The sequence below is a fragment of the Delphinus delphis genome, chromosome 12 (genome assembly GCF_949987515.2).
Source record: "Delphinus delphis chromosome 12, mDelDel1.2, whole genome shotgun sequence".
NCBI classification, from domain to species: Eukaryota; Metazoa; Chordata; class Mammalia; order Artiodactyla; family Delphinidae; genus Delphinus; species Delphinus delphis.
In genome coordinates, this window is record NC_082694.2 from 75856951 (window position 1) to 75929039 (window position 72089).

At 46.0% G+C, this 72089-nt stretch overlaps 1 protein-coding gene across 1 annotated transcript; it reads left to right on the forward strand.

Moving 5' to 3' along the window:
- Window positions 1–41994: 41994 nt before the first annotated feature.
- Window positions 41995–49181, forward strand: OSR1 (odd-skipped related transcription factor 1). Its single transcript, XM_060027626.1, is given in 4 exon segments — window positions 41995–42178; window positions 46687–47386; window positions 48133–48244; window positions 48246–49181. Coding segments are annotated over 3 exon segments (981 nt in total). The 5' UTR covers window positions 41995–42178; window positions 46687–46718; the 3' UTR covers window positions 48447–49181.
- Window positions 49182–72089: the final 22908 nt, after the last annotated feature.

Genomic DNA, 72089 nt, shown 5'->3' on the forward strand with positions numbered 1-72089 from the left:
TTTCTATTTTTTCCTGGTTCAGTCTCGGCAGGTTGTGCATTTCTAAGAATTTGTCCATTTCTTCCAGGTTGTCCATTTTATTGGCATAGAGTTGCTTGTAGTAATCTCTCATGATCCTTTGTATTTCTGCAGTGTCAGTTGTTACTTCTCCTTTTTCATTTCTAATTCTATTGATTTGAGTCTTCTCCCTTTGTTTCTCAATGAGTCTGACTAATGGTTTATCAATTTTGTTTATCTTCTCAAAGAACCAGCTTTTAGTTTTATTGATCTTTGCTATCGTTTCCTTCATTTCTTTTTCATTTATTTCTGATCTGAGCTTTATGATTTCTTTCCTTCTGCTAACTTTGGGGTTTTTTTGTTGTTCTTTCTCTAAATGCTTTAGGTGCAAGGTTAGGTTGTTTATTTGAGATATTTCCTGTTTCTTAAGGTAGGATTGTATTGCTAAAAACTTCCCTCTTAGAACTGCTTTTGCTGCATCCCATAGGTTTTGGGTCGTCGTGTCTCCATTGTCATTTGTTTCTACGTGTTCCTCTTTGAGTTCTTCAGTGATCACTTCGTTATTAAGTAGTGTATTGTTTCGCCTCCATGTGTTGTTTTCTTTCTTTTTTTTTTTTTTGTGGTACGCGGGCCTCTCACTGTTGTGGCCTCTACTGTTGCGGAGCACAGGCTCTGGACGTGCAGGCTCAGCGGCCATGGCTCATGGGCCCAGCCGCTCCGCGGCATGTGGGATCTTCCCAGTCCAGGGCACGAATCCATGCCCCCTGTATCGGCAGGCGGACTCTCAACCACTGCACCACCAGGGAAGCCCAATAGTTTTTATTTTAAAGTCTATTTTGTCTGATATGAGAATTGCTACTCCAACTTTCTGCTGATTTCCATTTGCATGGAATATCTTTTTCCATCCGCTCTCTTTCAGTCTGTATGTGTCCCTAGGTCTGAAGTGGGTCTCTTGTAGAGAACATATATACGGGTCTTGTTTTTGTATCCATTTAGCCAGTCTGTGTCTTTTGGTGGGAGCATTTATTCCATTTACATTGAAGGTAATTATCGATGTGTATGTTCCTATACCCATTTTCTTAATTGTTTTGGGTTTGTTATTGTAGGTCTTTTCCTTCTCTTGTGTTTCTTGCCTAGGGAAGTTCCTTCAGCATTTGTTGTAAAGCTGGTTTGGTGGTGCTGAATTGTCTCAGCTTTTGCTTGTTTGTAAAGGTTTTAATTTCTCCATCAAATCTGAGTGAGATCCTTGCCGGGTAGAGTAATCTTGGTTGTAGGTTTTTCTCCTTCATCACTTTAAATATGTCCTGCCACTCCCTTCTGGCTTGCAGAGTTTCTGCTGAAAGATCAGCTGTTAACCTTATGGGGATTCCCTTGTGTGTTATTTGTAGTTTTTCCCTTGCTGCTTTTAATATGTTTTCTTTGTATTTAATTTTTGATAGTTGGTTAATATGTTTCTTGGCGTGTTTCTCCTTGGATTTATCCTGTATGGGACTCTGTGCTTTCTGGACTTGATTGACTATTTCCTTTCCCATATTAGGGAAATTTTCAACTATAATCTCTTCAAATATTTTCTCAGTCCCTTTCTTTTTATCTTCTTCTTCTGGGACCCCTATAATTCGAATGTTGGTGCGTTTATGTTGTCCCAGAGGTCGCTGAGACTGTCCTCAGTTCTTTTCATACTTTTTTCTTTATTCTGCTCTGCAGTAGTTATTTCCACTATTTTATCTTCCAGGTCACTTATCTGTTCTTCTGCCTCAGTTATTCTGCTATTGATCCCTTCTAGAGTATTTTTAATTTCATTTATTGTGTTGTTCATCATTGCTTGTTTCCTCTTTAGTTCTTCTAGGTCCTTGTTAAATGTTTCTTGCATTTTCTCTATTCTATTTCCAAGATTTTGGATCATCGTTACTATCATTATTCTGAATTCTTTTTCACGTAGACTGCCTATTTCCTCTTCATTTGTTAGGTCTGGTGAATTTTTATCTTGCTCCTTCATCTGCTGTGTGTTTTTCTGTCTTCTTATTTTGCTTATCTTACTGTTTTTGGGGTCTCCTTTTCACAGGCTGCAGGTTCGTAGTTCCCGTTGTTTTTGGTGTCTGTCCTCAGTGGCTAAGGTTGGTTCAGTGGGTTGTGTAGGCTTCCTGGTGGAGGGGACTAGTTCCTGTGTTCTGGTGGATGAGGCTGGATCTTGTCTTTCTGGTGGGCAGGTCCACGTCTGGTGGTGTGTTTTGGGGTGTCTGTGGCCTTATTATGATTTTAGGCAGCCTCTCTGCTAATGCATGGGGCTGTGTTCCTGTCTTGCTAATTGTTTGGCATAGGGTGTCCAGCACTGTAGCTTGCTGGTTGTTGAGTGAAGTTTGGTCTTGGTGTTGAGATGGAGATCTCTGGTAGATGTTCGCCGTTTGATATTACATGGAGCTGGGAGGTCTCTTGTGGACCAGTGTCCTGAAGTTTGCTCTCCCACCTCAGAGGCACAGCCCTGATGCCTGGCTGGAGCACCAAGAGCCTTTCATCCACATGGTTCAGAATAAAAGGGAGAAAAAATAGAAAGAAAGGAAGAGGATAAAATAAAATAAAGTAAGATAAAATAAAATAATTAAAATAAAAAATAATTATTAAGAAAAATATTTTTTAAAGTTAAAAAAAAAATGGACAGACAGAACCGTAGGACAAATGGTGAAAGCAAAGCTATACAGACAAAATCTCACATAGAAGCATACATATACACACTCACAAAAAGAGGAAAAGGGGAAAAAATAATATATCTTGCTCCCAAAGTCCACCTCCTTAATTTGGGATGATTCGTTGTCTATTCAGGTATTCCACAGGTGCAGGGTACATCCAGTTGATTGTGGAGATTTAATCTGCTGCTCCTGAGGCTGCTGGGAGAAATTTCTCTTTCTCTTCTTTGTTCGCACAGCTCCTAGGGTTCAGCTTTGGATTTGGCCCCGCCTCTGCGTGTAGGTCGCTGGAGGGCCCCTGTTCTTCACTCAGACAGGACGGGGTTAAAGGAGCAGCTGATTCGTTGCCTCTGGCTCACTCAGGCCGGGGAGAGGGAGGGGCACGGAGTGCAGGGCGAGCCTGCGGCGGCAGAGGCCACCGAGACGTTGCAACAGCCTGAGGAGCGCCGTGCATTCTCCCGGGGAAGTTGTCCCTGGATCACAGGACCCTGGCAGTGGCGGGCTGCACAGAGTCACGGGAGGGGAGGTGTGGATAGTGACCTGTGCTCGCACAGAGGCTTCTTGGTGGCCGCAGCAGCAGCCTTAGGGTCTCATGCCCGTCTCTGGGGTCCGCGCCCGTTTCTGGAGCTCCTTTGAGCAGCGTTCTTAATCCCCTCTCCTCGCGCACCAGGAAATAAAGAGGGAAGAAAAAGTCTCTTGCCTCTTCGGCAGCTGCAGACCTTTTCCCCGGACTCCCTCCTGGCTAGCCGTCGCGCACCAACCCCCTGCAGGCTGTGTTCACGCCGCCAACCCCAGTCCTCTCCCGGCGCTCCGACCGAAGCCCGAGCCTCAGCTCCCAGCCCCGCCCGCCCCGGTGGGTGAGCAGACAAGCCTCTCGGGCTGGTGAGTGTCGATCGACACCGATCCTCTGTGCGGGAATCTCTCCGCTTTTCCCTCTGCACCCCTGTTGCTGTGCTCTCCTCCGCGGCTCCAAAGCTTCCCGCCTCCGCCACACGCAGTCTCTGCCCGTGAAGGGGCTTCTAGTGTGTATAAACCTTTCCTCCTTCACGGCTCCCTCCCACTGGTGCAGGTCCCGTCCCTATTCTTTTGTCTCTGTTTTTACTTTTTTCTTTTGCCCTACCCAGGTATGTGGGGAGTTTCTTGCCTTTTGTGAGGTCTGAGGTCTTCTGCCAGCGTTCAATGGGTGTTCTATAGGAGCAGTTCCACGTGTAGATGTATTTCTGATGTATCTGTGGGGAGGAAGGTGATCTCTGTGTCTTACTCTTCCGCCGTCTTCTCCTCGATTCCCCTCATTTATTTTTGAAGGATTTTTTCCTGCTAATTGTTGGATTCTAGGTTGGCAATCTTTTAGCTCTTTACATTATTTCACTGTCTGCTAATTTATTATTAATCCTCTAATTTATAGGCTTGTTTATAGCAGTTATTTTCAAATCCATGTCTGCTACTTCCAACAAGTGAATCATCTGTAGGTCTACTTCTTTTAGTTTTTTTCCTTGATTATCAGTCACATTTTTATTTGTCACATTTTGATCCTTCATATCTCTCAATTTTTAAGCATATTTTGGACAGGTGTGTGAAAGAACTATGAAACCTGAGTTAGTGTTATTTTTGTCTCAGAGGGGGCTTACCCATTCTTTGTTATGCAGATAAAGTGGGGGACTGATTATTCAATAAATAATTGATCTGGGTCAGGGCTGGTTTGGAGTTTTAATTACTATCGATTTTTTTTTTTTTCATTTCAAATTTCATGAGTGTTAGACGTGTCACAGTTTACTTTGGGCATCTTCCATGATTTGGGCTTCTAAGCTTCAAGAGACTATAGAAAATTTTATTTTGCCTTTTCAGTTCAGTCCTTCAACCTTCCTCACTAGCCTAGCCCTAAGAAAGATTTTCATGGGTGAAAGTGGCTCTATGTTTGAAACTCCTGCAGATTCCAGCTCATATGTCCAGCCCATGCAGACATAAGAAGCTCTGCTGGTCTCTTTTTATCCAGCAGAATTCTTCTATCAAGCGTGATCTTCACCCTGTGCTCCGACTCAGTAAATTTCCTCAAGGTGGAAAACATCCCCCAATCTCTGCTCACCTAAGAAACCCTCACTGGAATTTAATTTTTGTAAACGTCTTTGCTTTCACAACTCTTTTTTTTTTTTTTTTGGCCATGCCATGCAGCTTGTGGGATCTCAGTTTTCTGACCAGGAATTGAACCCAGGCCACTAGGCCACCAGGGAAATCCCTCTTTTATGTCTTTTAAGGATGTCACTTTTGTAATTTATGTGATTGTCCTTGCTTTTATGAGGTGAGCAATGATCTGTCACTGCTTTCTACATACTAACCTAAAGTGCAAGCCCCCTGTCTTGCATTTTAAGTGGCTTCGAGAGTGGAAATCGTATGATGAGCTTGGAAAAATAGAAAGTGTGGGAGGCAAAAGAGTGTCACCCCTCCCCATAAGCAAAACCGTTATCCCTATCCCTGCAACCTGTGTACATATTAAGTTACATGGCAAGAGATTTTGCAGATGTGATTAAGTACCTTGAGATGGGAGATTATTCTAGATTACTTGAGTGGGTCCAATGTAATCACAAGTATCCTTAGTCGTGGAAGAGGGAGGCAGAAGAGGAGGTCGGGGTGATAAGATCTGAGACATACTCAACCCACCATTGTTGGCTTTGAAGATGAGGAAGACGGCCATGAGCTAAGAAATGCAGGTGGCGGGCTTCCCTGGTGGCGCAGTGGTGGGAGTCCACCTGCCGATGCAGGGGACGCAGGTTCGTGCCCTGGTCCGGGAGGGTCCCACGTGCCGCGGAGCAGCTGGGCCCGTGAGCCATGGCCGCTGAGCCTGCGCGTCCGGAGCCTGTGCTCCGCGGTGGGGTGGCCTCAGCAGTGAGAGGCCCGCATACCGCAAAAAAAAAAAAAAAAAAAAAAGAAATGCAGGTGGCCTCTGGAAGAAACAGATTCTTCCCTAAATCCTTCAGAAAGGAACACAGCCCTGCTGACACCTCGATTTTATCCCAGTGAGCCCTTGCTGGACTTCCAAGATACAGCAAGCACTGTAGAATAGGAACTGTACTCTTCTATGCCACTAAGTTTTTGATAATTTGTTAGGGCAGCAATAAGAGTCCATTACAGTAAGATAGGAGCCCAGGACCCTGAGGACAGTCTTCCCTAGACCACCTAACCCTGGACTTCTTTTACAGGAGAGAGAAATCATCTTCTAACTGTTTTGAGCCACTGGCATTTAGGATACTCTGTGTCAAACAACTAAAGCTAATCCTAACTGAACAGTGGCCTCCTTCTCCAATCCAACCCACTGTATCACCGACTCTACAGTCATGCTCTGAGACTTAGCATCATCTTCCATTCAAACTCTCAAAAATTGCACTCTCCGTGCACACTCATGTTATTCCAGTTTTGTCTATTCAACTTATGACACTACACCTGTTATTCAACTGCAGTGTGACTTCCAGTCCACTGAATAATTAACTTTTCCCCCATCCACAGGCCTGTTCTTTCTTTACTTCCCTTTCTATACAGCTTTACTTCAACATACAGACTTCTTAACCGCCTCACAATATCTTAACTTTTTGCCATTATTTTCTTTGTTATTCCTTGGTAAAACCCCAACCATTGCTGAGTCCAAACTTCCCTGTTTGATCTGGGGCTCCAGAACGTAGCTAGAGAAAAAAATCATACCTTAACAGATCGGGGTGTGGGGGGTGTGTGTGTGTGTGTGTGTGTGTGTGTGTGTGTTTGTGTGTGTGCCCATTTCTGTGGTCCAGAGCTGCGTATCTATCTACCACTGTAACATCTCCACTTCGATGTCTCCAGGTAACTCATACTCAAAATGCCCAAATTGAATTTGAATATGTATCCCACAGACCTGCTTCTCTGCTATTGTTTCCTATATTAGTAACCGGTACCACAGTCCACCCAATTGTTTATCTAGACACCTGGGAGTTAGTTACCTTGACACCTCCCTTTTCCTTCATAACTAATCAGTTCACCAAATGCTGTTGATTCTACTCTCTAATTATCTTTTGCACGTATCCATATATCCCCCTCCTTATTGCAAAACCTTTAGTCAAAGATTTCCACATCCTTTGCCCATGTTTCTGCTGTAGCCACTATTTCGTATCTCAGTATCTCCTCTTGCCACCCAACTGCAACCACTATTTACCCAGAACCTAGGTGGTTTTCCTTAACTTCTTATTACCAAAAAATTAAATATGGAGAAAACCAAACAGAATAAGAAAATACAATTAAAACCATATATACAACACACAGGTGTATATGTATGTCATACTTTGAAATTTCCAGAAGAAAAATTACAGACATCAGCTGTTGGGTCTCTAATTACATCTCCACACAACATCTCCAAAGAAGTAAGGATATGCTCTTACATAACCACAATGCTATTTTCATACCTAAGAAGATGAAAAATAATACCCTAATATAATTTAGTCACAAGTCTATAGTAAAATTTCCCATATGGTCTCTAAAATTTCTGTTACAGCTGCTCCTTATGAAGCCAAGGAACAAAGCAAGGCTCATACTTTGCATTTGATTATTATGTCTCTTAACATTCTAAAACAATCTAGAATGCTTTCCCCCATTTCCCCCCCCACACCCCACATACACCTCTTCTGTGATGTTGAATTTCTAAAGAAAATAGACCAGTTGTGTAGTGTAATGTTCCACATTCTAGATTTTCCTGTTTCCTCATGGGGATGATTTTTTAATGCAAATTCCATCTGCAGCACTCTCGCTCCAGTGGTTCCCAATTTCTCTCAAGAGGAAGTCCTCAAAACTTGGTGAAGTCTGCAGAACCCACAGTGACCCGGCTCAGGCCTTCTTCCTCCGCCATCCCAACCCCCACCCTGGCCTTGTTCCCCTCTCTTCCTGTTTATTCTTTTCCAGGCCCTCTGGCTTCCTCTCTCTTTTTTGGCAAATGCGCATGTCCTTCCATCCTCACTAAACCAAACCTCATTTCTCTGCCTAGAAAACTCTTACCACCTTTTACCTGCTTGGATTCTATTCATACTTTGGGTCCCAAATTAAATAGTACTTCTTCAGACAAATCCGTTTTGACCCACCAAATGAGGATACACCTTCCTTTTTACGTGTTCTTAGAAATCTCAGAAGTTTCCCTCAGTGGCACTTAGCACAGTTTCATTTAATTTTATGTTACTAATGATTTCACGACTGTCTCCCTCACCAGACTGTATATGCGACCAGGGCTATTCCTAGCTCATTACGTTTGTAACCTCAACATTCATCACTGAGCTTAGCTCGTAGTAGCTAATCAAAAATACGAGCAAGTTTTTACTCTCTCTATGCCTAAGTTACTTTGCCTGTAAAACGTGAATAATAATAATAATAATATTTGCATTACAGGCTTTTAAGCAACAAGTAAGATAAATCCTGTAAAGCCTTTAACTCAGTACCTGGCAAATCAAAAGAGGCAAGGAACAGAAATTCATGATAATGAATTTAGTAATTATGAAAAAATGCCATTTTTCATAATTACTAGAGGTTGAATATGTAGATATCATATCCTTGTGTACATGAACAATTTGTAATTTAATAGAATGTTTACAATCTCTTACTCAAAGTTACCCTTCAACTAAAACGTGTATTTCAGTGTCTCTTGTTTGATAGGCTCAGCTGTCACACACTCTTTCTTTGGTCAGTGTTTCAGAAGAAATACCTGTAATTTGTGTTAGGAGAATAAGATAGAGACAGGAGAGTAGGAGATGGTTTTCCATGGCACAATTTAATTAATTTGTGTATTTATTTGATTGCCAGGAGCATTGTTTTCATGGCCATTCATCACTGATTGTATTAATTGATTATTTTGACACGTAGTTGACTTACCTTTTGGAGAAAAAGAATACATTTCAAACTTAATTTCCCACTGTGTCAAAACCTCTTTCAAACCTGGGTGCACAGGGACAAATTATCTACTTCTGAAGAGAGACAAGCTCTACGGTACACAATTGCTTCCCTTGCTTTGTCCCCTCCTCAGATCACAGTTTTGTAAGTAGCCTGATGCTATCGCTTGGCACCAGGGTACAGAATCCCAAACACATGGAACAGTTAAAAACTAACTCCCATTAATGATTTCATTGCCTCAACTCCATTTGTAATGTAAATCCTTCAGAGGTGCTTTCTATTCTTAGAAGAAAAGTCTCAAGCTGGAGGGTGCGTCACCTTCGCAATCAGCACCCTTTTAGCTTCTAATGTGGACCATCTGGTGGTTGAAGAGGTTACAGTGTTATAGAAATGTCATTACAGAATTCCTGTATGTTCACATGTATCATCTGTCACGTAATTGTTTGTTTTACAGCCCATACCTATAATGGGCTAAGTGGGGACTATTTATATCAGTTAACAATGAGTGCCTTTAATTAGTATTTCATGCAACTGGAACATGTTAAGAAAGCTGACACAAATCTGGCTGGGTTGGGAGATTCCATGTGAATTTCATTATGGAATTGCTAGGATATTACAGTTGCACAGGTACCAAGGTTTCTTCAGCTGTCAGAAATGCTAAGTTCAACACGTGTGAAAATGGCAAACCATCACATTTGGTCTCAGCTGATGGACAGGCAGAATTTGTCCACTTTGTACCCATACCCCAAATTCCTCATGATAGCTCACCCAGGGACCTGTGCAGACATGCAGATGATATATCAGAGAGCCTGTGCAAATCTCGGGGAAGAATGCCGGAAAAAGAAACAATGGGCAAAGGCTTCGTGGTCCAAATGCTTAATGCTAAGTGAGAGGTTGGCAGTTGGATCAAGTATTTTTGTTAACTGGTGCAAATGGTTTCATTTTCCCCATTCTCACCTTTAGACACTTTTATTGATTCAAAGACATCTCTTCAATATCCTAGCTGCACTAAAGCAAAACTGGCTTTAGTAGACAATGAAGACATAGTTACATGTCTAGACCCATAAGAACGCATCTCCAGTTAAAATGTTGAAGATAGTCATGTCAGCAGACCATCCTTTACTTCCTTTGAAAACTGATCCCCACCTATGACTACAATAGAGGCTGGCAGTCCATTCTGAACAACCTCTGAGCAACTGCACGTGATGTGCCCTCTCTCTCGTCTAGGTTTTTGTAAGGTATGCACAGTATATTCAGTCTGTCATCTTGGTTTACAGAATCAGACAACATTTTCACATGTTGACCTCAACTTCAGAAAGAACACTAATTGCTTTGCAAACCAAAATGAAGTTTTTAGACAGTGAAGTTTTATAATTTTGTTGTGTGATTTATTACCTGGTAGAAAAACAATCTTGTATTTTTGACAATGTAGTCAGTGTTACAGAAGTTAGTAATAGCGTTTACAATGTTTTCTGTGAAATCTTTAACATACTGTTTAGTAACGATTTAGGGAAGTTCTGGTGGCTGTATCTGCCATCAGAGGCTGTTTGTGTATCTTTGCTTGATACCCCGGATCACCAAACATCTCTTTCCATCACAGAAAATCCTGGAATCTGAACCACTGGGAAATTACTAGCAGGTCTCTGCTTCTTGTTACCTATGTTAACCCAAAGTGCATAGATTAGTACCGTAGTTACTGGTGAACAGGCATCACTCTTGCCTGACAACAAACTTCAGGAAGGCTTACTTGTCACATTCCTCCTCAGTTTCATTTCCTTGTGGCAGTAAGAGGACAAACACTTAGTGCGCATGTTCTTAGCATGTCTTTGGCCATGATTGTCTCTCTGCAAGTATTTTGCTATGGATTTTATTCATTCCCAGAGAAAACCATCAGCTTCTCTGTCTATGTGAATAGCTGGATCTTTATGTGTAACTGTATCTACTTCCACATCTACCAGATCGACATCGTCTACATGCACGTAGTTATAACTGAGCTCTGGCCACACATTCACTTGAATTCTTTGTAGGTCCCAGAACTTTAACTGTATCTCACATAAGCAATAGATAGTTGCTTGTGCGTTTTAAATACAACCAGCAACTTCCTTTTTCTTACAGAAGTCGTGTCCCAATTATATTTGCTATTGAATTTGAATGATGGTTTTCATCTTTCAATGTTCTGTATTTGTGTATGGCATGATTATTATATGTCTCTTTTTACCTAAATAGTATCCTTAGTAACTTTTACACTTTCCAGTTCAATTGAAATCAGGTATGAATATGACCTTCCTTTATTTTTGTATTTTTAAAATATCTTTAGCATTAACACTTTAACACAGATGCTTTAAGTATTTCCTCTATTGAGTCATACTGAAAGGTTAAGTCAGTTTTGAAGTGCTATTAAGGGGATGTATAGCACCTTGCTTGCCTCCAAGTCAGGATACAGAATGTAGGAAAAAACAAGATGAAAATAAAAGAATATATTCAAGGTCTGTACTGAGCCTTTGGAGGCTCTGGGGTCACTTTAAGTCCCTACTGCTCATAAGAGTCTCTGCAGGGTTCATCTGTCCTCACTGGAAATAAGACCAGGTTTGCAGTCTGCACAGGATGTTACCTGAGTTTTATTGGGTTTCTGGGGACATCAAAATAAATGCCGCTGTCAAACTTGCTGACTAGATGCATGGAAAACAATCCAAATGAGGAAGAGGGAGCAAATAGTAACATCTCTGAGCTGGGAGTTCCTGTTCCAGTGGAGGAAAGCCCTTACTGGACAAGTGGACATTGGATTCGAATGGGAGCAGGAGGCAGAAATGGAGGCTCATCCAGAAAGCAGGTCCAAACCACTAAACTGAGTGGCTTACGGAAGATGAAAAGGGAGATGAGATACACAGTGGGGGCTATGGCTTAGGAAGACGAGTGAGGCAGGCTAGGAATTAGCTCTGCTGCTACACTGAAATGGTCTTCTGACCAACTGAGTCCATTGTACCAAGCTAGCATCTTCACCGTATGCCAACCCAACTCAATGAGAAAAATTATCAGGATGGTTTGTTGGGAATCCTTAGGCAAACTAGAGGATCATGGTACCATGAAATGGCCTTCAATAACTATTTGCTTAATTGAGTTTTACTCCATTACTAAGTTCTAACCAAATAAAATATCCTGGGAGAATGCTGATCAGGACAAAAATATATGTCTAAAAAGAATTTATAATAATTATGATGGTACACAGAATTAACAGATCTTCTATCTGATATGTCATCTGTATTAATAGAGTTCATCTGTATTAATAGATAATAGATATCCACATTCTAATTTAATTCTGGAATCACTAAGAGTCGGATAATGGACAAGTCTGTCTTATGTGTAAGTCAAGAAGGGATTAGGTTATGGCTAATCCCTTCAAAGTCTCTTACTGGATAAAAAAAATTGAACCAGGAAGAGTTTAAATGCTATGAAGATAAAACCACTCTAACTTGTCTCTTTTGCTTGGGTTTGCAAATGTGCATACACATCAACTAAATCAAATTGGAAGGAAGACATTGTAGTAGATACCAATAAAATCCTCTGCCCCAAATAGTCACTAGAAATACAGAAGCTTGTAAACTAAATATGCTTAAAGTAGCGGAAAGCTATGACAACCAATGTATTATATGAGGTTGTGTGATTAAATCTAACTGTGTGGATTCAATTATAATTGCAGATGTAGGAGCCGGTACCTTGGCAGACAGACTTGCTAAGCTCAACTTGCAAAACAGAGTAACAAAAGCTGGGACCACACCATGAAAAGTCTCTCTATTTGATAGCGTGCTGCCCCAGGAGAATAGTTATTGGGAGGTGGACAGGGTCTAGAACAGATTAGAATATGGTTAGATGTAACAATTAAATGATTCCTTGTATAGTTAAAGGAGTGCATAACAAATACTTGAAATGCTGAGTACAGCAATTTCAATAAGTCAGTGCCATGCAGCTTAGTTATTCATGTGCTGCCTTAGGACAGCAGAGCTCACCAACCCGCTGGAATAATTTATGACACTCCTGAGGGCAGGGAGGTAGGGGGGTGCGTGTGTGCCGGTGTCGATAAACCGATTCTTGGATGGTATGCCCTTTTTTGACTGGTAAAGCCAGGGACCAGTTTGGGTTATCGAAAAATTGGTTTACTTATTTGAAATCCAAAAAAGGCCAAATAAGTTAAATAGGCTATCAATGCAGCACCATTAAAAGTCATTTTGTTTCTTGAAGTGTCAGTAGGCCACAGCTAACAGATTTTCAGTGCTTACTATGTGCCAGGCATTGAGTTAAATATTTTACATTTTCAATTCATTTATTTCTTTCATCAACCTTAAGAAGTAGACACAGTTATTATGTATTTAATTTTGTAGATGAAGAAAATGAGGCTTAAAAAAATTAACTTCCACAGGGTCACACAGCTAGTCAGGCAGAGTCAGGGCTCAAATCTAGGCCTATCAGACTCAAGTCTGGGTTCTTTCCTACACTCCTTTGCTTCCCAGTAGGGATCTAAACACTTTACCTAGATAGTCCAACAACCATGAAATTATAGAAAAAATTCATACAAAAAATATGGTGGACAGAATGATGGCCCCCAAAGATATCCACATTCTAATTCCCAGAACCTGTGAATATGTTTCCTTACGTGGCAAAAGGAACTTTGCAGGTGTAACTGAATTAAGGATCTTGATATGAGGAGATTATGCTGTACTATCTGGGTGGACCCAGTGTAATTACCAGGGTCTTTATAACAGGGAAGCAAAAGCTTCAAAGTCAGAAATAGGAAATGTAAACACAAAACCAACGGCTGGAGTGATGGCTTTGAAGACAGAGGAAGGGGCCATGAGCTAAGGAATATAGGTGGCCTCTAGGATCTGAAAAAGGGAAAGAAGTGGGTTCTCTCCTGAAACCTCCAGAAGGAATGCAGCCCTATGGACACCTTGATCTTAGGCCAGTGAGACCCATGTTGAACTTTCTAATCTACATATAGAATACAGGAATGAATGTGTGTGGCTGTAAACCTCTAAATTGATGGTAGTTACACCAGCAATAGGAAGCCAATACAGGAAACTTCACTGATGTTAAAATGTCAAAGAGTTCCATAGAACAAAGTCCAGGCTAAGTTTATGCTAATGACATTTTAGTACTGATGCATTGAGAAGAATACTCTTGGACTTCATATCCTCTGAGAAGCAGGTCAGATAGTATACAATCAAAGATCATAGCTTACCATCGCCACATGTGCCTTCCTCTGGGTGGTAGAGATTGATATGACCAGGACTGCTGAGCCAGTCCTGTGCCCTAACCTGGAACTCTAGCTCCATCAACTCTTTCCCCACGTGGACTCAGTGATGATAATTACCAACTCATGAAGTAATGGGGATGGTGTAGGTGTAGGATAGAACTCAGCACACTGTGTTCTGAGATGCTTTGTTATCTAAAGAATTCAGTAAGTTTCACACGTATAAATAATAACCAGCTACAAGATATAATGAAGGAGAAAACCCATCTATAATAACAGCAAAAATTATGAAATACTTAGAAATAGATTTGGGAAGAAGTGTTCAAATCATGTATTTAAAAAGCTGTAATAGCGCCTGAAAGATACAAAAGTAGTCTTGAGTAAATGGAAAGATATTGCTTGTTTTTGCTCAGAACATCTCGATGGCATCAAGATTTTAGTTCTTTCTAAATTAATCTACAAAATGGATGTAATCCCAATCAGCCTTGTCTAGAACTAGGCAAGTTGATACCAAAATTTGTGTGAAAAAACACACATGCAAAATAACTAGGAAAGCAGTGAAAAGGAAGAGTTATGAGAGGGGACTAGCCCTCCAGATATCTAAACATATTACAAAACCTTGATGATTAAAGCAGTATGGTAATTGTGCATGAATAGACATAAAAATCAATGGCAAGAATAGAAAGTCCAGAAATAAATGGAACCACGTATGCTACGTATTGTAATCTAGAATATGATAATGGTGGTTCCTGGGATCACTGGGGCAAAGGTGAACTTTTTATATCATGTTGTTGGGAAAATTGAAGAGTCATTTATAAAAACATAAAACCAGATCCATTTTCACCACATACACGAGTAGTTTCAAATGAATCAGAAACCTAAATGTAAAAAAATGAAACTATACAAGTGTAGACAAAAACATGGGAGAATTCCTTTATAACTTGGGTGTAGTGTTTCCATACTGTGCTTTTGTTTATCCTTTTAGTATTTCTGTAATCTGTTTTAGAGGCTTCTTTTGTATGCAATATATGTTTGGGTTTAGTTTTTGTGACCCAATCTATAAAACTTTAATAGATTGTTTTATTTACATGTATTAGTATAATATAAATATAATATACATACACACACATATATTTGTTTCTTTGAATTCTGTTATCTTATGTTTCTAGTTTTTGATGCTTCCATGAAATCCATTACCTCAGTTGGCGATGGCATAGATTCAGTTGTTCTGTATTTGTTTTTCTTCACAGATAATGTGACTTCCAGTCCATAGACTCAATATTTCCTCAATCCTTTGAATTTTTTATGTATTAGGACTTCAGTATATTGTTTTATTTATGGGATTCTTCACTTCAGAGACTCCAGTCATCTTTAGGTCAGACCATACCACCCCATTACTAATTGCTTTAGTATCTTAATCCTTTTTCCCCCTCCATTTTCATTAAGATTATTTCAATCCTTTCCTATGTGCCAGCAATTCAGTTTTAGGTAGTCAACTCTGTTACAATCTGTTTCTAATTAATTATATTTTCTGTGATATAGAATATATAATTAATTAGTGTTAAGTGATGTTTTGGTCCTTGGTTTGTTTTAGCTCTAAAAACTCCCTTTTCATCTCATTCTGTTGTTTGAACATCTCATCTCTGAGATCATCTTGACTGTATCTTTTGTCTTTCTTTTGCGTGTGGTGTCCCTTTTTTCTCTCATCTGTTATCATCAACTTATCCTCATCTATTTCTACAGTGTATTTGCAAGCTTCTTCCAACCTTTCTCAGGCTTAACGTGGGCATCTCTTTCTAGCCCTTCTTTTCCTTTTTATTGACGCAATGTGAGTAAACTCCCTTCAAGTCCCTTTCCATCTTGGCTGAGAATTGTCTTTGCCCTTGAAGGTACAGTCCAGATGGGGTTTTCTGTATCCAAAGACCAGAGGAGGGAGAAAGGGGGTCAGCCATTTGAGAAAAGCCTCATCCAGGACTATCTGTAGCCTTGGTTTGCAGTTGATGCTGTTCTCTCATCTTGGATTTTGTTTAACTATCCAACACATCCCACAGATAATTTTATATAGGAATATCCTCCCAGTGTTGTTTTAGCCATTAAGCGTTTCAATGCTCCTTGTAAAAGGTTGAAGCATGAAATTATTATTTGTATCCAAAGGACAAACAGAAAACTGAAAGATCAAAAGTAATGGTTTGTTAATGGATGTCTGGAAAATGTCACATGATGGCAAATGTTTTCATTGTTAAATTTGATATTAGTAAAAATAATCCTTGAAAGGAATTGTATGTTCAATTTTCTTATTTTGTAAGAATTCCCGAGCTTGTGTGATCCTTGTGAATTAATCATTATAATTTTTAAATGTAATAAACTACCTGAAACAAAAATAGTTTTAAAAGGAAAATTATGAAGGAATTTCCAAAAAATGTATGGGCAACATTTATATTTAATAGGGCATGTGGGTGAATTTTAATACATTTGTTATACTGAGGTGGAGATTCCAAAAATAAGAGTGTCTAGGAACTATAGGCATCATAAATGTCCCAGTATTCTTGGGCCGCAGATGTTTTCTCACTTCCAAGGGCCCTGGATCCTCTGCTTCAGAGAGTTGCCTGGCATCATTCTCTTACCCAACTTCACCTTTCTGGTGCCAGCAGTCATTTCAACATCTTCCCAAGCAAAGCAGGGAAAAGAGATGGTCAATGTGGTCGTGGTGGATCCATGTCATATTTATGGTGGCCCTGAATCTTTAGAAAGTCTCTCTCGTAGTTTGGTATTTTTCCCACATTATGGGTCCTGCCTCCCCAAGGTAGGAGCTAAAAACTAACTTTTCTAGTCTTCATGCAGCCAGGGCACAGGAATGGGACCCCAGTTGCCGTCGATTGTACTCACCACCCAGGCTGCAAGAATTAGAGATGGACTTGTTCTTGAAATCCGTTTTTGCCCCATCTTTTGCATGCTGATGAAGAGGAAGTCCAGTGTGGAATCTCTTCCTGGACTGGGGGGCTAGTAGAGCCCAGTGGAGACACAAGGCTTTCAGATGCAGTGATGGCAGAGGTCCTAGCAACAGCATCCCTGGTGCAGGGTCTGTGGGGTGCCCCACAGCACCTGGACACAGAGGTGATGAGATTCCCGTTGCAAGCTGTTCTGTGATGTGCCTGGGTGTCGTTCTAGGCTACAAAGCAGCTGGTCTGATTCTCTGGCTCTCCTAGAGTTGCTGTGGGTTTCCTTTAGGAAAGAATGTTTGTCCTTAAACTAGCCAGAGTGACTGGCTGCACTTGGCTTTGGTGCCTATGATAAGAGACGCAATGTGGTGAGGAGAAGCACCTCCAGGTTCTCCATGTGCCACTTTCCCTATCGGCTGCCGCGAATCTACTTTCCCTTTATATTCTCTTTGGTTAAAATTACTCTTAATTGCTCTAGGCAATTGGATCTGGGCGAGGGCTGTCAGATGTAGAAAATAAAAATACAGGATGCACTGTGGATTATATGATTCAATTATATGAAATGTCCAGCTAGGCAAGTGTATAGAGACGAAACATAGATCAGTGGTACCTCGGGCTGGGTGCACGGATGTCAGGTAACTGCTAATAGGTACTCGTTTCCTTTTGGAGCGATGACAGTGGTCAAAACACAGACTATGGTAATAATTGTATAACTCTGTGAATATACTAAAAACCCTTAAATTTTATACTTTAATTGGTGAATTTCATGTCATATGAATTATTACTCAATAAAAAAATAAAAACATTTAAGGCACCTAGTTAAATTTGAATTTCAGATAAACAAAAAATATTTTTAGTATGTCCTATATAAGATTTGGAATACACTAAAAACATTTTGTGTTTATCTGAAATTCCCATTTAACTGGTGTCCTGTATTTTCTGTGGCAAGCCTATTGTAGATGATGATGTCCTTGCTTTCCTCTCCACTTCAGGTAAGGATCACCACAATGGCAAACCCCAGAAAATGTTTTATTTAGTTTTTATGTTTTTTTTTTTAAATGTCAGGCTCTTAGCTGCACCAAACAAAACCAGGTAGACGCTTGGAAACTTACGTCTTAATCTTTCAGTGGCCTCTAGTCTTCCTTTCTATGATTGTTGTAATTGTCTGAAAATAATCTGGTTTAAGCATACTCATCTTTTTTCTGCATCTCCATATTCCTCAGTGTTACTGTATGTAGGGCTGAAAAAAATTATGTTAGAGAAAATGTGCAGTTAACTTACAAAAAGTGACTAGTTACTATCAATCAGAATATTTTCTCAAGAAAACTTCCTTTCTATAAAATTAGCAATCTTTTTTTTAAAAAATAAATTTATTTATTTATTTATTTTTGGCTGCGTTGGGTCTTCGTTGCTGCGCATGGGCTTTCTCTAGTTGCGGCGAGCGGGGGCTACTCTTTGTTGCGGCGCGTAGGCTTCAGTAGTTGTGGCACATGGGCTCAGTAGTTGTGGCTCACAGGCTCTAGGACGCAGGCTCAGTAATTGTGGCGCACGGGCCTAGTTGCTCTGTGGCATGTGGGATCCTTCCAAACCAGGGGTAGAACCCATGTCCCTTGCATTGGCAGGCAGATTCTTAACCACTGCGCCGCCGGAGAAGTCCCCAAATTAGCAATCTTTATGTATGAAGTAGGGAACAATTGCAGTGATACTTCAATTACAGAATGAAAATCCTTCAGTGGAGGTCCATGAGGCAGTTGCAAAGGTCCACCCAAGTTCAGGGGGAGGGGACACAGGCTCCACTTCTTGATGGAGAAGTGACAAGGTCCTATTGTACAAAAGAGCGTGTGGGATGGGAGATATTTTTGTGGCCATCTTTGGAAAACACAAGCTGACACAATATATTTAGTCATCAGTCTTTTAATAGAAGGCCAAATCTTTTTAGTTAAAATATGGGTTCACTAATTGGAATTCCTATTGTTTCACTTAGATAAACCATGCCAATGCATGGCCTAAGATTTCAACTTAGACAAAAGAGTTAACTGTGTTAGGTGATGGATGTGTCAATTAGCTTGATTGTGGAAATCATTTCACAATGTATGTGTATATCACATCATCCTGTTATACACTTTATACAACTTTATTTGTCAATTATTCCTCAATAAACCTGGAAAAATGAGAATCACTAAGTTTTTTCCTAGAACTAGATGAGTTGATTATAAAATTCATTTGGGGGAATAAATAAGGAAGAATGTAAGGAAACCCCTAAAAAAAAGAAGCAATGCAGGAAGTTAGCCTACTAAATATTTGAAACATATTATGCAGTATAACACTGGTGCATGAATAGGCAGACCAGTAGAAAGACATTAAAACCCCAGAAATATTTTTTTTTTAATTTAGTATATGATAGAGGTGGCATCTCAAATTGGGGAGGGGAAGGATGGATTCTTTAATAAGTGGCGGTGAGATAACTGGATAGTGACATGGTTAGAGATAAAATTGGATATATTCCTTACCCCGTATGCTAGGATAAATTATCAGGATAATATTTAAAATGACCAGGTATTTAAAATGTAAAAATTTTAAAAATGAAACCATGATAAGCACTAAAAGGAGAGAGGGTAAATTCCTTATATTATGTCCATGGGGAAAACTTTGCTAGAGATGACTCAAAATCCAACAGCAATAAGCAATAAGGAAAAAAATTAGTTTGATTACTTAAAATTTTTAAAAATAATTTGCTTGACAATAATAAGAAAAGTAAAAAAGACAGTAAACAAATATTGGCCACATATCACACAAGGATTATATACCTAATGCTAGGGTTCAACCACGCAAAAATCTTCACTTGTCAGTGTTCAAAAATAGCAATTTTATATTGATTAACATAATATAGAAAGAACAGCTGAAAGAGAAAATAAAAATTTTAACAACCCTATAGAAAAATCGTCTAGAAGTATGAGCACACAGTTCACAGAAAAGAAATACAAATGGTTCGTAACCCATACGGAAAAATGTTTAACCTCACTCATTGTAAGAAAATGCATACTCAAGCTACAGGGAAATATGCCATTTCTCACGTATTATATTGGCCAAAATCCCAATTACTGACAACATACGCAGTTGTTGAGGCTGGGGAGATTGGCACTCTCATGTCGTTGTTGATGGGGATGTAAATTAGCCCCACGGAGAGGAGGAATTGGTGATATCCAGCATGATTACATGTGCATGAAACCTTTGATTCAGCAATCCTACTTCTAGGGACACTTGGGAGTTCATTATACTTTTCGGTTTGCTTTTGAATGCGTTTAACATTTTCCGTAATTAAAGATTGGTGAAAATTACAAATGAAAACAGGAAATGAAGGGTGTTCATTAGACTGGTCAAGTGGTTAAAAGGACGTCAGTTACGAGACCTTCCACTCCATTGTACTGCAGAGCCATCTGGATTTGCAGCTTCATGACAAATATACTTTGCCAGGGTTCTTAACAAGCTAAGAGTAAAGAGGGACGCCAATATGTACTTTTGATTACTGGAATAGAAACTAGGGTGGTGGATATCAGTGTCTGCAGTTGAAGAAGGAGCAGGCCAGTTTGGTGGGTAGAAGAGATCCTGCTGGCTCTGTCACCAAAACCATCTAGGCAATGTCCAAATGCAAGCCTTTTGTATCCACACTGGCTTTTTAAAATTTTTTGTTTATTTTTGGCTGCGTTGGGTCTTCGTTGCTGCTCGCGGGCTTTTCTCTAGTTGCGGCGAGCGGGGGCTACTCTTCGTTGCGGTGCGCGGGCTTCTCATTGCGGTGGCTTCTCTTGTTGCAGAGCACGGGCTCTAGGCACGCGGGCTTCAGTAGTTGTGGCTCACAGGCTCTAGAGCGCAGGCTCAGTAGTTGTGGTGCACGGGCTTAGTTGCTCCCCAGTACGTGGGAGCACCCAGACCAGGGCGTGAACCTGTGTCCCCTGCATTGGCAGGCGGATTCTTAACCACTGCGCCACCAGGGAAGTCCCCACACTTGCCTTTTTAATGCAAATTCAGTTATAAGGAAAACAAAAGAGAATCCACTAAAACAGAGAAAACGGTAAGAGCATATTTCTGTGCCTCTGCTACGAGTAGACAAGCAGACCTCTGTGATTGGGAACAAATCACAGCTGTGGATCTCCATTTTCTCTCCTGTAAAGCAAGGGGTTTGGTTAACATGGCGTCTAAGGGTCCTTTCAACTGTAACATCTGCAAATTCCATGCAGCTGCATCTCTAGAGGCTTGCCTCCAATGCATTAGCACTTGGCAGCCACAGCAAAGAGGGACTTGGGATACCTACTGTTGAGACAATATTGGGTGACATGCTGTCCCTACCTAGACCCTCAGTCATTGCTCTGACCAGCTTTGATAGTCTGCCCCAACTTAGAAGTTGCCCCACTCTTGAGCTCTGCTCTGCATTTCTTTTTATGAAGACCATTTGAATGTTTCTGTTATACGTCTTGGTTGCCATGCAAACTTGGCTCGCAGAAGCCTGAAACAAACCCCAAACACCTTCTTACATACTTGCTTTATGACATTTTATTTGAATGCCAATATAACAAGTTTATAGTAAATGGAGGATATGGCAGGAGACTAAAATAACACTGTAGTCTTTGAACACTCTAATCTGAGCTTAATAATTTTAAGATTTTTAGACATTTGTAACTCAACCTATGGGCATAATCTAGTAGTAATGGTACTTGGGTAAAGATGTTATGCTCAAAAAGATTGTACTGGATCAAATAACACAGTGGTTCCAAAGGAAACTAAATCTTTTTAAAACCCTCAAACATCAGTTTAAACTGTTAACTTTAATTTTATTTTAAATTCATGTTAAAGTAATTGCATCAAGCTGGGATTAGGTACCGTCTCTAACTCTCCTTCTACAGAGTTAACTGTTCCACGTATTAGAAATACAAATATAGTTATTTGAAAGGGAGAGGAGGTGAAAAATAAGCTAGAGGTTTCTGCCTACTCTCGTTTTGCATAAGCAGGACCTGTAGATGCTTCGCCCCCAGCCTGGACATCAGTCATCCATCTCTCCATCTGTTGGAAGACAAAGCATTTCTCTGAGCAAATTACCTAGTGGAGAGACCACAGAACAGTTCTCAAGTCCTTGAGCAAAGGGACATTTCGGCCAGTACCTTGCTCATTAAGAATGTGAATGTTCAAAGTTGGTTTGATGATGCTTTTAAGGCAACAACTCTTTGAAGGTGCAGCCTTTGGAGTAGAGGGAACACTGGGCAGGGAATCACCCAGACCAGGATTCCAGGGCCAGCTCAGCCGGTCGCTAGCATTCCAACTTTAGAAAATTTCTCTCTCTTGGTTTCAGTATTCTAAATTATAAACTTAGAGAGTTAATAAAATCTCAAGAGTCCCATCAAAGCCTAATGTTCTGGGATTTTTCATTTAGCAAAGCTCTTTGGATGCGAGCAGCAAGAAGGGAACCAACCACAGGGAGTGCTGTAGAGTGTTATTTCATTTCTTTTTGTTTTCCTGTGACCACAAACTCAGCCACATCAAGAAGGGGCCAGGAAATGCCCAAGTGCACTGATGTGGGCAATCTCAGGCTGCTGTGGGGCAGTATCCATGTCATTATGTGGGGAAAATAGGGAAGCAAGGAAGGCCTTTAATTCAGCTTTTTTCTTGACAAAACAGTACTCCAAATTCCCATCCATAGTGGGGCACTGCACTGTCAGGAAGGGCTAGGACCCTCCAGCAGAGGACTGCTGCTGAGGTCATCAGAGCCTCCTAAGAGCAGACCGTCCAGCAAGAAGAGTGTATGCAGGCCAGCTTCAGGATGGACTCACTGAGGTCAGCTCTGGGTGGACAGAGGGCGGCCAATAGAGAGTGAGGTCAGGACTGTAGGAGACCAGTCAGGGCTGATGGTCAAGGGACAGCCTGAGTCAGAATAGAGGGACACTTTCTAACATTGGCCATTTGGGATCAGAGTCCCATTCTTCCCCATGCATGTCATCCCACTGCCCAGTGATACAGTGTAGACATGATCCTGCTCCCAGAAGGGGGTCAGAACATGATGTTTATACCCCATCGTTCCAAGTTCTTAGTAACGTCTACCTGCGCTGATCAAAGATCACTCCTCGGAAACCAAGTGTCTATGACTCCATTCAGAAGAATTTCCACATGACTTCCTTTTAAGCTCTTAAAATTTAAGTGCCCAGATGTGATTTTGGAGGCACTGAGTTACTCTGAGACTTATGCTTCACACAGAATCCAAAGTCTTTGATTTTCTGTTTTTGAACATGAACATAAAGATTTCACTTGGTAACTTCCCAAGCTGAGGGCCCTCAACTTCATTTTTCCAAATAATTTTTCTTCTGCTAAATACAGAGCAGAGTCACCTGTAGAGTAGCTTCAATACTTAACTTTTTCAATGTATAATATCTAAAAGGCATGGAATAGAAGTGTCATCTCAATGTCCTTGTTTTGATTAGGGATTTAAAAATACAGCCATGTCAAAAATAAGATGAAAAAATTAAAGCTCTATGGTCATGATAATTTTTAAAATGGCATATATGCCATGCATCTACACATTCTTCCTTACTTCAGCAAGAAAAATGTAAAATTATTAAAATTAGGGTTTGTTTAGATTAATATTCAATATAATCACGTGTAATCATGTATTTTGGTTAAACTCTTCTTCCTTTGCTAAAATAGGTAATACTTATCTCACAAACTATGCATTTGAATTTCTTATGAGCTTGTTTGAATTTCTGCTCCTGGTGTAGCGATCCAGGTTTAGACACTATTCTGTATGAATCACCGTGATGAGATGTGAGACCTCATTTAAGGAAGGATTGCTTTTGCGATGCATTTGTGGCTTTCATTTTATTCCTTATTTTAGAAATCAGCTGTTTTAGGGTCTTTAAATATTTTATACACCCTCGATAGAATAGAGTTCTAGACTATTCTAAAAGAAGGAAACTATTCTTCCTTAAAAAGCACAACGGATGTTTCAGGTAACAACGCTCTTGAGACCTAGGGGCATTGTCTGTGAATTATTCAGCATTTAGTCAGCTCAGCCTTGGGTGGATGGGGTGTGTGCGTTCGGGGGGGTGGGGCGGGGAAGGTATGGTTGCGGGGGGCAGTTCTTGCCCTAAGAGAACTTTAAGTCCAATTGAGAAAATAAGAATCAATCAAGAAATAGTAAAAAATTAGAAGAATTACTTGTGTTTGGGATACAAAACATCCCCAGAAGTAACCCCTGCTCCTACCCAGTCTTCACTATACCTACACTGATTGATATCATTCTTGTTAAAGGGTGAGACAGGGTATTCTCTGTTTCTCCAGGCCCTAAAAGACCAGTTTTACATTTTCCCTCCTTTTCTTCTACCTGTTCACACTTTCCAGGAGATAAAACAAACAGGGGCTGGAGTTGTGACAGTTAATTTTATGTGTGAATGTGACCGGGCTGCAGGATGCCCAGACATTTGACCAAACAATATTCTGGTGTATCTGTGAGGCTGTTTCTGGATGAGATTAACGTTTGAATCCTTAGGCTGAGTAAAGCAGAGTGCCCTCCCCAGTGTGGGTAGGCCTCATCCGGTTAGGTGAAGACTTGACTAGAAGAGAAAGGCTGAGTAAGAGGGAACTCCTCCTGCTTTGACTATTTGAGTTGGGACATTGGTCTTTTCCTGCCTTCAAACTTGAACTGAAACATTGACTCTTCTTGGGTCTCCAGCCTGCCAGCTTTCAGACTGGCACTTATGCCACGTGTGCTCTGGTTCTCAGACCTTTGGACTAAAACTATACATCAGGTGTCTTGAGCCTTCAGCTTGCCAACTGCAGATCTTGGGACTTCTCAGCCTCCATAATCCTGTGAGTCAATTTCTTATAATAAACCTCTTTTCAGATAAATAGATGATAAAGATGATGATGATGATGATAAACAGCTAGGTAGACAGATGGATACGTACATAGATACATAGAGATAGATAGTCTGGAGAACCCTAACACAGGGGTTAAGTTTATTAATGTCCAAAGCTCATTTTAGGTATTTGCCCAAAAAGAACAAAATTAGAGCGACAGAAGAGTATCTTTCTCTGCAGACAGCCAGCCAATCCCAGTGTGAACTGAGCTTTACCGGCTCTGTCTCCCTCATTCTTTCCTGAGCTGTTGCTACCCTGGGTCTCCAACTCTAATCTCCTAGAGAATGTGACTGTTCCTCCCTTTGTGAGCGCACAGGCTGGTGTCAGGTGTTGTCTGCAGCCTCTCCAAGTGCTGCGCAGACCCCATTTCTCTGCCATCTGGGAGTGGTCTGAAGTTCTTCAGAGGCATCCTCTGCCTGATTTTGACAAGAATTTGCTCTTCTCCCACCCTTTGAGGTCCCATACTGTCCCCATTCTATCCTAGGTTCCCTCTATGTTCTCCATGTCACTTGAGACACTTTGCCCAAACAGTTCTCCTGGCTACGCCAGCTGGCACCCCAACCAGCCTTTTGGTATCTTCACCAACAAACCCCTTCCAATAGATAACATCCTTCCTGGGGACCCTAGGCTCCTCAGGCCTTTGAGGATTTCCCTCAGGGCTCAGTTCATGGGTTCAGGGAGCCAGGGGCTCTCAGCCAGTGGGGTACAGCCTCCAGAAGAGATGCGAGCCTCGGGCACTGGTTTTGCACAACGATCAAGAAGTACAACTACTTATGGAGAAACTGTCAATGACAACAGAACTGAGTCCCACCAGTTCCAAGAATATACCTGGTCAACCAGGGTGGATCTAGGTTTGGAAAAGCCTGAAGCTTATGGGATTTGGGTTGCCCTCCTTAAAAGGAAGAATTCAAAATTACAAAAACAAAATTAGGTATGAAAGTGAATATCTGTTTAGAAAGAGAAAAGAAATCATAAAACATCATATATTTTAAAGAACTGACAAATATCGTGTACATCACAAAATCCTAAATCATAACTTAATATTTTCAATAATTAATTGCCTAATACACCTCTGTAATGGATTGTCCCTACACTTTTGGCTATAATCTCTTTGATGACCATTTCATGTAAAAATAAAATTTGGTATAGAGAGATTTAAAAGATAACTTAGTCTTTCCTCCAGTATGATTGATCGAAATTTATTTTTTACCATTTTTAGTTTTGGGAACTTTATTTCAATTTTGTAATTTGTTATTGGTAATGTAAATTTTTTAAGATTTAGGAAAACCTCTATCAGGTGTCTCATATAAGAGTGAGTAAAGTTGAAAGAATTTCCTATAGACTACCTGCTAGCTCCATCCATGTTTTTTTTCCCCCCCTCTACTCACATACTTCTGGTGGGGGCATCTCGGAACACATGCATATCCCTGTATCGCCTCCGGTCTTCACCTTCAAGGTCATTTTGCAAGGTGAGTGTGGGAGTCTTCCTGGAAGCCATGCTTGCATGAAGGAAAGGATGACTGAAGGAAAGTCAGAGTAGAAAGAAAAGACAGTCTTAAGTAATCTCAGTTAATATCTTACTTTTTCAAAATGTACAAAATCACATAACAATATTTTGCATTGTTAGAGGCCTGCCAGGGTCTTGGAAAGGACCCGGACAAGTAAGGGGATCTGAAGCTTAGCTTTGTCAGTTTCACAGCAAAGCCCTCCAGTGAAGTGAGGCCTCAGGTCCTTGCTCTCAGGCTTCTTATTATTTATTCCTTATTTGCCATCTGCATCCCTGAGTCTGATGTCACCTCCTTGAACTCCCAAGACCAAGCCTGGTGCTCCCCTGTATCCTCCAATAGCACCCTGTACTCCCCCTTTTTATAATACCTTCCACTCTGCATTTCCATGCCTGTCCACCTGTCTGTCTTCCCCAGTAGATTGGAAACTCTAGTAAGGACAAGGACTGTGCCTTCTCCACCACTGCCTCTCTGGTGCCTTTCCCGGTATATGGTACTCAGTGATGCTTGTTAAGTTAACTGTATTGGAATCAGCAATTGCTGTGGTTGTTCCTAGGGTTTGGCCACCGTACGGATGATCCGTCCTTTGGTTTCAGGCCCCCTTAATGAATGCTTTGTCAGTGATACTCATTCAATTCAAACTTGGCCTCCATCTCTGGAATTCATTCTTCCCAAATTTGTTTGGCCTTTTGCAACCGGACTTTGCCTCCTGCTGCCACCTTCCTCCTGAAGGCAGCCAGGGTCTATGAAATAAAAGCATCTACATCCCTTCCTTTCCAGTCACCACCTTAGCTCTCATACACTCAGTAGTCTCCACCATGTTTGCACATACATGTCAAAGAGATCCTCCCCATGACAGGTGTTATTCTGTCCCATCTCCTAGAAAAGGAGGAAGCAGGAGGAGGAAAAGAATAAAGGGGGAGAAGGAAAAGGATGAGGGAAAGAAAATATAGGAGGAGGAGGAAGAAGAAGGAGAAGCGGGGGAGGAGGGAGACGAGAGGAGGTTAGGGGAGAAAAACTCAGAACTGTGAAGTGATTTAGCCAACGTCACAAAGGGACCCGGAATCGGTATGTGAGCTTTGTAAACCCCAGTCCAGGGCTCTTTACACTAAACTCTTTTTTAAGACAATGCCATAAAGCACTACACTGGGAGCCATTCGTCTTTGGAGCTTTAAGAGAGAGTCCTAGAAGCCAGAATGGTTGATGAAGCTTTTTAGAGGAGGTGGGATTTAAATTGAGCCTTAAAATTTGGAGAGGGACACATTCCTGGGGAAGCAGGGACAGCAAACACTTGGGGACCGTCAGAGCGCCCACTGGGTGTCGTCTGCACCCAGTGCTCACAATCATATCAGCAGAGCAGACTAGCCAGTGTGCAAAGTGCACTTTGGAGTAACAGGTTGTCTGAACTGTGTGTGACTTGTCTTTGCACAGAAACAGTGAGTAATAGTGCAGGGCAAGCTAGTCATGAAGTGGGGCTATGACGAGCGATGAATATGCAGGTTGCTCGTTGCCCTTGACCCTCGCTTTCCTTTACATGTCAGTCCACAGCAGTCGCCTGCCTGCATATTTTAAAGGAAGATGGAGAAACACAATCTGCAAGGACAGTTGAGGCCCCCACGGGAGCATAGAATTGCCTCGAAGTACAAGGGCTCATGAACATTTTACATCCCCTTTGGAAATCCTCCTAAACTCTCTGCCTCACTGGTTTCCTGGTACAAGATCTAATAAATCTGTACACTCAGCTTAAACTTAGTGCCAGGCCTCATAATGGAATGATTACATGTGTTTTGTGTGTCAGAGACCTGACAGAAAGATTATACAGCACAGTGAAGCAATCGTTGGGGTTTTGGCAGGGGAAGAAGGAGATAAACATGTGTCCAGGGGAGAAAAATGGCAGCTCACGGATTTGCTGCATCGATGTCATTCAATCATTCAGCAAAAATGTATTAAGTTTAGGTCAACACACATTTATCAAGTCCCTCCTATGTGACAGGCATTATGTTACGTCCTGTGAGTACAGAGGTGCACAAGACACATCATTTATCCTTGGAGCTTATAGAGAAGACCATCAGAAGAGACAGGCATCTAAGAAGTGATTTCAGTATAATGTGGTAGGTGCAGCGCTAGGGGCTGGGACAGAGCACGATGGTAGTAGAGAAGGAGGGGACTTAGCTCAGCCTGCAGTGTTAGAGGAAGCTTCTGCAGGAGGAGGCTGGAGGGATAAGTTGGGTGAAGGGGGCAAGAACTCCAAGCAGAGGAAAACGTGAACAGAAATATCCGGTGACATGTCTGAGTTTGGAAGGCGCGAGGGATGGATGTAAAGGGACTCGGTAGAAGAAGTTTCATGTTACTAGAGTGGAAATAAAAAGACTGATCTGTGCTGTGAGGGATTCAAAGATGAAGTATAGGCAGTTCTATCAAGGAACTTAGCATTTGATCAAATTGACATGTTAAGGATGCATTTAAAGTTATAGCAATATAAGATCCCGATGTAAGAGATACCAAGCCCAATAAGAAGTGATCAAGTGCCAAAAGTGAGTCAGAGAATTACGTGGAATGGGTTTGTAAGAGAGCAGAGACACCCGCTGTGGGGGAAGGGTTCAAGGAGATGGTGATACTTGAGCAGAAGAGAGGATAATCCATGAGGAGTTTGAAAAGAAGGAGAACGTTACTCCAAGAGAAGAGAACACCTTCATCAAAGACTCAGAAACAGCGCTGATTCCAGTCATTTTAGGATTGCATAGGAAATGAGACCACGGTGTGAAAAAAATTTCAAAATAAAGTCTTTGTATGTAAAGCCTTTTAAGTGGGACAGGTCACTTCCCTAGATTGGGCTAGGAAGGGCGCATGGAGACAGCCACTCATGGGCTAATTCGTAGAATTACAAGATAGAGGTAGCATGAGCCATGCTTTTGTAGCTCCAATACTAAGCTGTGTTCCGGAAGCCCCCTTTTTAAAGTCAATGGGAATGCTCTGTTCCAAAGTAGAGATGACAAATATGGCTCTAGATCAAAGAGAAACAATAGAAATCTGCATTAGAAGCCTAATATATGCATGTGCTTCAAGCCCTTGCCATGTGGCCTGTTAAAGGGGACAACTATGTCTCCAGTGATCTCACAGAAACCAAGACAGTTGTGTTTGGGACAAATGCTAAACAAGACAAGATGGCAGGGAAACTAGTATAAATCAGGATAATCTAGGCAAACTGGGACATGGGGTCCCTGTAACGATCAGTCTTGCAGGGAAAACAGAAATCCTGTGAGGCATTTCAACAGAGAGAATTTAATAGAGAAAATGGGTTCAGTGGGCAGGGGTGTCTAAGAAAGCACAGTGGGAGCAGCGCAGGGACGCCAAGGGAAAGGGGGAGGATACAAAGGCAAAGGTTGGGGTTCTCAGGAGGACGGACCCTGTAGAGCTGGGGCTCAGCCCTCTGGGGAAGCAGCACTTCCCTCCTGCTTCTGGAAGGCTCAGGAGCTCAGAAGAGGAGGTCCATGGGGCAGGGGCTCAGCTATCTGAGGGGAGGGCACTCCACGGGGCCCGATGAGGCTGGTGTTGGGAGCGCTGGATGAAGCTGGAAACCGGAACCACCCGTGATGCTGAGTGAGGTGCAGCCCTAGAGCAACACTGAAAGCAGTGAGCAAACTGCCTTCCAGTACCCACCCTCGCCCCGCCCCTACCTATTCACAGCATCGAACAGCTGGGAGAGGGAAGATGTAGTTCACAGGGTCCCAGCCCCAGCTTCACAGAGCAGAGCGTGGAAAGGTGGGCTGGAACTGAGCACAAGTGGTGTAATAACTGGCACAGGCTTGGAAACAGTCCTGATTTTTGAGGTGGGAATTCTCCTAAAAGACATCTCAGCTCAAGAAGTGATGAAATCATCATCTGGTCCCAGCAGAAGAAGGAGAGAACAATTGTTATTCCCTTTGTACCAGGAGCTTTGCAAATATTGGTTCATTAATCACAGCAATCCCATAGAACAGGTGTTCATCCTGTTTTTACAGATGAAGTGTCAAGCGATTAAGCAGCTTTGCCCAGAACAAATAACTTGTAAGAGGCAAGGTCAGGACTAGAAATCAGTTCTGTGTGATCCCAAAGCCCAGTTCTTTCTATGGTGGGAGCTGTTCCTTCACAGGGCTTAGGCCCAGGATCCTGGCTGGGGGCCAGTGGCTGGACCACTCCTGGAGACCGTGGACCGAATGAACTCTGCCACCACCGACCTCCTGAAAGCTCAGGCCCAGGAGGTCGTCCATCCTTTGAGTGCACATCTCGCCGGATTCTAGCAACACCAACACGATTTCCTCTTGCCCAGAGCTGGCCTCACTCCCATCTGGAGGAGCCAGAACTCTGAATGAGCTCGCCACCTCTTGGAGGAAGCCTCACGCTGCAGCCACCCTTAGCTCCCTTGTGTGATGCCCGGAGAGTGTCTGTGTGCCTGTCCACGTATGTGCCTGTCATATAAATTCATCTTTACCCAACAGGATGACATTCTTGGATAATAGGCTGTTCAGCTCGAGAGCCAAAAATTGCAAAGGCAAGCGTTATTTTTCTGGCTGAGTCAAGTCCCCAGTCTTCGCTCAAGATGGAAGCAAATTGGGCCTGTATTTTCTGGAAACGCTGATGCCGAGATGGGACCTTGTTGAGGAATTCACCAAGGCCCAAGGGAACTGAGAAGATAAATGCTACCAGGCGGCTGCAACTTGAGCGAAGTTCAAAAACAATAGCATGTCAACTTAAGATCATAGAAGGCTATGGCGAGGGTGACAGAAAACAGGAGAAACGACTTGGTCCTGAGACAAACGAGGACGTGGATAATGGGTGATGGCACTACAAACGCTGCTTTGAAAGGAAGCCGGAAGGGAAGGAGGCAGAGTCAGCTCTCCCCACCCAGGGATTCCAGCTCATCCCCGAGGAGGAGGGAGGTGCGGCAGCGGTTTGGCATCCTGCCTGCCCAAACGCCCCGGTGCCAGCCTCCACTGTGCTTTCCTGAGCAGCTCAGGAGGGCCAGGTATGGGTTTCTCCTGTCACGCCAGTGTTTTTGCAGAGAGAGCTTTGGGGTCTTTTGGAAAGTGACTTAGCTGGAGCCACACGTCTGCCAGCATGGCAGCTGTTACCACTTATACCAGGAACATCTGGCCTGAAGATTGCAGTAAAAGTGACACTTGTCTACAGAGAGAAAATGTTGAAGTATACATTTTGGACATGAAGAAATAAGTAATGACATTTAATGTTTTCATAAGGCTGCCACATCATGAGCAGCAGTCATCCAAACCCCAGGCCCAGGCATCCACGGGGGCATCTTTATACCGCAGTGTGCCTGCGGGGTTTGTAGAGGGCCTCTTACCCAGAACATCATTCCCTCATACGGGCTTTGTCCTCCGAAGACATAGGACAAAGGGAGACCCTTGTAAGACCCCCTCCTTTCAAGACTTGACTCACAGGAAGGGGGAGCGGGGAGCAAAGTGTAAGGAGCCCCCCTCCAGATGTCAGGAAATCTAGCTCCGGGTTGCAGTTGTGTCACCGGGTAAATCGTATTTGGAGGTTCAGATTTCTCGTCTGTGAAATGGAGGTGTCAAAGATGATATGTTTAAGGTTCCTCCAAGAGTTTATACTCTGTGCTTTTTGGAATAGAGGCAATTCTACCATTTCTATGCCAATCCCGTAGGTTAAACATGATTCTTTCCAGACCCTGCTCTTAAAATGCACAGTTCCCTTGATGTGGTGATGCTTGCAACCCCTCCAATCTCAGAAGAAGAGAGAAAGTCGAACAGGGCCAGTGTGAAAGCCCTGGGCTCCTGGGGAAGAAGACAGCACGTGGAGTGGGAGACCAGACCGCCAGCACGGCCCGACGTCCGCATGTGGCCCTGCGCATGCTCCCAGCGGAGCTGGCCCCGGGCCACCGCGCCTCAACTCCGGCGTCCTCTGTGTTGGATTTCAAAGAGGGGAGTTGAAGAGAAGATGAAGCACACTTGCTGAGACCAGGTTCCTTTTTGTTGGCAGAGTGTTGATGAGGATGGTACAATAACTACACTGAGTTTGGCAGAGATTGGGATAATCAAACAAGAAGGCATATTTAAGAACTTGGTGATTGGTGAGCGGTCAGCCCTTTACATAACTTTAACATGCAGTCAGTCACTTATCACGGATGCCTTTTGAATTCAAAAATGTTACCTGTGCCAGACTGACCCAAGAGCAATGCACTATTAATGTACAAATATCCCGATTAATATGTACGTCACTGTGTAAGCTCGTGCCTCACCAGAGAAGATCCCAGGAGCCCCTTCTTATTTTCTCTTCTACTAGGAGGAGGGAGGCAGGTACTACTGCTCCCCAAACACCGTTAGGCTCTTCTACATCGCTCATCCCCCACCTCCTAAAGCAAACTCTGAAGCCTACCCTTTCTTATGGAGCGGCTGTGCCCTGCGTACTCTTCTCAGTGGATTCTCTGCTCAGTCAGTCTCACCTCTGGAGCCAGGAGAGGAGAAGAAAGGAAAGGCCAGGGTCAGGTTGCTGGCCAGTCCACAGTGCTCACTCTTGGGCCAAAGCAGAGTTTGTGGGTCCCTGGGGCTCATTAGAGTTGGGTGATGCGGTTTTTCTAGGCTTTAGTCTGTGGGCCTTTGATTTTGTACATCTAGCAGCTTCTAGATGTCTATTCTAGAAGCTGAGATTAAATCCTATGTTTAGGGCTAAGACCCTGAGCAGGGCTAGAGCCTGGGCCTGGGGATCAGAATGGGGTCTGCAGCTTCCAAGTCAGTAGGTCTGAGGCAGGGCCTGAGCTTCTGCATTTCTAACAAGTTCCAGGTGAGGCCGATGCCACCAGCAGACACACTTTGAGTACTGCCGAGGGAGGCTGCCTTCATTATGAACTTGGGCTTTGGAATCAGATGCACGTGGGGTTAAGTCGTGGCTCCAGACTTACCTAGCTACGTGACTTTGGGACAAGTAACGTGATATTTCTAAGCCACATCTGCTCAGACAGAAAGTGCCCATCATCTTGCTGACCTCTTGGGTTTGGTGTGAGGATCCAGGCCGACCACGCAGGAGTGCAGGGCCCGCGCGCTCAGGAGAGGAGGGGACCCTGGGAAGAACTGTGTGTGGCTCTGCCCTCAGAGGTTTCAGCCCATTTCCACTTCCAGGACTGCACTCGTGAGCCTCGGCCCAGCCACAGGGAGGCCCCTGACCTCACGTCTCTGTTAATAAAACAGGGGTGACAGGAATAATGCCGCTCTCCTGGAGGCGTCACACAACAGCTCCTTAAATCACTCCGAGGGTGTTAGTGATTGAAATCACTGTCCTTTCCATCAAGCCAGGGGCTCTGGGTGCACCTGACGCAAGGAAATCAGTATAGACACTTTCAAAGAGACGTTTACGTTCCCTCATCTGTACACCATAGGTGACTAAAATTGATCGTACTCAGCTGGAACCCTTTACACTGCTTTTAAAATTAGTAAGACGTGTAAAGTGGCATGTTTATTAAGAGGCATGTAAATAGACATGTTTTTACCAAAACAAAATTGGAAAGTGCTGTCAAAGTAAAAACATAAAAAATTCCCTGTTGGCCGGCACCAAATGTCATGACCCCAGTGACACGGGGGAATAATCAGCCATCCTGGGGTTTCCGTTCAGCTGTCTACACTGCTTCTGCGTGAATAACCACCCGTCCAACCTATTAAAGATCCGGAATGCACAGGGTGTGTGGGCAAACCCAGTCTCACCGTGTAGCCCATTTAGCACCTTCCTCCTTCTCGAAGCTTCCAGTAACACTCATATAATGAACTATGGATTGAAAGACAAGAGAGGTCCACCAGGTGATGTTAGAGGCCTCTGTTCCCTCCCTTTACCCCAAATGTGATCAGCTTCCCAACACAGAAGCTAATTTCCACGTGCCTGAACCTACACATCCCTGTGGCCTCTGTGTGACCCAACTTCCGAGGGCAGCTTTGCTGGCTGGTTCCCTCCAGGGCCTCTGTATCCCCAAGGGAGTTCTGCAGAAATGACTTGTTTTCCTCTGCCGGCAGCCTCCTACATGATGTGGGTGGAGGGAAACCCAAGCCCCGCCCCCATGTCACTCATCGTCCCATGGCACAAGGTGGATCCTACAGTTCTGGAACTGAGAGGCTTTTGATGATTATCCAGTCCAGACCTCTTCTCTTACAGAAAAGGAAAAGATAAAGAAGAAACACCTACTCGAGGGTATAAACTGCTTTAATGAAGAGCCTTTTCTTTGTCTTTGGATAAATTTTCAATCCTCAGAATCCTCCTTAGCAAAACCCACATACCACGGGGCAGAATCATTCTTTACCAACAGCTCTCACTCTGCATGGGCTCGAAAGACCACCGGCATCTGAATCATCTGTGGAGCTTTTAAAACAAGCAGACTCTCAGGGCCCCCTGCCAACCTCCTAAATCAGAAACTCTGAGGACAGGGCCTGGGAACCTGCATTGTGAAAACCCTCGGGGTGATGCTGTGGCTGGGATTTTGGAGAGCACTTTCTTAAACCATTAACCTGCTAACTGTCAGTTACCACTCCAGCAAGAATTAGCTGAGGACCAGCTCTTAAGCTGAGCTGAGGGGTGTTTGTGGGCCCTCCCTTTCCTCAGTGGGTGGCCTTTGTACCCAGTGGCTTGAGATGGAAACGCCCTGAGGTTCTCCACGATCCCCTGCACTTTGCTGCCCATGCAGGACCCTGGGCATTGAGAACCCAGCTTTTTCCATTCATATGGGCCCCGTGGCCTTCTGCAGCTCCCCCTGGCTATCTTCTCACAATATTAAGAAAGCACAAGCCCCTCTACCCTACATGGCTTATCCTTTTTAAGATAAATCTCCTGAAATGTTTGTGACAGACAGAATTTTTGGCAAACCAAGCCATGATTCCAGAAATTCTTTATCTGGAAGACATTGATAATCATGCTCTAGTTTTAAGTTTTCTCTCCATTCCCTTATCGTTGACATGTGATATGCAAACGAATACCCAAATATACCGAAAGGACCCAACCATTAGTCATTTTGAAGTGAAAAATCCTGTGCTAATATATGTCCCTTTTTTTAATTTTGTATTTGCTCAGAGTGTTTCAGCAAATGCTTTTCTCTTCAGAGGAGAGGTTCTCATGTGGGGGATTGGAGACATGACCAGCAAATGGATTTGCCTGGAGTCACCTGGGAATAAGGGAGCTATGGTGAGACTCGCATTTTAAGTGCCAGCTGAGACCAGGGAGGAAGGGCACCTGGCCCTTGATGGCGGCTGAAATAGGGAGTGTGGTTTCCTGCTCTGTGCAGATGTTCAGCTATACTATGACATGGCTCAGATCCACGAATACCACTCCTCCTCCTGAGCCGAACTTCACAGAAATCACAGGAACGAAGGTTCTTCTAGCAGAGGGGTTGGTCCTCTCCTAGCTTGCTGGTTACTCTGGATTTTCCCAAGGGGCAAATATTATGGAGCATCTTCAATTCCAATCTCTCCGCCCACCTCACACCTACCTCCTCAGTGCCAGTGCTTGGGTTGCAGTCACATCTGCTGGATGGACACCACTCTTAGAGCTGCATCTGGATGCCTTCCAAGTTCCACGGGTGGTTGCTTCTCTCCCGGTTGGGCCACCACTTTGGGGACCCAGGACTTCTTCAGTGTGACAGTCTGAATGCAGGAAGACCCCAATCATAAACACTAAAGAGGCAGAAGCCCCCATCCCCTTCCATCCAGTCAGTATCGTTGTTCATGCATGCGGGAGGCACCCCAGGGCTTCACATCACATAGGGAGCTTTGGTGGCCTTAGTAGTTCTTTGGAATGTCTAAGTCAGGTCCCTTCCCTTTTCCACTCCTCATTGCAAGCGCAGAATAAGGAACTGGGAAACCCTACCTCTTGCTGGAGCAGAGAGTGATGGGTGGCAGGAAGCAGAGCCCTCCTCCGACAGCCTGGAGCACGGGCAGGGAGCCTGTCTTTCCCTGGGCCCTAGCTTGTTTCCTCTGCACATGATCTCAAGCCTTTGCTGCAAAGAGTGCTGTAAGAGTCTTGGAATAATTGGTCTTGGAAAGCAATTTCAGCCTCTGTTTTCTTCCTTATTAGAAATTGTGCAATTGCAGCTCTAAACTTCCCAGGGTGCCTGCAAGGAGTTTTGTAAGGAAGTTGGATAGAGGCCTGTGAGAGCAGCACAGCCGAAGCCCCCAAGGATCTCCTACACCCTGTTTTCTTCTGTCTGCAAAAGACAGACCAAAGAGCATGTTAACAGGTATATTTTTAGGACTTCTCCCTTCAGGTCTCTATCCCAAAAGCCAGAGCTTTGATAACAAGGAAGAGAGAGCATCAAAGACCCAGCTTTGCTGAACCTGTAAAACAGAAAGTAGAATGGTAGTCACCAGGGGCTGGGCGCGGGGGATTGGGGGAGTTGTGGAGATGGTGAGGGCACACACTTGCAACTCGTAGGTAAGTTCTGGATGCACAGCATCGTGATTATAGTCAGCAAACTGTATTATAAACTTCAAAGTTGCTAAGAAACTAGATGATGATCGTTCTCACCACAAAAAAAGCAATTATAATCATGTGAAGTGACAGAGGTGTGAGCTAGCTAGCACTATGGTGGTGGTAATCATATTGCAATATATAAATGTATCAAACCAATGTCAATTACATCTCAATAAAATTTAAAACAACTTTTTTTTTCTTTTTTAAGTTGCAGCTTTGATGCCAAGGAGTAGAGAGGGTCCAGCTAAAATATCCTGTAGGGAATTCCAGGAAGGGAAGGGAGCAGCAAAGGACCTGGAATCCAGTGGCCTGCCTGGGAGGAAGGTGAGGGTAGGAGGAGGCATGGCGTGTTTCAGAGACTCCGATTCGAAGAAGCAGGCTCTCCCTCTCCATTCCTTTGGTTCTTCAGAAAGCCCGACTGGGAATCCTGGGAGGGGCCCGGGTCCAGATGCTCCTCCAAGCTGGGGAGGGAGGGAGGAAGTGGACGCAAGAGCCAGAGCATCCTCATCTCCAAGGAGCTACCTAGGAGGTAGCGCTAACCCAGCTCGGAGAATGCAGAAAACTTTCGCAGTAGGTCCTGGTTCACTGTTTTTTCCCAGGACCAGAAACTAATGGTGGTAGAAAGTTGCCAAGGATTTCGGATTCTTCAAAACAAAACAAAACCAAAACTACCCTCACAAATCTGGAGCAGGGAAAACAGAATCCGTGTTTGTTCTTTGGAAGGGCAGTGTGTAGTTTTACATGAGTAAAGGCGAATTTCGTGACTCAGAAAAGAACATTTAAAGGGGAAAAAAAAAAAACCACCCTCCCCGGAGACAACTGGATGTGAGACTTTTCGAGGAAGGGGCACCGGGAGATGTCACTTGCTCACCAGCAGGTGGCGCGTTTTCTTTAGGATTGCGTCCCCAAGTCTGTCGATAAAACATCGCAGCCAGACTTGCTCCGAGTTCCCTCGCCGGAAATCGCTATGCAGATAATAACCCTCCAGTGTCTGGAAATTAATTACCTCCAACGCTCATTCCTCCAGCGCCGACCGCCGCCTGTGTAGCCCGTCAACGACGTAGCGCCGCGGGTGTAGTAAGGTAATTCTGTCCGCAGGGCTTCCCCCTGACTATACGCGATTCAGTTAAAATAACTTTTTTTTTTCATCATCCACAGTTTGATTAGACACTGCGTCGTTTCTAATACATTTATTTCCACCTTTGAATAAAAGGAAAATTCAGTAATCTTAGAACGTAGATCCGTCGAAAATAATTTTGACAACTCATAGTTGTACAAAAAGTAAAAACTCCCCACAATTTCTGCGCACATTTTACATTTTATCTTCACAATTTAAGACGTGATTTTCGTTCCGTTTTGCCGGTGCTAGTATGCCCGGAGTTTATGCAATTCCACATGATATTCGTGCTTCACACATCTCATAAACCAAGGCTAGATACATGCATGCATGAATTGTTTTGTTTATTAAGGTGACAGAAAGTTACAAGATACTTATGTGCTCATAAAGCACTTAGGAAACGGGAACTGCCTGGAAAAACAGTTCAGTTTCCCTTTCAGTTTTGATACTGTAACTTGCCTGTCGCTGTCACAATAAACACCGGCTCTTGGGTTCACCTGTGATCTATTCTCCTAAGACCCTGGCGTTGCTTGTACCTTATCAGAGCCTGTTATCTGCGCAATGTGTGTGGATGTCGTGTTGCCTACCTCCCGTGCTTAAAAACTTTTCCCCAAAGCTGGATTTTGACCTGATTGATCGTAATGGTTCCAGAGGAACTATTGAGCCATTACAATCCATCATCTAAATGATTACAGAGGGATACCTAAATCTCCCGGTTATTTGAAAGCTCTGTACATGCTTAAAGGGGGGTCAAATGAGCAGACCCCCAATTGTCCACAAAGTAGTTACAGGAAAGCTTGCGTTGGAAGCAAAAGCTCACCTAGTACTAAGTAAATTTCATTTTCTAAAAAAAATGAGGTCACTTTTGTGTGGTTGGGAAGTGAGGAGAGGTGGGGTTCATTTTTTTATCCAAAACCCCCCAAAGCAAAGTAAGCCACGTTCTAGTTAATTTTCTGGAAGCTGCTCAATTTTCACTCCGAAGGCAGGCTGGGGCACTGTTCCTTCCGAGTGAGCAGGGGTCCGGAGAGGGTCTGGGGATGGGGTGGGGAGACCAGCAGAGGCTGTCACCACCCCATCGTGCCCAGGAAAGGCGGCGGAGGGCGGGCGGGGGCTCTCTGCGGGACTGGGCTCAGGGCGGTCCACGACCCGGCGCCACGGGCTGCCTTGGGTATCGCTTCCTGCTGGACCCCAGCGGCACTGGCGGGGAGTAACCCGGACCTGGAGGCCTGGTCGCTACTGTGGGACCATTTCCCCGAGACTGCTCCGTCCCAGACTCGGGCGCCCGCGGTTGCGCCGGGCGGGCGGTGGGTGCTCGAACCAGAAGGACCAGCGGCGGGGTTTGCGCGGGGTCTGGTCCCCCGCTGGTGCCCGCGGGCTCTAAGCGAGCAAAGCTTGCAGACACGGGGGCGGAGTGTGCGGGACGCCCAGGAATGGCATGGGTGTCCAGACAGGAGTTTCTCCACCTTCACTGAGCTCTGGGGCCATAGGGTGGTTGGGTACCCTATAGTGAGGCCGTTGACCATGTTTGAACCATGATGTCCTTGCAAGTTTTAAACGAATTTGGCTTCGCCGTAAAGTAACTCGGTAGCCCTTACGTGTCCTGAGTCCTGCTCTGCTCAGTCTATCCAAGCTGCAGTCCAGGCGCAGCGTGGCGACCTAGACCTAGCTTAGTGGGATCAATTTGTCTTAAATGGGGCGGGGGGAGCCCCCTTTGTTCCCGTTGCATAGAGAAGCCGAGGGGTTCTTAGCTTCCAGGGTTTCTTCCTGCGGTGGGTCCAGAGGGAACTAGGATCTGGTTGGTCTCCACTGGAGACTGAGGCCAGGGTTTGGGGGTCATCCCCTTGGGTGCTCAGATTGACTTGGAGGACTCAGCGGCAGCTAGCAAATCTTGAATTTCATTATTCCAGCTTTCTGGGGGTGTTCATTGGCCAAGACCTAGAAAGAATGGCGTTGAAGCCAGGTGTCTGAAAAATATCTGAGGCTGGGCAGTGCCAGTGTCCTGCACCTCTCTCGCGCCTTGTCCTGTCCTAGGAAGCAGCTGGAGAGGCAAAACCTGAGATGCTGGGCAGCCCCATCTTGCCCCACACCAGCTAAGTTACAGGATTTGACCTGAGTGGGGTCAGTTTTCCAGATAACCTGGCAAAAGCAGCATTAAACAAGCGGGTTGCATGGCCCTTTCTTTAGGATCCCTAAAAACTTTCTCCAAGAGCTCTTTAGGGATCCTACTACCTGGAGATTTTCTAGAAGTCTTTGAGGCAGGTTGGCCAGGGGCCCTGATTCAGGAGAAAAAGGCAAGTGAAAGATGGAGGAAGCACAGTTGCACTGGGTGTCGTTCTGAGCAAGAGAGGTACACCCCAGGAGGCTCCATCCTACCTGAATGTCCTCTTCCTAGGGGCCGTTTCCTAAGTGGTCTGGACAGCCAGATGGCCCACTGCGGCGGCCTCTGTGGATTCTTTCACTGCTGGTAATAAAAGGTGCCAAGCTTGGTCTCCTAGGAGAGCCTGAGCCTTGTGCACACCGATTCCCTGGCGCGAGGTGGAAGCCGGTACTGTCCAGGAATGCCCTGCTGGACTTGCCCTCCCAGCCTTCCTTGCTCTTGGCACTTGCTGCCTTGGAATCTCAGGGGAGGGAGTGATCTCAGCTCCTTCTGTTCCCAAGGGGCCCCCCAGGGGGCCCCCCAAGGGCCAGAATGTCGCTCCATGCTGGAAGTTGCTAGGATTCCAGCTGCACAGACAAACTTACATGGGTCCCTTACTCTAGCACTAACCTGCAGGGGGTGAATGCAGTCCCCTGGGGCAAAGACTGCATCCCTTTTTCCTCCTCCCTGCCCAAGACAAAGTTACCTAGGGGCTGGAGGCCAGGTTCTGTTCTAAAGGCCTGGGGGTAAGACCAGGGTGTCCTCCAATTATTCCTTTTTGGGGGGGCATTTCCACTACCGTTTTCCTAGGTCAGGGAACCAAGAGTCTTAAAAAAAAAAAAGAAAAGTCAGCTCAGACTTGCAGACTGAATCTGGACAGAGTGGCAGCTTCTTCCAGACACACAATACCAATATGCTAGAGACCCACTGAGGCCAGGATCCAGTCTCCAGATCTCAGAGGGGTCATTCAGCAGCAGTCTTGGGGGCAAAGCCCAGGAGTGTAGGGGTGTGAATCTGGACTCACCCAAGCCCCAGAAACCAGCCCCTCCTCCGGACCCAGGGCTGGCTGTTCCAGAGAGATGGCGGGGAGGGATCTGGGCTGGGGTCAGCTGGAGGTCAGCTCTCAGAGCCAGGCAGTGAAGAAGGTACAAGTACTCTCCTTCTTAAAGCATAAGCAGTGAAGACAGAATTTCTTGCAGCCAGAACCCTGACCCTCACTTAGATCACAAACTCCACCTGAACCAATCCCTTGGACTCAAAGGTCCTGGAGCTGAAGAACTTTTCAGCTTGAGTCGCGTGCCTGTGCAGCTCATCCTCCAAACTCTCACCCATCCTCCTAAAATAAATGAATACATGATTAGAGGGTGTGAATCCCAGAAGGTTTGGGGTCCTCGGGAAATAACTTTCTTGACTCCCTGCCCCATCCTCCGCCTCTAATCTTTCTAGCGAACTCCGCAACACAGGGTTTGGGGTCACCCATAGGCATTGGGGTCTGGGTTACCGCTCTGGCGCGGAGCACTCTCGGATGTCCAGGAGATGCTCCACGCCAGAAGGGATTCTGGGAGAAGAGGCTAGTCAGCAGGGGCCGAGGTGCGCTGGAGCCCAAACAGAGGCGCCAGGATCCCGACGCACCGCCCCCGCCTACCCCGACCTTGCACAGGCTGTGTCCTAGGCTCCAAGGCAGGGGACTGCGAAATGCGCGGTTTCAGCCCGGTTTCATCAGCTAGAGGTTGTTTTTCCTCTAGCGCGCCTGGGGGGATCTCGTGGGCCTAACAACGCAGAAAGGGTCGCACAGGACTGAAGAACAGGGGACGCAGTTCCCGGGAGGCCGGGGCCAAGCGAGCGCCTCTGCCACAGTCGGCTGCCCGGGTCAGCAAAACTTTCTCTCTCAGTGCGCATGCGCAGGGCAGGATGGTTAGGGGGCAGGGGAGGGAGGGGAGGAATCCTGAGGCAAGGGGAGGGGGGAGGGGGAGAGGGGAGGAGAGGGGGGAGGGAGGGAGGAGGGAGGGTGGTGGATTAAAATAAGTAGGCGGCTCGGTGCTAAGGGGTGAGTGAGTCGGAGCTCGGTCTCTCCCCAGTACGTTCTCAGCCGCACCGGGTTCAGACCCAACGTAGGAGCCCCGAGAGAAGTTCACCATCCCTGGGCGGACAGGACTCCGGGGCCGCTGAGCGCTCCCGCGTGTCGGGCGCTCGGAGTCCCCGCAGCCGGAGAGGGGCCAGGACGCTGTGGAATCTAGCGCTTCTGGCTTCCCGGGTCCCCCGCAACGGGAGCCCCAGAGACGCGCGCAGCGCCGGGACCGCAGCGGAATAAGGTAACTGCAGCCCTGGGCGCCCGGGCTCGGCGAGGGGAATGCGGGCAGGACTCCCGGGTCCCCTGTCACCGATCGGCGGGTGTCTCCTCTCTCTCTGTGTCCCAGAAAGAAGCTCCTCTCGCCAAGCGAAGGCTGCAGGACCATTGTGAAAGCGAGAGAGCAGCTGCAGTCCTGGGCGGTTGTGGGTGCTGGCTCAGGGGCTTCGCGTGAGAAGTCCTCGGCCTCTGACCCCGGGGAAATGAGGGGGCGGGTCCCCACTACTGCCCCCAGCGCGGCCGGGCTTCGCGGAATCCCAGGCGAGGTGCTCGCGGACTTCGGAAGTCAGCCTGTGGCCCCCCCCTCTAAGAAACCGAAGCAACTAAAGCGGGCACAGACTCTCCCGAGACGCGCGCCGAGCCCAACCTGACCTACCTTAGCTGACGAAGAAGGAAGAGGGAGCGGATGGATGGCTACAGCCGCAGGCGCCCGCGCCAGGGACAGGTGCATGCCCCCGCCGGGTCGCGCTTTCGTGAGCGTTTGTCTTTTGCCGAGTTGCGCTCAGGTACGAGGCCGGCCCGACCCGGGAGCGCAGGGCCGCGTGCCTGACGCCGCCTCGCACTTGCGCTCTGCTTTCGGGGTGTTCTCTATCCGATGATTGCTCTGTGTGGTCAAGGCCTGGAGCGTAACCCGCGACTGTCCCGGTGCAGGGGAGCACGCAGGGGGCGCGAACACTACTTCCCAATCAGAGACCCGCACGTCGCAGTAGCGGAAACACTGTGGAGCCGCGGATGTCCTCAGTTTCGGGCTTGGAAGGGAAGGATTCGTTTGCTCCCGTGCCTGTCTCCCTTCAGGAGAGAAGGTGGGAGCCGGAGAAGAGAGGGAAAGATGTGACGGACTGCCTGCTGAACTAATTTCTCCCCCAAAATTTCTCTGATAAGAGGAATGAAAACCCACATCCAGTCGTTTTTCAGCATCTCGGCCAGTAGCGGGGTAGGCTCTTGGAGTATAGTGTAGCTGCTGAGGGTTTCTTTGTTGCCACAATTTGGTAAATTTCACCCGGGTTAAGAGCTGCGCGCTGGCTCTTGGGAACAGAAACCACGTGCAAGGCTAGTTAATCTCTCAGGTTCATGGCCTCCTAGAGAAGAGAGGGGCTGGCAAGGACGCGGGGGGCGGGGGGAACGGATGGAGGGCGACCAGTGAGTAGATGTTCTATCCGAGGTTCCAAGAAGTAATTGCGATTTCAATAAGACTGGGGAGCAGATCGCTGAGGATGCAGCAGGCGTTTAAATGCAGGGGTGATGGCCGCGTAGCCGAAGGGTTCGTTCGATCTCGTTCGTTGCGAGAATTAAACAGAAGTGTCCCGTGCTGGTCAGTCCTTTCGCCAGGGGTCCGGACGCCGGTCACCACACGTGATGGGGATTCTGTGTCAAGGATGATTTTCTGGGGCTGATGCTAGACTCCTCCAGGCGCAAGCTCATGGAGCTCGCTCTGTCCTCATTAATGCAAGCAGTTAACTCGCTCACGCTCAATTAGCCCCGAATAAACTACTTTAATAGACTCTGCACACTTCATTAATGCCCAGCATAGGGTTGGCTGCAGACCCGGGACTGGCGCTCTGTCGCACGAGGGAAACAGTGTCTGCACAGCGCGGGGATCCGGGCTGGGAAGCGCGAATGGCGTTTGATGCGCGTGGTCAGCACCCTTACCCGCACCTCCAAGGTCCCGAGGTCCTAGCTCCTTACCGAGTGGATGCCTGGCCTCGGGCCTGGGGAGAGGTGTTTTCTCTTGCTTTTAAAGATCTAAAGCCTTCACGCTGGGGTTCCGGTGTCAGGGCAACGGGAGCCAGCGGGGCCGGGCGTTTGCTCATCCTCTCTGGCGGGACAGGGGAGTGTGAGACTGTGTTTTTCTCTTAGCTGACTGCCTGAAACCGAATAGTGAATTCGGCCCATTCTTGGGACTACTAGTGTAGAGAGCCACGTTTCGAACGAATTTCGTCCCCGGGAAAATCGTTGACGAGGGCCTGGGGAACCCTGCCCTCGGAATGTGGCAGAAAATAAACTGACTGCGCCCCTGAGAAAAAGAAATTGAGTGTCGGGGGAAGCGAGATTGGGCAGATAGCCCGTTAAGGTTGGCTCCCAAGAGCAGTGTCGGCTGCAGGCGCCCGCTCCCCTTACCGAGCCCAAGGGCTCTGCTCCTGGGGGTGGGCGAGGAGAGGCCAGGTTAGTACACGAGGGATTGGTGGGATCCCCGACCCTGCACGGAGCCGGTCCGGGCTCGGGTGCAGCCCAGCGCTCTGTCGCCATCGCCGGGGGTAGGCCGAGCACTAGGGGAGCAAGTGGAGGCCCGGGCGGCGCCCTGCGGGCCCCGGGGAGCCAGAGATAAGGATCTGATTTCCAGCGCAGGGAGGGGAAGGAGAGGTGACAGCAAATCAAAGAGCACTCACCTCGCCTAACTCTTGGGCAGACCTTTGAAGTCGGCGAGTCGTCTCCTTTCTCCCCCCTCCCCCTTCCCAACCCAAACAGGCTCCAGCTTTCTCTCTGGCCCAATTCGTATTTTGCTTCGCCGTGTCTCAACGCTGTAGGAGGGTCTCGGGTTGTCCCTGGCGCGACCCGTGATCGACGCAATGGAGAACACTGCTGCGGAGGCCAGGGCTCCGCCGCCGGGGTCCTCGCTCCGCACTCCCACCCAGATTTGTGCCTCCCTGAGCTCCAGGCCAAATAAATTGCTGCGGTCCGACTTGGTTTTCATTCGATTTAACCTGCGTGAGGACATCTCTGCTGGCTCTCGGGGTTTTGCTCCCTCCACCCCCAGCAGAGGTTCTTTCCTTAGGGCCCACCACACCGAGAGTGACCTTCCCCAACAGCTTCGAGGGGGGAAGGGCATCTAGGTCAATATTGTCCTCAATTCTCCTGGGAACAGCACAGCACTGCCCTCACATTAAAAGCTTCCCTGTAGTGGAAGGCAGCCTGAGCCTGAGGGGCCTGGGCTGAGGGTAAGCGAGGCTTCAGAAGCTGTCTGGGTGGTGTCAGTGTGTGCTGTGAAGGAGGGAACAGAGCAGGGGCCTGGGAAGACCAGGGATGCGGACCTGCTGCAGGTTGGAAAGATCTGAGGAAGAGGAGAGGGGAAATAAGGAGTAAAGGGAGAAGGGGGAGGCAGGGGACTGAGACAGGCAAGGAGAAGCGGGTCCCAAGCACCTGCTCCCCAGTGACTTCTTGAGATGGAGTTCGGCACTTGAGCGTCCCAGGGTCTTCTGTGTAATTCCACCTTTTTTTCTCCCTGTTTTTGCCTCCACTGGACAGACCCGAGTTAGGAGTGTCTGGGAGGCACAGACCTAAAAGGTCTGTCTGCCGAGTCTAGACCTGTCCACGGAGGCTAGGGACCCTGACCAAGAGTCAAGAAGGCCAGGAGACTGTTTGTCACATCAGCATGACTCCCCTTTGGCTTTGCTCAAGCTCCCTGGCCTTGCATTTGGAGGGTGCGTAGGCCACAGCAGCTGAGGCCCAGCCTCAATGCTCTTACTCATAGGCAAACCCATCTGCTGGGGAGGGGGTGCTCACCACACGCACAAACATCCCGAGAGCCCCAAGACCCTGCCCCCCTTTCCTATGGGGTAGGGAGGGCACTGAAGCCCCCTTGTACATGACTGCAGATGTTTGAGTGAGTAAATAAATGTGGCTGTTAGCGTCCTTGCTGAAACAAAGGTGATCCCCAAGGGCTGCGGAAGGGAGTCAGTCCGCAAGGAGCTGCAGAGAGGGTGGTGTCAAAAGGGCTCGTTAATAGCGATACAGAAAAGCAAATTTGAGGTCAACGTTGAGAGTTGTAAGGAGAAACATGACATGGCTTCTAGAAGCCAAGTTGATGGTCAGCTAGTACAGCTTAATGCACAGGAGCTGGGAGATGTGCAGATTCGTGGGCGTTTGTACGTGTGCTGTCTGTGGAGCTCTTTGTAGGTACGGTGTGATCCCGTGTGTGTGCGAGCGCTCCTCCCTGCATTTTGTTTAGTAGCACAGTACTGCTTGTCGCAGTTTATCTTTGCACCTTGTTGTCAACTCTGCTTCAGAATGTGTGAGTCTGTGTTTATCTGTCAGCATGCATTTCTGTATTTGTTTATCTGCACATGAATGTGTAAGTGTGCTTCCAAGTTTCTGTTATCTTTACAGGAGAGTGTAATTCTCTGTTGACTCAGGCTTGCCTGGATGTAAGTCTTTACAGGACAGTTTCCCTGTGCTTATGCCTTTCTCAGTGTCATGTACACTGTGGACTCATTTTAAGTTGGTCGCATTGCATAGGATTTAGTTTGGTTTCTGTATCAAGTTGTGTGTCTCTGCTGGAGGCCATTGGGAAGGAGTCCTGCAATTTTGAGGGTTCCTGTCTTCTCGGTGAGGGCAGTGAGCTCCATGGGTGGGGTCTTAGGTTCCCAGCTCTGGCTCTGGGGGACAGAGAAGGTGTGGCTGGGCTGGAACTCAGAAGGAGGGCACTTACCTTGAACTTGTCTGTTCCTCTCCCCTCCCCTCTTCTTTTCCTTGCAGATCGAGATTGAGAACATACTGCAACTACGGCCATGGGCAGCAAAACCTTGCCAGCACCGGTGCCCATCCACCCATCTCTGCAGCTCACCAACTACTCCTTTCTTCAGGCAGTGAATGGCCTGCCCACAGTGCCCTCGGACCACCTGCCCAATCTGTATGGTTTCAGTGCGCTGCATGCCGTGCACCTGCACCAGTGGACGCTGGGCTACCCCGCGATGCATTTGCCGCGGTCCTCTTTCTCCAAAGTGCCCGGCGCCGTGTCCAGCCTGGTGGACGCGCGCTTCCAGCTGCCCGCCTTCCCCTGGTTCCCTCACGTCATCCAGCCCAAGCCTGAGATCACCGCTGGAGGCAGCGGCCCCGCGGCGCTCAAGACCAAGCCGCGCTTTGATTTTGCCAACCTGGCCTTGGCGGCCACGCAAGAAGATCCGTCCAAGCTTGGCCGGGGAGAGGGTCCCGGGTCCCCCGCCGGTGGGCTGGGTGCCCTCCTGGATGTGACCAAGCTGTCCCCAGAAAAGAAGCCCACGAGGGGACGCCTGCCTTCCAAAACCAAGAAGGAGTTCGTCTGCAAATTCTGTGGCCGCCACTTCACTAAGTCCTACAACCTCCTCATCCATGAGCGGACGCACACGGACGAGCGGCCCTACACCTGCAACATCTGCCACAAAGCCTTCCGGAGGCAAGACCACCTACGAGACCACAGGTGCGGTACTGCGGGTGGCCCAGAAGAGAGCTGGCTGTCTGCTTCTGTCCCACCAGCCTCCTCCCTAATGCTGAGTTTCAGGAGACCCACCCCCTACCAAGTCCAAGCCTCCTAAGTTTCTGGGATTCCCCCAGATCGGGAAGGAAACCAACAAAGCTCAGGGATGGGTTCCTGGAGCATGGGTGGAGAGAACATGCAAGGAATAGGACCCAAGCTCCAGACAGGCATGCACAGCTTCCTCCATCTGCAGCGCTGTGCAGTAGAAGTTTCTGCGATGATGAAAAGTGATACGTGGCACAGATGACAATCAAGCGCTTGAAATGGGCAACTTAGTGTAGCTGAGAAACTAACTTTTCAGCTTTACCTGATTTGAATTTTAATAACCACATGTGGCTCGTGATTACTGTTTGGGACAGCACAGCTCCAGCAAATATTCCCACCCAGGTCCCTTCACTCACCTTCGGTGTTGACTCAGGCCTTATAAGGCCATGCTGGGCCCTGGTTAGGAAGGCAGGGGTCGGCCTAGCTGGATCTGTGCACGGCTCAGACGGAGGTGTCTCCTTCACCTCCCTACTCTATCCCCAAACTCGGCACTGCCCTGCTCCACACTAGGTACTCCCAAACCTCCTTTCTTCTGAGGGCAAGCTCCTCATTGCAGTGGGAGGGGATCTTGGATAACTATTTATAATATTTATAACATTGTGTCATTTTGCAAGGGTTAATTCTCGGTCTGTTTTTGCCCTCAGATATATTCACTCCAAAGAGAAGCCTTTCAAGTGTCAAGAGTGCGGGAAAGGATTCTGCCAGTCCAGGACTCTCGCTGTCCACAAGACGCTACACTCACAGGTGAAGGAGCTCAAAACCTCCAAGATCAAATGCTAAACAGAGCCTCCGGGGCACCCGGACCCTGGGTCACGCCGCCCCCTCTTCCAGAGGGACCAGAAGCCGAAGGCGACTCTGGCGGGCAGCGGGAGGGCCTCCCGGGACCTTCCCCCATCCCAAACGCGTCCCCCGGGGCCCAGGCGCACGCGGAACTCCAGAGCCCCGCCCCGGGCCGTGACCCCGGCCGCCCGGGCGGCTCCCCCAGGACGCGGCTAAACTCTTGGCCAAAAGGAGGTACTCACGTGGCGGAAGGGAAACTGCATTAAAAAAAAAAAAGAACGAAAGCTTCGCGGAGCCGCAGCGGCGCCTCTCCCAGAAGTATTACTTTTTCTATTGTTATTTTATACGTTTTCTTTATTCTTTATTTTTTTTTCTTTGAACATATAAGCTTGTAACTCTGACTGCGGAGAGAGAGGGGAGAGGAAAAGAAGTTCTGTGCTCTCTCGCAGCCTCCAACCCCTCCTCCCGCCTCCAACCCCACCCCTGGGAGCCTGCAAAAGTGTAATCCCTGTATCTGCTTCAGCCGCCGGGCCCCAGGATCGCGGGGCCGGGGAGCGCCCCTCCCAGCTCCTGCAGCGCAGCGGGTCGTGGGCTCCCGGACTCCGACGGCGGGGCGAGGGCCTCGGGCCCTGGGGCTGGAGGGGGCCCGGCCTCCGGCTCCCCGGCTCCGCTGCCGCATCACCGCGAGCGAGCAGAAGGCTAGGAGCAGGACGATGTATTGCGATTGGCACTTTATGCTGACCATCGGTAACGGACATTTATCACTGGAGTTTTTAAAAATATTAAATAAACGGTTATTTTACAGGCATTGAAGGATGGGTAATTTCCCTCCCAAATGTAGGAAACTGGGCGGCTCCTTTCTTTGAGAGGAGCGGGGTTTCGCTGCCCAAGCCGACCTGTCCCACTTCAGCAACTTTCCCCTAATTAGCGTCAGCGGTTTGGGATGGGTGGAGCAGCGCTCCTCTCTCCCGGTGCTGGGCAACCGCGGACCCCGCCCGTATATATTTTCTTACTTTTCTCCTCCACTTTGGCCTTAGGGTCTCAGTATCCCCAGTCCTCATCTCCGAAGGGCTCCGAGTTTACAAAGAAGCCGAGCCTGCGGCCAATACGTCGGCCGTGAGAAATCCCAACATCTCCGGGTGTCGGGGTCGCTTAGGGTCCACCAAGGGAAGAGAACGTCACCCACCTCCCCAACGAAAAGCCTCCCTCCTGGTCTCTTGCTGCTGCACTGGGGAGGGAAGGAAGCGCCCTCACGGACTGCCTCACGCCAGTACCGTCCCCCGGGCCCCCATACGCGGCTACAAATACATAATCACCGCTGCCTCCCCAAAGCCCCCAAACTACATCCCTCCCTCTGTTAGGAGCCCCCCGACACAATTCTCTGGCTGGGGCCTGTCCCCTGCCCGGATCCCGGCTCCACGCCCGCAAAGATTCCTGCCGTTTTAAAGCCTTGTCAGGAATGGCGGGGGCGGGCGCCCTGGGAGGCCCGGGGAGTTTCGGAGGAGAAATCTGAGTCCGCCCTCCACAAGTTGAACCTTCCCTGGGGCGCCTAGTTTTCCCACAATTAGAGGCCAGGCAGCAGGGGGCTCTCCAGCTTGGGGCGGGGCGGGGCTCCCCCAGCTCCAGCATCCTGACCGCGCGGCGGCTCAGGCGGTGGCGCCCGCGGCCCTTCCCGAGCCGAGCGCAGCCTCTCGGGCTTCTGTGTCCGGCGCTCAGCGACCGCGGAGACAGCTGGGCCGAGCTTACCTGCAACAGGGACCCCCAATGCTCGGTCTGAAAAAGTGTGCCGGGGTTGCAGGAGTTAAAACGCTCTAGCCTTTCGCTGCGCCATCCTCACCTCCTCTGGGAATGCCTCCCCGCTCTCGGCGGGCTTGAACTCGGCGGTGCGGGAACCCAACTTACCTCTGTGGCCTTGGCCGGGACGGCGTGGACGAGTCCTGCCCTCAGCATTCAGAGCCACGCTGCCCCCTGCTGGACAGGCCTGGAGGGGCGGCCCAGGAATCGGGGCACCTCGCTGTGTCCTGCCCGCAACCCCGAGTAACTTCCGCCGCAGGTCCTGTCTGCATCTGGTCTTGCCCTCCAAACCTTCTTGACCGGTCCCAGGACCCACTGAGAGCGAGGGGCGGAGCGCTGCCGGTTCTGGACCGGCCTATGGGATCTCCGCTAGTCAAGCAAGAGCCCAAGCCTTCTTACTCCTCGGGTCCAAAAGGACTCGCCCCAGGAGAGAGCGGAGCCCGTATCCCAGAGAACTGTGACCTCTGGGCATCTGGAGGGAGGGGTAGTCAGTGGGTTTTGGGCTTCGACGGCTTGGGCCCAGGCAGCGCAGGCTGTGGTATGTCGCGCTTCGCCGCGACTTGTGTTAGCACCCCAGGGGAGAAGCCACATCTGTTCCTTTACTCGCCCGGTTAAGTGATTGTTCCAAGATGAGGACAGGGCGTGGGCGCGCGCGCGCGCACACACACACACACACACACACACACACACACACACACTGCACTACCGAGAGCTTTGATCACCTCTGAGGACCTGAGAGAGTGCCTCACTCGGTTCCTTTACTCTTTGAGGGAGTCCATTTCTCTCAGGGATTGCTGCTGCCCTGTGTCCCTCACATTGCACCACCTCCCACCTCCGCAGGACACAAAGAACCTCTGCCCCAACTCAAGGACTTAGTAAGGACTGTGAAATGGGGAGGTTTGCCAAGGAGGGTTTTCCTTTCTGGCCCACCCACCTCTGATACCATGAATCCCTGCCCCTCCATCCCCAGGCCCTGCCACGGAGAGACTTTCAGTACCGAGTGTGCGTCCTTGGAAGAATGAATTCCTAAGCGCAGAGGTTTGGGGGATGGGGTGGGAGTGAGACAGGGTGCTGCCCAGAGACCTCCAGCCTGTTCTCAATGCCTCTATCATCTTGGTGGATGCAGAAACCACTTAGCAGCGTAGCTGGCTGCAGTCTATCCTCATGGCAGTGATTTCATAGACTGCAGTCACAGCGACTGCAAATGGAAGGGCAAGCCTGGGTCACGGACCACCAGACCCCACACAGGCTACAATTCCCAGATCCTACTCTATGGGTCGCATGAAAAGGCAACGAGAAGGTCAGAAATGCTGGGTGTGTTTTATTGCCTGTCCACTCTATATAGGTGGCCAATTTTTTCCTGCTACACCTCTGGAAGATTCTGAACCACCCCGCAACCCCCGTTTTCAGACATTAGTTTCCTTTGGCCTCACATGCCCAGCGTGGCTCAGGCCGGTTTTCGAGAGGAAAGGAGATGAGAGTCCGGCTGGGGCCCTTCCCAAAGTTGGTAGGCCTGCGATTCGTCTGTAGCGCAGGAGGTGGGGCAGCTACCCGGCTGGACTTCTCTAATAGGCGGGTAGAAGGCGCGAGAGACCCTCGGCGCAGCCTGGAGCTTCCTAGCGCTCGCTCTGGGAGGAGAACAGGAGCGCCCTGGGGGAAAGAACAGCTCGCAGGGGCTTCTTCCTAGAGGAAGAGTTCAAGTTCTACCCCGTCCTTCCGGAATGTAGCTAGGGGTTTGGGGCGCACGAAGGGCCTTTTTCCCCCGCTTACTTCCTTGTCTCGGGATTCAGGGCTAGTATAGGGTCCTGGGGGGGAGGGAGAAACGCAGTAAGATGGTCTAGGGCTCCCGGACGGCACCTCATCTGCAAGAACGTGGGACCTGTGATATCATCCCCACCCCCTCCCCTGGAACCTTGGCGTCCGTAGAACCGGCTCAAAGGCGTTCCATCCCACCTCCCAGAACATTATGGCACTGTGACGTCAGGGCATCCTCCCGGTGACACAGTGATGTCACACAGGCCTCTGGCAAGAGCGCAAGGGATCCGCGACGTCTACATCGGTATCTCATTTACGTACTTCCTTGACGTCACAGATGGGCCACACCTGGAGCAGTGACACTATTGCTCCCACATTTCCCGGTCCCGCCCCTCAAATCCTGCCCACAAGTGAGCCAAGAACCGGTTCGTCCCCACCGACAGAATCCGCAGAACCGAAGCTTTGGCAGATGCCGTTAGTGAAGGAGGGTGCCCAGCAGCTTCCGCCTCCGGGATCTGGTGGTTTAGAACAGTCTCCATGCCCTAGGGTTTCAAAGCACCAGCTGCCGTGGGATACTCGCCCCGCCCACCTGGCCCCACCCGTCCGCCTCCCCGCCCATTGCGCAGGCCCGGCGCGCAGGCGCAGCCGGAGCTCACCAGCCCGAGCAGTGGGCGCGCGGGCGCGGTGTCTCCAGGCGGTCGCGGGCTCTCGCTTCCGACTTCTGTTTCCCACTTTCAGGGATCACAAACTCGGGGTAACAGTGGCCCGGCGGGCACATCCAGCTGTTGGCGTATGTGAGCGCCAGAGATGCCGACGAGAAGAGGGCAGCTCCGGGTTTAATGCGGGCTGGAGACCCTTGGAGTTCCTTTGGCGTCTCGAATCCAGCGCAGCTGTGGTCCGACGGAGATCCCTGGGATTCGACCTGTCAGGGATGGTGCGGCCGGACCCTGCCCTAGATCAGAAAGTCCCGTGCGTAGCCAGCCTTTTCGGGCAGGGTCTCTGAGGCAGAGGTCTCGAGCCCCCGGCGGGGCGGAGCTCCTAGAAGCGCAGGCTCGGTCACCCACCCTACGCGTCCAGCCCGGCTTTTGGGGCCACCTCTAGGGCCACACTGATGGTCGGGCCCAGTTTGTGTGTTTCAGATGAAAAATTCACAAGGGACCTGAGATTCATATCTCATGGGGATCAAATCTCATGTCAGTGGCACAGGAGGAATTAGAAGCTGTGTTTCCTTTGAGACCTGAAGATCCAGTTCTAGGTTTTCCTGCTGCTCCCAAACTTTGGGCAAAGTAACTACACTTCTCTGAGCCTCATAATGGTGATAATACTCTTCCCACTTACCTCATTCAGTTAATGTAAAGGTCAAAGTCATACATGTTTTCTCAGTCATTTATTAACTGCTTGAACTAAAAGCTGGACCCTAATGTGTTGCAGAACAACTTGGGCATTTTGGAAGCACCATGTAAAAGTATTATTAGAAAAGCTTCTCTCAGCCTCCTGAAGTAACCTGCCTCCCAAGCTGCCTTATTCCTAGGAGAATCTTCATCTTCACTTTATCATAGCCCAGGGATCCTGAAGTGGGATGGAAGAAGGGTATCTGGCCTGGACTGGTGGTCTTGAGACCTTCTGGAAAACTGGAAAGAAGACTTTTTTTTTTAACTCCATGGAGACAAATGGATTAATCAGTTCACAGATTATCATTATGTTTGGTTGAGAGAGGAAGTCTGGTGACAAAATGTAAGTGCCCCATTCACACCACTCCTTTGAGCATATGCTTAGGGAGAAAAAAATCACCCCGGGGGCAGACTGAGGTGTGGGGCAGGGCAGGGGCCTATGTATGTGGCAGGTGTCACTGAATAAGTAGCAGGTGGTCTTTCACTCTGCAGACACCTCCCTCTGTAGTCTCCTTTGGATCTCTGCTTCCTCTGACTTGTGGTAGAGTGTCCTAGCCCACAGAAAAGCTGGTCACACAATACTATCACATGGACATATTTGCAGGAATGTTTGTGTCACCCCCCAGCCGCCTAAGCCCTGGCATCTGCTGCCGTTTTTTTTTTTTTTTTACATTTTAAAAAATTGAACTATAGTTGATTTACAATGTTGTGTGAATTTCTGCTGTACAGCAAAGTGATTCAGTTATACATATGTATACATTTTAAAAAATATTCTTTTCCACTATGGTTTGTCATAGGATATTGAATATAGTTAGTTCCCTGTGCTATACAGTAGGACCCTGTTGTTTATCCATCCTGTATATAATAGCTTACATCTGCTACCCCCACCCTCCCACTCCATCCCTCCCCCAACCCCCTCCCCCTTGGCAACCACAAGTCTGTTCTCTGTATATGTGAGTCTGTTTCTCTTTCATAGATAGGTTCGTTTTGTGTCATATTTTAGATTCCACATATGGTTGTTATCATATGGTATTTGCCTTTCTCTTTCTGACTTACTTCACATAGTATGACAATCTCTAGTTGCATCCATGTTGCTGCAAATGGCATTTTTTCTTTCTTTTTTATGGCTGAGTAGTATTCCGTTGTATATATGTGCCACATCTTCTTCATCCATTCATCTGTTCTTCCATTCTTGGCCATTTTTCCTGGCCAGTGCTGGTTCCAGCTCCAGCAATAAGAATATAGAAGGACTAACCCAGAAAAGTGGGATGGTTTGAGATGGATGAAAGATGGGATGAATCAGCTGAGAGTTTTGTTTTTCCTTTCCAAACACTTAGCTGGCTCATTTAGCTCAGCAATCTCTGGGGAGGTATAAAGCATAATTAATTTATTTTTAATGATGGGTTTGATTGAACTCTTTTGCTGGGGAGATAAGGAGTTTTGTCATGACAGGTGCAGGGATGGATTGCTTTTTGTCATTCACAGCAGTGGGTACCACTTGGAGCCTGTAGGTAGGTGGTGGCACGAGATGAGAAACTTTATAGGGGACATGAAAGAAAACTAGAGGAAATGGGGTAGGAATGGCTAGATTCTTTGCCACTCCAAGGACCAGAGAGGGAAAATGAGCTTCCAGAGAATACGAGCCTTGCCTTAAATAATGAGATTTACTTGGAAGATTGGTTCACTTCTTATTGACCTGGGTCAGAAGCTGAGTGTCTTTGTGCAGTCAGAGTTCAGGATATCTTCAGTATCTCACAGCATACGCAGCTCCTCCTGTAGGTCTGCAGTAGGCCAAGAACCAGAGCAGGTGTGATGCTGTCGCTATCAGGAACAGTCTCCATGGTCTTGTCATTTGGAGAGATCAACTGACACTGAAATTTTTGTTTTTAATTTTTATTGGGGTATTTACAATGTTGTGTTAGTTTCAGGTGACACTGAAATACTTGAGCAGTTACTCTAAGGCGGGTGGGACGGCTTGAAGAGTTCTTGTCAACTGTTACAGCGATCTATATCATAAAAATCCATCTTTTTTAATGATAAGGTTCATATCTTCTATATTCTTTTTAATTTTTCCATTTCTTGTCTATTAATTCCTAACTCTGGTATGTAATGTGTTATAAACTCCCACCATGATGGGAGTTGTTTTCTTATTGTAGTTCTAATATATATATTTCTCCTAAAAGTAAATATACTCCCAATATAAGTATATTTTCAACATACATATATAACCCCAAATTCGTTTGGGTCTTCACCACCACCAATAGGCTTCACACTACTCCTCAGCTGCTCACATAAGGGGCATTAACTCCTTTAAATTTGGGGTACCTTCTGGGAAAACCAGGTTATCTATAAGCCCAGGCTGGTCTTGTCCAGGTTTGTCTCTCCTTGACAATCAGCAATACTCAGAGGAGACTTCTCAGTTTGATGGTGTGGACAATGGCACTGCCTGGGGCTTTACCACTATGGGAAAAGTGTAAGGCATTGGTAGGGTTTCTCCAACCAGGAAGCCAGGCATGCTTTTTCCCATGACAAATGATAAGTTTTAGTTTAATTATGATAAGTATGTATTTAACTGGCCCAGGGAGGATTGGGCGTGCTGGGGGAGGGCATTGGGTTTTGATATGTTCCCTCAGCTTCCCCCTCCCAGCATTTTAAGTTAAACATTTCCAGGCATACAGAGAAATTGAAATAAATTTATAATGAACACCCAGTTACTCATCAACTAAATTTCACAATTAACATTTTACTATACTTGCTCTTTCACATATCTATCCATCAATCCATCCCTCCAACTTCTTAAAAATGAAAATCTACAAACATACTAAATAATTGAAAGAAGAGTACAAGGAGCACCTCGTACCTTCCTCACAGGGTCAACAGTTGACAATGTTTTATTTGTTTCTCGCTGTCTTTCTCCTTGAACCATTTGAAAGTTAGTTTGATCATATTTCATCCCTAAATACTTCAGCACACATCTTTTAGGAATAAAGGCATTATTCTGTATAACCACAACATTGCTATCACACTGAAGAAAACTAACAATAATTTTATCTAAAAATCATCAAAAATATCCCATCTATATTAAAATTTCCCCAAACTTTCCAACCTTTTGAATTAAAAAAAAATCATAATCCAATCAAAGTAGCTTTTGTTGCATATAGGTCTGTAGCATCTTTTAATCTAGAACCATTTCCCATTTTAAAAAACCTTTTTATTTTGAAATAATTATAGATATACAGGTATTGCAAAGATAGTACAGAGAGGGTCCATGCATCTTTCACCCATTTTCTCTCAATGGTTATGTCTTGTGTAATGATTACTGCAGTATCATAACCAGAAAAAATCAATGTTGGTACGATGTGTGTATATTCTTATGCTGTTTTTTCACAGACATAGCAATAGTAATGGGTCGATTCCTGTAACCACCACCACAATCAAGATATAGATTTATATCATCACCACAAAGATCTACTGGTGTCATCATTTTACCACTTTGAGTGAATGTAGAAACCTTACCCCCTGTTATGGACTGAATGTGTCACCCCCAAATCCCTGGGTTGAAATCCTAATCCCCAGTGAGATGGTATTAGGAAATGGGGCCTTTGGGAGGTAATTAGGTCATGAGGCTAGAGCCCTCATGGATGGTATTGGTGCCCTTTCAAGAAGAGGCATGAGAGAGCTTGCTTCCTTCCTGCCTGTTCTCCACCGTGTGATGACACAGCAAGAAGACAAGACGGCCATCTGTAAAACAGGAAGATAACTGTCACCAGACACTGGATTTGCTGGCTTCTTGATCTTGGACCTCCAGCCTGTTGTTTAAGCCAACAAGTCGATGGTATTCTGTTATAGCAGCCCAAACTAACTAAGACACCTCCTTTTAGGCTCCCTGTTTATGTCATAATAGTCTTAAATATTTACTCTATCTACATTGAGATGCAGGCCAAACAATGCTATGCTTTTTGCTTCGACCATCAAGCATAATTAGACAACTCAAGAGGAGAGGGAAGGTTTATCCTATGTAGCCACGTTTTTGCTTTTACCATTGTTCTTTCTTTCTTCCTGATGTTCCAAGTTTCCTTTTTTAAAAAAATCATTTCCATTCTGTTTTGAGAACGTTTTAAAGCCATTATTTTAGAGTAGGTCTGGTGTGGAAAATCCTCTTACTTTTCCTGTATCTGAGAACTTTTTAATTTCTCCTTCATTCCTGAAAAATAATTTTGCAAGGTACAGAATTCTGGGTTAACATTTCTTTCTTTTCAGCACTTGCAAAAGGTTGTGCTAGAACCACTCAGCTTCCATGGTTCTGATGAGAAATCTGCTGTCGGTTGAATTATTTCTGCCCTTTATGTAAGGTGCCATTTCTCTCTTGCTGCTTTCAAGAGATTTTCTTGGTCTTTAATTTTTTAATTGTCTGAAGTTTGATTATGATGGTTCATGGTATGGATTTCTTTGGGTTTATCCATTCGGGGTTTTGCCCAGATTTTTAAATCTATAGGTTTACAGCTTTTTCCATATTTGAAAGAATTTCAGTTATTCTTTCTTTTCCATATTTGAAAAATGGTCAGCCATAATTTCTCCAGATACTTTTTTCAACACCGTTCTCTTTCTCCTCTATTTCTTAGACTCCAATGACACAAATATTACATCTTTTGTTATCATCTCACAGCTTTTTGTGGTTCTGTTCACTTTTTTTCAGCCATTTTCTCTCTGTTGTTCAGCTCAGGTAGCTCCTATCGTCTCTTCCACTTCACTGATTCTTTCCTGTGTCCCCTCTGTTCTGCTGTTTTTAAAACGTTCAATGATTATATTTTAAAAAATTCTAAAGTTTCCATGCGGGTTTTCTTCATATATTCTATTATTTTACTGAGACTTTCAGTTGTTTCAGGGGTTCATAATTGCCCACTGAAGTATTTTTATGATGGCTGCTTTAAAATTCTTGCCTAATTCCAGCATCTGTGTCACCTTGAGGTTGATGTCTGTCGATTATCTTTTCTCTTTCAAGTGAAGATTTTCCTGGTTCTTGGTCTGACTTGTAATTTCCAATTGTACCCTTGAAATTTCTGGTATTATGTCATGAGACTCTGGATCTTATCAAAATCTATTTCAGCAAGTCTCCTCTGACTTGCTGTGCTGGTTCGGGAAGAGGGAGGTTATGCTTCGCTACCATCACGTGGGGGTGAAGGTCCTTACTACTTGGTGGAGGTGGGATTTCAGGCTCCCTGCTAGGCCTCCGCTGACGCCTCCTAGGCTGGGGGGAGCGAGGCCCAAGTCCCTTCTTGTTGCTTCTGCTGGGGGTAGGTAGAAGGCCTCGTTACCTCTGGGTAATGTGTAAGTTTGGCTTCCCTCTCAGCCTTCTCAGATACACCCGGGTGGGGCAGGGGGGAGCACCTTTTTACAGCCAGGCAAAGACGGAAGTCCAGGCTCCCCACTCAGTCTTTGCTGCCTGGTAATCGGTGGCTTTTTGGATATCTTGTTGCTTAAGTGAACCAATATTGGCCTTACAGAAGTATACACTAAGTGACAGATTTCTTCACAAATTTCCACTTCCTGGGATTGCTTCTCCATTTATTGTTCTAAGGTGATCCTGGGTTGCCACTCTAATATATTGTGGTGTTTTACACTTCCTAATGCAAAATTATCACCCTATGTTTTGACATAAAATGCTCTGGAGTGGTACTTTATTATAAAATTACAAAACTTTGCCTGCTCTCAAATGTTGGTATGTAGGGTCTCTGTGGATAAAAAGAACAATTGATATTTTTAGATTAGTTGTAACCTCTTGAGTTTTGATCCAGTAAGACTGTGTTTTATTACATTGTTTATGAAAAGAAAAAAATCTAATGTATATAGTGGCTGGGAACATGGATTTGTTTTTTGCCCTACTCCCTTGTCTGGATTTCAGATCATAATTTTAAATATACATTTGTCCATAGAATTTTTTTTTTTTTTTTTTTTGCGGTACGCGGGCCTCTCACTGCTGTGGCCTCTCCAGTTGCGGAGCACAGGCTCCGGACGTGCAGGCTCAGTGGCCATGGCTCACGGGCCCAGCCGCTCCACGGCATGTGGGATCTTCCCGGACCGGGGCACGAACCCGCGTCCCCTGCATCGGCAGGTGGACTCTCAACCACTGCGCCAGCAGGGAAGCCCCCTATAGTGCTTTCTCAGGTAAGTGTAATCTGCTAGCATGAAGGCAGTACCTATTATTTCCATTTTACCTGGTATTTAAAAAGAAACCCTTGAAAATTCAGAAGGCAAGTAAAGCAATCCTGCCAGTTTAATGAAGATGAAGCTGTAAGAGTGTCAACCGCTCACTGAGGAGCCTGGCGGCCAGAGGGAAGGAGGGGCACGGGTGTGCTGTGACTCATCCCACGAGGCCAGGGCTTTCTCTAGTTTCCTTTTAGCACGTAGGGTCTCTGAAGGGGGCGTGGGGAGCTCTGCTATGAAGGAACCATCCAGAAACCTCAGCCCTGTGAATTTTCCCTTCCACTTGCCTTGTTTTGTCTCTCCACGATGAGATGGGAGGAGTGACATGGCTGTCAGAAAACCCTCATCCCTCTGGGTTGGTGAATGTCTCCCTCTGGCCTCTCTGAGCCAAGGGGTCCGTCCTGAAGGCAAGCCTCTGTCCGGTGCCCTCCGAGGCACGCAGCCTGTCTACAAAGCTAGTCAGAATGCAGGGGAGGGAGGCCTGTCTGTCCTCTCAGTAATCCCCATGTCACCGCACCTCCAAAGGCTGCTCACCCTGACAGAGGGGATGTGATGGGCAGCCTGTCAAATAGATTGTGAGTGCACTAGCAGGATTAGCGGTGAAGGCGAGTATTCCAGCCTTTCTAAAGTTCATTCACAGCCTCTGAGACTGGCCTGCTCAGCGTCTCTGTATTTTCATTCCACAACAGAGTTTAATTTATAATATTAGCATAGAATGCTATCTGAGATTTCTTTTCCTTCTTACCGATAAGCCAGCTGAAATACTTCAGCAGCCCCGCAAAACCAGATGCTTTGTTCTTGGCAGGGATTGAAGTATGACTGATGTTATTTTTGCTTGTCAAAGTAATATACCCTCATTGTGGAAAAATTGGATCAGAAAAGTATAAGGGAGACATTTAAAGTATTCAGTCCTTTCACCAGATATTACCTCTGATGCCATCTTGTGTCTTCATGAAGTTTTTCATCTATGCATAGATATTAATCAAAATTGCAATTATATTGTATATTGGATTTGGTTTCCTTTTTCAAAAAAACAAATATTATATCATCAACTTTTGCCAGTTTTCTTCCACTTTTAATGAAAACGCCTGTGAAATATTTTATGTGAATATATTTGCAGTTCTCTCTTGATGTGTAACAAATTACCACACACTCAGCAACTTAAAGTAATACCCATTTATTAGCACACAGTTCTGTAGATCAGAAGTTGGGGGTCTCTGCACAGGTCTCAGAAGGTCAAAATCAAAGTGTCAGCTGGGCTAAGTTCTCCTCTGGAGGCTCTGGGGAGAATCACTTACAAGCTCATTCTTGTCATCAGGTTTCAGTTCTTCGAGATGGTACGGCTGAAGTCCTCATGCCCTTGCTGGTTGTTAGCTGGGGACTGCTCTTAGCAGCTGGAGGCCACCTGTCTTTTTTTTTTTTTTTTTTAAGAAGATGTTGGGGATAGGAGTTTATTAATTAATTAATTTTTGCCGTGTTGGGTCTTTATTTCTGTGCGAGGGCTTTCTCTAGTTGCGGCAAGCGGGGGCCACTCTTCATCACGGTGCACGGGCCTCTCACTGTCGCGGCCTCCCTTGTTATGGAGCACAGGCTCCAGACGCGCAGGCTCAGTAGTTGTGGCTCACGGGCCTAGTTGCTCCGTGGCATGTGGGATCTTCCCAGACCAGGGCTCGAACCCGTGTCCCCTGCATTAGCAGGCAGATTTTCAACCACTGCGCCACCAGGGAAGCCCCTGTCTTCCTTTGACATGTGGCTCCCTTGATCTGCAAGCCAGCAATGGTGCATTGACTCCTTATTGTGTTTTGAATCTCTGGCTTCTTCTCTGATCAACTGAGAAAACGCTTTGCTTTTCAAGGACCCATCTGATTAGGTCAGGCCCACCGGAATACTCTGTCTCAAGGTTGACTGTGTCCTATAACAAGACCTAATCAGGGGAGTCAACTTCATCATATTGATAATTGCCAGGATTATGCAGGGCATATATCTCTACTACCACAATATTATAATTTACTTAATAGTCTCCCTGTTTTAAAAAACTGAGTCATATGGCCACAATTTCATAGTTACGTCTGCCAAAGCACTGCTTCCTGGATAAAAAATGAGATACATTGCCTCTTTGGAGCTTTGTTTGGGAATCCTGCTTTTGGTGAATCAGGTGTGAGAGTGGGGCTATTGCAGTCTTTTGCTGTACAGTTGGTGTATTAGTTTTCTAGGATCGCCGTAACAAAGTATCATGAGCTGAGTGGCTTAAAACAGTAGAAGTTTATTGTTTCACAGTTATGGAGGCTAGAAGCCTGAAGTTAAGGCGTCAGTAGAGCTATAGTCTCTCTGAAATCTGCAGAAGAATTCCTTCTTGCCTCTTCTTGGTCCCTGGTAGTTAGCCGGCAATCCTTGGGTTTCCTTGCTTTGTAGCTGCATAACTGCAGTGTCTGCCTCCCCCATCAGTGCCATTGTTTCTGTGAGTCTGTGTCTCCACGTGGACATCTTCATAGAGGGACACCAGTCACATTGGATTAGGGGCCCACCCTACCCCAGTATAATTTCATTTTAACTTAACTAATTACATCTGTGAACAATCCCATTTTAAGAAAAGCTCACATTCTGAGCTTTGGGTATTAGGACTTTAGTATATTTTGGGGGGTGGATACAATTCAACATTTAACAATTGGTATAGAATGTTAGGTGACTAGCTTAGTGGAAACTGAATGGACACCTAGAGTGGTAGGTCTTGAATCAGAAGCAGATGCCACAGGTGTAGTTATTTCAGCAAAGATTGGGTAAGCTGGCTAGGCTGTGGGGTAGCATGCTAGCAGGTGGTGCTGGGCCAGGTTAGACTACTAATTCCTACAGATAGGAATATAGTGATATCAATATCCTGGGGTTAAGGCCATGCCTGAAATTTCCTGTTGTAAAATCCTTTGCCCAAGTTTTGACTAGTGGCCCCGAGGTTCAGTGAGCTGAGCGCTGTAGACAAAGGGCAGATACAGCTAAGGCTTCTCTGAGAAATGGTCCTGGAAGCAGTGACTATGTATAATGTTGGAAAATGTATTTCCACCTCTCTTTTGCTTTTGCTGTTGACTTAAGTTTGCACAGATCTTTTTAGTTTGGAATGTGATTTCACAGTTTATTATCTTTTGTAATTTTCACATCCACTCTGTGAAGTTGAAATGACTATTTCTTTTTAGGTATAGTGAAATTAAGTAGTGAAATTATACGATAACTGCCAACACAATGAAAAGTAGATATTGCTGTTTAATTTTACAGATGAGAAGCTAAGAAAGGTTAAGGGACTTGTCTCGTGGCACTTGTAAGCTGTAGAACTGGGACCGGGACTCATGTCTGTGTCCTTCCTAGGCTTGTGCATTGTCCCCACACTGTGCACCAAGCTGACCACTAACTTGGACCTGCCTAGAGAATGTCAGCACCAGCATAGCACAGGGATGCCAGAAGTCCCACTTTCAAAAGTATTCTCTAGACTCAACACTGTGTGACCTTGGAAGCTTAGGTTAATTTTCCTTGGCTTCATTCATTCAACAATTTTTTCTTACAGTTTCTTTTTTTTTTCCAGCTTTATTGAGATAAAATTGAAATATAACATTTTGTAAGTTTAAGGTGTGCAATGTGATTATTTGACACATGTATATATTGTGAAAATGATTACTACAGAAAGATTGGTTAACACCTCCATCAACTGACATAATTAGCTTTTGTGTGTGTGTGGTGAGAAGATTTAACTTACTCCTTTAGCATCTTTCAAATATACAATACAATATTGTTAACTATAGTCACCATGCTGTGCATTAGATCCCCAGAACTTACCATAGAACTAAAGTTTGTACCTTTGACCAACATCTCCCCACTTCCCCCACCCCCAGCTCCTAACCATTCTACTCTGTTTCTACGAGTTCAGCCTTTTTAGATTCCACAAATAAGTGAGATCATATGGTATTCTTTTCTTTGTATAATTTCTTTGCTTATTTCACTTAGTGTAATGCTCTCAAGTTCCATCTACGTTTTTACAAATGGCAAGACTTCCTTTTTTTTTTTTAATTTATAAATTTGATTATTTATTTATTTTTGGCTGCGTTGGGTCTTCATTGCTGCACGCGGGCCTTCTCTAGCTGTGGTGAGCGGGGGCTACTCTTCGTTGCGGTGTGCAGGCTTCTCATTGTGGTGGCCTCTCTTGCTGTGGAGCACGGGCTCTAGGTGCACGGGCCTCAGCAGCCGTGGCACACGGGCTCAGTAGTTGTGGCTCACAGGCTACGGAGCGCAGGCTCAGCAGTTGTGGCACACGGGCTTAGTTGCTCCGCGGCATGTGGGATCTTCCCAGACCAGGGCTTGAATCTGTGTCCCCTGCATTGGCAGGCGGATTCCCAACCACTGTACCACCGGGGAAGTCCCAAGATTTCCTTTTTTTAATGGCTAAATAATATTCATATATTTACATTTTTATCTATCTATCTAATGTATGTATATATAAAGTGACATTTTATTTATCCATTTGTCCATTGATGATCACTTTGGTTGTTTCCATATTTGATTATTGTGCATAATGTTGCAGTGAACATGGAAGTGTAGGTATCTCTTCAAGATAGTACTTTCATTTCCTTCAGATACATATCCAGAAGTGGGATTGCTGGATCATATGGTAGTTCTATTTTTAATTTTTCAAGGAAACTCCTACTGTTTTCCATAGTGGTTGTAGCAATTTACATTTTCACTAACAGTGCACAAGGGTTCCCTTTTCTCCACATCCTAACCTACAATTGTTATCTCTTGTCTTTTGATAATAGTTGTTCTAACAGGTGTGAGGTGATATCTCATTGTGGTTTTGATTTGCATTTCTCTGATGATTAATGATATTGAGCGCCTTTTCATGAACTTGTTGACAATTTGTATGTCGTCTTTGGAAAAATGTCTATTCAGGTCCTCTGCCCATATTTTTAATCAGACTATTTGTTTTTCTGCTATTGAGTTGTATGAGTTACTCCCCTTCATCCCTGACATTTTTTCTTTTTGATGTCACGATTTATGTCTTTTTATACCGTGTGTCCATTAACAAATTATTTTAGCAATCATCTCACTCTCTCCTGACGTGCAAAGTTTCTGCTGAGAAATCCTCTGATTAGCCTTATGGGGGTTCCCTTGTATGTGAAGAATTTTTTTCTCTTGCTTCCTTTAAAATTCTTTCTTTGTCTTTGATTTTAGACAGTTTCATTATAATGTGTCTTAGAGAAGGTCTTCGGGGTTGAAATTATTTGGAGATGTGCGAACTTCATGAACTTGGATGTCCAAATCTCTCCCCAGTGTTGGGAAGTTTCAGCCATTATTTCTTTAAATAAGCTTTTGCCCCTTTCTCCCTCTCTTCTACTTCTGGGACTCCAATAATACATGATTTTTTATCTTATAGTTCATATAGGCTTTCTTCAATCTTTTCATTCTGTTTTCTTTGTTCTCCTCTTACTGGATAATGTAAAAAAATCTGTCTTCTACCACACAGATTCCTTCTTCTACTTGATCCACTCTGACGTTGATGCTGTCTATTACATTTTTCATTTCATTCATTGTATTCTTCAACTCCAGAATTTCTGTGTTGTTGTTGTTTTTGATAATGGTTTCTGTCTCCCTGATAAACTTCTCATTTTTTAATTGTTTTCCTGATTTCATTGAACTGTCTGTGTTTTCTTGTAGTCACTGAGCTTCCTTAAAATGACTATTTCATATTTTTTATTGGGCAGATCTCAGATCTTCATTTCTTTGAGGTTGGTTACTGGAATATTATTGTGTTTCTTTGGTGGTGTCATGTTCCCTTAATTTAAAATTTTCCTTGAGGTTTTGTATATATTTGAAGAAGCAGTCACCTCCTCCAGTCTTTACTAACTGACTTTCAGAGAGAAATACCTTCTGTTTCTCTAAATATCATCTGTGTTAGGAATTCTGAGCTTTTCTCCATCTTTTCTGATGGAACTCCTGTTCCACAGTTCTTGTTCCCTCTTGGTGGGGGAATTCTGAAGATTGCACACCTTCGCTCAATCCTGAAAAGCCACACTTGGTGTTAGTGCGCTCCATTTTGCTTTCCATAGGACCCTACTGAGTGCTCACAGTTGTGTGTTTCCTCACAGTTCTGAAGATTTGGGCTGGCTTTCTGCAAGGGCTTGCTCTTGCTGCCATAGGGGGAGCTGACCACAGGGTGGGGCGAGGCTGTGGAGCACTGGGGGTGTCTGTGCCAGTTGGGGGGATCTGTGGGTGAGCCCAGTGGCTCATGGGTGGGCTTCCTGATGGAACGTACAACACAGTTAGTAGGATCCATGTTATTTATTTATTTATTTTTTTCCCCGTACGCGGGCCTCTCACTGCCGTGGCCTCTCCCGTTGCGGAGCACAGGCTCCGGACGCGCAGGCCCAGTGGCCATGGCTCACGGGCCCAGCCGCTCCGCGGCCTGTGGGATCTTCCCAGACCGGGGCACGAACCCGTGTCCCCTGCATCGGCAGGCGGACTCTCAACCACTGCGCCACCAGGGAAGCCCAAGATCCATGTTCTCTTAATGCCACCCAAGACCCCTAGCTGCTGTTCTCCAAGCCCACTCCCCAGTCATGCAGCACACCTCAGTATTCTGGGTGGGGTGGGAAAGAATTGGGTGTCTTTGGTGGTGTTGCGCATAGCCGGGGAAGCTGGGTGCTCACTCACATGTTCCCATTTTCCCTCATCAGAAGAATCACAGGCTGAGGAGGTCTCTCTTGGCACTGAGCTGTGCTGTCTTGGGGAGGAGTGATGTAGGTAAAATGAAACTGATCCCCTTACCCTCTTGATTGCATCCAATCTTGGAATATTTTTTTCCTCCAGCCACATGGTAGAACTTCTCTACTAGACTTCTGGGCTTCCACAAAGGCACCCTCATCTGTAGGTGATGATCTAAATAGAATTCTTTGAGAGGAAGGTGGTAGAAAACTCTTATTCCACTGTGCTGATGCTATCACTCTTCTAACATTTATTTCTTGAGCACTTATATGCCAGGCTGTATTCTAGGCCCTGGAATTATAGCAACATAAGATAAAATGCTTGAGGAGTTTGTCTTCTAGAATTGCGTCAGTTTCATTATTTGGAAAGTGGGGGTAAAAACAGTTATATGCCTAACTAAGTTGTGAAGAAAATCATTCATGTAATGCGTTTATCCCAGTGCCAGGCACATCATAATTTTCAGTAAGTGTCAGCTATTTATAGAGTGATCACACACAGTGGGAGGTGGGTCTGAGTCTTGACTCTTTGGGAACTTCAGTGCACGTGGTGTGGGCACACTGAATAATCTGGGGGAAGGTGGAAGTTTGCATCCTCGGAAAGCACACCTTTTCCAGATCTAGGATTGAAACACGAAGCTGGAATACAGTGTTGTCTTGACGGCAGTGGCAGGGCCTCCCAAAGAGCAAGGTTTGGGAGACATGCACCAAGTTCATCTACTCATTCAACATATGCTTCTCCACCCCAGTTGCTCAGAGCTGTGGCCAGAGGTGAAGGATTCCACGCTGCAAAGGAAGAATCAGTGAGGACCAAAAGCGATGCGACAGCAGTCACATTGTGTAGAGTGCATTGCTGGTCTTACATTTTGTTTTGCCTAAGTGGCCCACTGTATTATTAGATGCCTGTCTTAAATTCCTACACCTCAGTATGTGGTATTAACTCCAGTAGAAAACATGCAACCCGCCCAAAGCTAACACAGTTTAAGAAATGTAATATTTTATATGCATCACATTTTAAAAAGCTGTTTTTTGTTGAGGAATGGGGTAACCACTACCGGACATTTTACTTTGCCTTGGGGATACAACTCTGAGAGTTGGAGTTTATACTATAATTTAGCTAATCTGCTCAGGTTCAGCATCTGTATTCCTTTAAGTAGCATTTAATATTACAGCAGGAAATCTTTACTGTTTTTCTATGATAAAGAAACATTACTAGACTATACTGTATTATGTGCTCAAACTGGCTTGCCATCTCTAGTGAACTGTAGACAAAGTGGAAACAGATAGTGAGTGGAGAGGAGATGCTTGCATGATCAACCCACAAGGGTTGCCTCCCACAAGGGTTATAGGTCTGCAGCACGCATGTCGGGCCCACAGAGCAGGGCTCAGGTCTTTCTAGAGCCCCCTGAGAGGGAGAAAGTGACGTCTGTCTCTCAGGTTGGTTGTGATGCTTATATGAGATAGTATGTACAATAAACCTCATCCACTGTGGGCATTCAGCAAACACAGTTTACTCTCCTTTTTTGTAATCTTCTGCTTTATGAATTCAGTTTTCTTGTGTGTTTTTTCAAAGCAGTTATAAATTAACCCACATTAATTTCTTATTCCTAGCTGGAGGATCTGACACACAGAAGGGATCAGCGGGAGTTTGTGGGGCGAGTTGTTTGTGGTATTTGGTGTAAAGGTGTTTCCTGTCCAGGTCCCTTGTTGGCAGCAATAGGGGAGGGTTTGGAGATGCGGTTCTGTCTCCCAGCTCTTGAGCAGCCCACACAGGCAGGTTAGACGTAGCTGGTTAGGCTCTTTCCAGGTAAAGCTCATGGGAGAGTTATTCCTGTCTCCATATTTGAGCTCTGTAATACATATGCCCTGCCTTTAAATCTGCCTTTCAAATACCTGGTCACATTCTGTGCACAGTACCAGAGTTTGCAAATTCAGGGAAGAACTAGATAGCCCCTACCCTTGGGAAGTCAATGATTAAGTAGCAGAGAGAGTACTATACAGACAGACAGATACACACACAGACACACGTTCATGCGTACATATACATATGTGCTTGTGTGTGTGTGTGTGTGGTGAGTATTTTGGGAGGTAGTGTTCTAAAGTAAGGGGAAGCACTCAATGTGAGAGATTCAAAGTTGTGAGTGTGGGGACCATGTTTTATATGTCACAATTAGGATCCATCGTCTGATAAGAGCCTAGGTCCATAGAAAGTCAAAGGAATAAGGCTTAACGTTGAAGTAGTCCCAGAATAAGGCTGCCTCCTTAAGAGGTAGTTCTTGTTCTCAATAAATATACAGTCTAGTTAGAGAGACAGTCACGTGCACATCCCTGGATAAAAGGGAGTGCAGCTCGGTGAGATGTGTCATAGAGGCAAGAGGAGGACCCAGAGGGACCCATGGCTCCTCAGAGCTATGGGAGATGAGGAAGGAGAGGGAGAGAGTTTAGTGTCAGTGAGCGTCAAAGGGCTCTGGGAGAAGAGGGAGTGCTAGGTCTGGAAGGATGCTGTAAAAAGGCCTGGCTGCAGTCTTGTCTAAGCAGGGAGATCAAAGAGCCTTTACTAGATTTAAAGCAATGAGGCACACATCCTTGGGGAGCCAGGTGCTTCTGTGGCCAAGGACTCTGCAGCTTGTCTGGCTGGCTCTCAGTAACATGGTTGAGAACAGACATGCGGGACTGATTAGAAAACTGCTGTGCTCGGGAAAAAAAATGTAGACGTCAGAGACATGAAAATGAAAACATACAAGCAGTTGCAAATGGAATGTGCCTATCTTTGTGGTTTACGCACCCAAAGACCTGGTGAGCAACCTGTAGATGCCGCTGGGGAAGACATGTCTGCGGAGGCCCCTTCTTTCTCCCTTGTACACTTGGATGGCACCTGAACGTCTATCATAGTTGCTTTTCTGAGGTAGGACCTTCCTCTCACTGATTGTTACCAGGAAGTGAACTGATAACCCACTAAACTCGGGCTTCATCAGACTCTCAGGAGGAAATCTGTGTGTGTGTGTGTGTGTGTGTGTGTGTGTGTGTGTGTGTGTGTGTGTAAAACAAAGGGATGAAGGACCCACTCTGGAGACCTATTGTTGACATCTGGAAAGTTACCTAAGCCTTCTGAATCTTAGATTCTCCTTTAGTAAATGGAAATAATAATACCTATCTTGACGAGTTCTTGAGAGGACTAAATATAGTAACAAATCAAATAGGTTAGTACAATGCGTGGCACATATTAGGTACTCAGTAAATCTCACCTGTTGCTATTGCTATTTTGGGGGGTACATGGTGCTGTAATATGGGTACATTCTGGGTATCGTTAGAGCAGACTTAACAGTCGTTTTGGTGGGGGTGTGGGCACAGGCAGACACATTGCTGTCCATAGTGCTGAACCATCCTTGCCTAGGGCATGGCTGTGGCTCCCAACCCCAGGCCACTGTGGATGCTGCGTAGTCTCTCCCAGGAATTCTGAGCCAGGAACGCTGAATGAAGAGACCCAGATGGTAGAGAAGCAAACTAGCAGTGGCTTTTGGATAAGTCACTGAGAAAGTTCTATGGAGAGAAAAAGAGACATTTTAATCCCTTTTAGGTACTTATATGACCAAAAAAAAGAAAAACCCATCACCCTAAACTGACATAGCTGAAAATGCTGATACTAGTAAGACATGCGTACTATGTGATGGAAAGCTGTGCACGTGTTAATGTGAATGGTGAGTTTGGGTAGTTAGCAGAATCCGAGAGGGGTGGAGATTGTTTAAGTGAGGCAGCATTAACAACTGGGTTAAAACAACATTTTAATAGACATTTAAAAATTTTGGCTCAGTAAAATATTTGTAATTTTCACAATGTCACAGAACAAACAAAACCAATATTTTATAATGTACCTTGTCAATTTCATGTAATGTTGAAAATTTAAGCACGCTTCTGGGTGGAGTACATTTTCTTGGAGAATGGGAAGTTTTGAAGGGCAGGTGTCTCCCTCACATTCCTTCCCTGGGGTACTCTGGTGATGATTCTGGGTGTATTGTTTTCTCTGGGGCCTCTTTTTCCATTTCCCTCCGCTTCTCACAACAGTCAACAGTTAACCTGCCTCCTAATGTCTACCCGCTAGTCAATTTATCCTTTCATCCATCCATCCACTTCCAGATAGTAAGATATGCAACTATTGAACATCTACTGCATGTTACATATGCTGGTGCTTTGTAGTGTATTTTGCACCGAGAAAGTAGCTCAACTAATCTGCTTGTTATCATGGCAAACCCTGACCTTGGACCCAGCCCCTCCAGAATCCACTGGTACTGTGTTTATTCTTTCATTCAACAACACTCACTAAGCACTTATTATTAGCTAGCTACTGTTCTAGGTAGTGGGGATACAGCAAAAAATAGCGCGATCCAAGGACTGGACTACTGAAATGGGCTTTTGATTGAGTCCATTTTTGCCATCCACCTCCTGCAGTTCACTGTCAGTACAGCCAGAGGTCCTTTTAAACCTAACTTTTGTCATCGTTTCTCTGCTCAGAGTCTCCCAATAACTTCTCATCTCGTTTAGCTGGGGGGTAGTGGCAGAGGTGATGAGAAGAATTTGTATTCTCTCTCTCTGTTTTGAAGGCAGAGCCTATAGGACTCACTGACAGATCAGAAATTGGGTATGAGCTGAAGAGTGAAGTTAAGAACATCTCCATCCTTAGCAAATGGGAAGAGAGAGCTACCCGTTACTGAGCTAGAGAAGAGTGACAGGAGCAGATTTGCAAGTGAAAATTCCAAGTCATGGTTTGGACACGGGAAGTTTGATGTACCTATTTGACGTTTAAATGGAGAACGAGCGTGGATGGAGTCCAAGCTGGAGGTACATATTCTGGAGTCATTAGCATGTAAAGGGCATTTAAAGGCACAAGTCTACGTGAGACTCACAGTATAGAGAAAAGTTCACAGGACTGAGTTCTGGAGCACTCATCATTTAGAAGGTGGGAAGATGAGGAGAGACAGGATGGAGACTGAGTAGGGAAAGGTGAAGAATTTGGAAGGAAACTCAATTTGGAAGTGAGTTGTATCAAGGGAAAATATACTTCAATAAGGAGGGTGGGGTGAGGGCTAAACATTGACTTCTGGAAATCACAGGAGGTCTTGATAAGAGCTGTTTTGGCGGAATAGTGGAGTAAAAAGCCTGACTAAGTTGTGTTCACAAGAGAATAAGAAGAGAGGACATGAGAAAAAGTAATGACAACTCTTAAAATAACTTGAAATATGTCAAGGTATCTCATGATTTTCAAAGGGCTAAACACGAATAAACCTTGAGTAGCTTTGTCGTTGCTGTGTTGTACTAACGTTTCCAAATACTGCATTGGCCTAAAGTGAGGAGGCATCAAGCTGTGAGTATCTCTGAAAAACAGCTGGGAAAGTGCTGAGTCAGCAAAAGGCCGCACCACCTATAGCTTCTCTAGAAGTCACTCAAGCCTTGTCATACAGAGTCACTTAAAGCAATAACAACAGCACCAGCAATAATAGCAACAACTTGGGCTTCCCTGGTGGCGCAGTGGTTGAGAGTCCGCCTGCCGATGCAGGGGACACGGGTTCGTGCCCCGGTCCGGGAAGATCCCACATGCCGCGGAGCGGCTGGGCCCGTGAGCCATGCCCACTGAGCCTGCGCGTCCGGAGCCTGTGCTCCGCAACGGGAGAGGCCACAACAGTGAGAGGCCCGCGTACCGCAAAAAATAAAAATAATAATAATAGCAACAACTTGTAATAGTACATTAGAGTTCTTATTCTGTGCTAAGCGTAATACTAAGTATGTGTCATGGATTATCTTGTTTAATGCTCACAACCCAGTGAGGTCGGTATTGCTGTTATTTCTCTCTCACAGACTTAGTGGCTTATAGGCAGAGCTGTAGTCCTTTGGAATATTTAGTAAGACCCTGATTTTTATTACTTTTTAAAATAGAGGCATTATTGCAAG